We start from the raw sequence: 69,281 nt of genomic DNA, 5'->3' as shown, positions 1-69,281 counted from the left end.
AAGGGTAGTCACTGCCAACACTGACTCCTTCTCTCTGCATTTATAGCTATTTTGTTAGCATTGATATAAAATTATTTGTACAGTTCTGTGCACTGCATTTTTCACTCAGAGTGGTCATGAGTATTTCCCTGCATAATTACATGTTCTTGTCATTTTTATAGGCTGCGTAATAGTTCACCTGATTTCCCCTTATCTATGGAAAAGTTGTTTTAATTTTTTGATATTGTAACACAACATCGCAGCAAGCATCTTTTACACACAGTCTCTGATTAGCTCCTTAGGACAGAGTCACCAAGGCAAAATTACTGCCTCAAAGGGCAAGCAATGTCTAAGGTTTTGCCAGATCGCCTCCAGAGCGGTTATTCCAGAATATGCACTGGCCAGCAGAGCGTGGGAACACCTGTTTCCCTGTGCTGTTGGTCACATTCATTTCCCATTCAGGACAGATAATACTAGAAAAGTTGTGGAGAGGTTGTTGCCAATTCCTGCTCCAGGACTGCGTGGTTCAGCCAGAGATGGCAGGACCAGATTCTCCTCCAGGCTGAATGTCCCTGTGCCTCACCCTGAGTCCTTCCCCAAATGCACTGAACGTCTCTTCTCCTTTCCAGGTGCCTGTAGGTAACCACATCCCTGAGGGGGCAGGGCCTGGGCGCCAGGTCCCCACGGAACCCAAGGAACTGGAGGAGAATGAGGTTATCCCCAAGAAGAGCTCACCCTTTGATGGGGATGAAGATGTGTCCAACAAGGTGTCCATGTCCAGCACTGCCCAGGACAGCAACATCTTTGAGAGAACAGAGGTCCTGGCAGGTAAGGCTGGGAAGAGGGCTGGGGTGGGACAGTGCCTGCAGGCAGGGAAGCCTATAGCCCTGGAGGCTCTTTGGGCCCCTTCCTAGTACCCACTCAGGTTGCCCTGGGACATCGAAGGACTTCACCTCCTTTAAGGGGTGGCCCTGACTGTGTACCCTGGTGGTGGGGCCCAGGGAGGAAGAATTGCATATCAAAGGCTTCTAAAGAATAGGCATTGAGTCATTCCCTTGCCTTAAGCCCTTCTTACTTAATTTTCAAAGCACTTTCATAGCCTGGGTTTGGCATCTGGGAGTTAATCATTAAAAGTTAATTTCCCTTCAAAGTCTGGAGGCTCCTTAGAATTCAGTCGGTCTCCCTGCCCCTTGCTCTGTCATTTGGCAGCCTTGCGACTTTGACTGAAAAGCTTTTGAACTTGATGAGCCTCAGTTTCCTCATCTGCAAAATGATTAGGACGATAACATTCCTTGGATTGGTGTAATGAGTCCATGAAAAATAAAATACGAAATAACTTTGCAAACTCTTTCACTTCTAGAGTTGGTGAGAATTTTAAAAAAGTAATAATAATAATAAAATAAATTGAAAAATACTTTGAAAACTCCAACGGGCTGATCCGATTTGTTAGTGTTGTAAGCGGAGCACAAGGGGTACCTTCATGTGACAGAATAGGAAACTGAGGCCTAGAGAGGTTAAATGTTTGGCCTCACGTGAGAGCTCTTGACTGTAATGGGCTGTTGTGGGGAAAGCTTCGTCTCAGGATATTGTCAGAGGGAGCAAGGGAACTCCCTGTGGTTTTATTAGGCTGTGGCTGGGGCCCGTCTGGATGAACCGGCCGGGCGAGTGGTCACCCTGGGCCTGTGCTGGGTAACTCCTGTCTCCTGGGAACCTGCTGCCAGAATGCTTGAGGTATAGGGAAAGGGCTCTGTGCCAAACGTCAGTGTCCTACCTCCATCCAGGACAGATGAAGGATCTCTTGGATACAGGGTCTCACTCTGTCACCCTGGGTAGAGTGCAATGGCATCATTGTAGCTCACTCTAAGCTCAAACAGTCCTCCTGCCCCAGCCTTCTGAGTAGCTGGAACTACAGGCATGTGCCACCACGTGCAGCTAATTTCTCTATTTTTAGTAGAGACGGGGTCTCTTGCTCAGGCTGGTCTCCCACTCCTGAGCTCAAGCGAACCTCCCTCCCCGGCTTTACCAGCGTGAGCCACCACACCCGGCAAGGTTTTGCTTTAATCAAGTAGAGGTTCTGTCACTTTTAAAGAAAAATTTAAAAACCATCGATCTCATCCAAGCGACTGTTCCTTGTACACAGGGGGACTGAGAGCCAGGCTTTGGGTCACGTAGCAAGAGAAGAACTGAAGCCAGCTCATCTCTTTAATCTTCCATTTGAGAATTGTCCAAGTATAAGATCCTTATGTGAAAAGTTACGTTGGTTAGCCAGCTGAGGTGGTTCCTTCCATGCCAGTAACTTTTAAACAGCACCAGGAGCTTCATTAAGTGGTTGCTATTTGCCACCTGATTCCCGTGCTCCTCGCTAGGTCCCTACAGCCACCTGGAACTGAGTCGAAAGAACCTGTCTAGGAAGTGGAGGGTGGGGGAAAAAAAAAAGAACCTGCCCAGAGTCACAGCTGGGAAATGATAGACCTGACACTCGGACCTCGGGCCACAGTCAGCTTTTGAGCTTGTGTTCAACCCTGACCCTGTGGGGAGCCCCAGACCAAGGGCCTTGTGGAGGAGCTGGGGTCAGCAGAGGGAGAGGTGACAGAGATGGGAATGGGATTGACACCTGATATTCCACGTGCTTTTTCTGGCACCTCCCCGGGGCACTCTGTTTGCTCTGTTGCTGCTTTTTCATAGGCTCTTAGCCAAGGAAGAACCTTACTTGGCTCCTCTGTGCCATGCTGCCCCCATTCTGTGCATAGATTTGTGGTGTGTGCAGGGATGGGAAATTAATCTTCTTAGCCTGAGTAAGACCGAATTAGGAGACTCAATCTGCCACAGAAAGGATTCTGCGAGACATCCCTGCCCCTAACAGACAGGAATGAGTCATTCAGGCCACCTGGCCTAGTGGACAGAGCAGACGCTCACCCAAGGTTAGAAGCCCACTCTGCCTGGTGCCCACAAGCCAGGTGCTCCTCTGGGCCTGACTGTGCATGCCATTCATTGAGCACTTACTGTGGTTTAGCCCTGATTCGGGGGCACAGATATAAATAAACCCTAAAGGTTTACTGTTAATGAGTCTTGAATATGCTACGTGCCAGTCACTGTTCTAAGCACTTTAAGTATATTAATTTATTTCCTTCTTAGGACAAATGTATGAGGAAGGTACTATTACTGTCTGTGTTTCCCCGAAAATAAGACAGGGTCTTATATTTATTTTTCCTCAAGAAGACACCCTAGGGCGTATTTTCAGGGGATGTGTTGTTTTCCCCTCAACGCCTCAGCTTGCAGCACGCACAGGATGGCCGGGACCTGACAGGGGGAGCCGACCTGTTGTTGGTGGGGCTGCCCGCACCTTTCCGGTCACCTCTGGGATAGTAGCTGTCACGATGGGGCAGATGAGAAGGGCTGCTCATCTTCTTTACCGCCCCAAGATGAAATGCATGGGTTGTGCAGACCTGCTGCATGGCCACGCCCATCACTATTATTTTCGGGGTAGGGCTTATATTGTGCAAATGCTTAGAAATCCTGCCAGGGCTTATTTTATGGGTAGGTCTTATTTTCGGGGAAACATGGTATTTCCATTTTGCAATGAGAGAGATGAAGGAACTTGCCCAAAATCACACGGCCAGGAAGTGGGAGAAGTGGGCATGGAAACTAGGCCTTTGCCACTGGGTTCTACATGGGAACGTAAACTGTGATGTGTTGCTATCAATAACGTAATAGTATGGACATGAGCACGTTCTGCACATGTGTGTTTGGAATGTACGTGCCTGTCTGTAGCAGTGTGGGCCTGCATCGGTATGCTGCATGCACTTCTGTGCTAAGGACTGGAGGAGAAGCATCCAAGGGGTTCTCCACGGCCTGCCATTGTCCCTGTCCCTGGCTCAGTTGGTGCTAAGCTGTGGCTGAGGGGTGTGGGTGTCTGCCTAGTGTTTGGAAAGAGCCTAGGCTTTGGACTCAGGCAGATGCAGGTTGGAATAGTGGCCTTGCCACTCTAGCCCTATGGTCTTTAGTGACTTCTAATGCCTGGTGACCCCCTTGTCACCACTGAGGTCCTGAGGGTCAAATTAAATAAGGCGTCAACTTGCCTGGTGCAGGCAGTGGTGGTGGTGAGGATGTCTGATTGTCAGAGAACTGACTGGAGTGGGGGGACGGGGGATGTACCCCAGGGTGCCAATGAGTTCTCACCCCCTTCTCTCCTCTTCTCCCTCTCCAGCTCTGATTGTGGGCGGCGTGGTGGGCATCCTCTTCGCCATGTTCCTGATCCTGCTGCTGGTGTACCGCATGAAGAAGAAGGACGAGGGCAGCTATGACCTGGGCAAGAAACCCATCTACAAAAAAGCCCCCACTAACGAGTTCTACGCATGAAGCTTCCTCAGGGGCACTGGCTTGGACTATAGAGGGGAGGGAAGCCGGAGGATTTTGCAGGGTGGACGTTAGGGTAGGGGGAGGTCAACCTAACACCAACTTGTCAGTATCTCCAGTTCTGATTACCTTTTAAGTGTCAGAAGAGACATTATCTTCTACTGTTCTGCCTGGCTCTTCTTGATTCTTGGGGCCTCAGTTGCCCTGGTAGAAAAATGGGTTAAACTTGGCCTTTCTGAAGGCAAGCCTGGGGTTGGATCATTTCCTAAACTTCCAGCTTAGAATCTAGGTCCAGCTTCAAGCCTATACTGAATATGCCTCATCCAGAGCCCCTCTGAAGCCAGGGGGCTGGGGGATGCGTGAGTCCCAGCTGGAGGTCTGTCCCCAGCCACCTTCCTTTCTCCCCGTCACAGCCTGTCCCTCTGCCAGGAAGTGGGAGAAGGATCTAGAACCATCTGCACCTTGAGATGTGTCTGTAAACGGACACGTAGGATCACACTACGGGAGTCTCTGTGGTATACCTTGGGCCATTTCTAGGCTCTTTTAAGTGACTTTTGGAAATCGACCTTTTTTATTTGGGGCTTGGTGGGAAGAGCTGAAAGTTCATGCTGAAATGGATTTATAGAATATTTGTAAATCTATTTTTTAGGGTTTTGTTTTGTTTTATTTTTTGTCTTTTAATGGTTCATTCCTTTGTGCAGAGTGTCTCTCTGCCTGGGCAAAGCGTGGGATGCTGAGATGTTCTTCCCTCTCTTGTACATTTCCACCTCACCTGCTAAGTTTGTATTTAATGGTTTTGTTTTGTTTTTATTTGTTTCTTGGAAGTCAGAGAAGAGCCGGAGACATGATTTTTATTTTTTACTATTTATAGCTTTAGATAGGGCCACACTCCCTTCCCTCTTTCTCTCTTTCATTAAACCTCTTCCCCAGTTTTTTTTTTATACTTTACACTCCTCTGCTCATGACCTTGGCCCTTTCTGAAGCTCCTTCCTCTAAGAAGTAGCTTTTACTGAAACAGTTTTTTAGCAGATCCTAAAATATAATGAAAGGGGCATGGCGGGATATTTGTGTCTGTGTACTTGTAATATATTATTATTCTTCCTTGGTTCTAGAAAAATAGATAAATATATTTTTTTAGGAAATAGTGTGATATTTCCAGTTTGATGTTGGGTGGCTGGTCGAGCGAGTGAATTTTCATGTGGCTGGGTGGATTTTTACCTCTTTCTCTTGCCCTGTTTTCTGGTGCCTTCTCCGGATTGGGCTGGAATAGTTGAGGGTCAACAGTTCTACGCTTTCTGCTTGGGAACCAGCTGGTGTTCTTCAGTTTGCTTTCTCCAAGCCCTAGAGCTGTGCTGTGCTATCCAATACATTAACCATATGTGGCTGCTTCAATTTCAGTCAGTTAAAATCACGTGAAGTTAAAAATTCACTCCTCAGTTGCACTAACCACATTTCGAGAGCTCAGTCACCACGCATGGCTCATGGCTACTGTACGGACAGAGCAGAGAGCATTTCCAGAGGTTGGGCAGTGCTGCTCTAGAGAACTAAACCGGCTCAACATGTCACAGCCTCGACTGCTGGGATGAATCTTGTCTCCCTGAGCTGGGGGGAGCATGGGGGAGGGCTGGTGAGGCCCTGTCATCTGGGACTCACCCCCCTTCCCTGAGGGGAGAGGCCTGGTGGTGGCTTAGCCTGGGTAGGCCGTGTCCCCTCCTACTCTCACTGGCTGGGCTGAGGGAAGCCATCCTCCCTTGCTGTACCAGTGGCTGTTAACTCCCGTGGCCAACCCAACCCAGGGTCCCAGCTGGCTGGGTCCCCTCCTACCCCCAGGGCCCTTCACCTCGGGCTGTGTTGGAGTGAGCACCCCTTCTGTAGCCACCTCTCACACTGTTGTCTGTTACTGATTTTTTTTTTTTTTTTGATAAAAAGATAATAAAACCTGGTACTTTCTAGATTGCCTGCCTTTGTCATTTTGGTTTGTAACAAGTTATCCTTTCTGGGCTCTATACCCCTTGATCTCAGTGGAGCGTGAAAAATCCCCTTGACCAAATCCGCTATGGGGTGCCGGACACAGGGGCGGCGGTAGGGTACATAGATGTAAGAAGGGGCAGGAAATGGCCCGGGGAGGAGGGGGGACATCAGAAAATGCTCCCTGGTTGCTTGTGCAGCACATCGCTCCTGCCTCAGTGTTTTGTTTAGGTGACCCTATGTTTAAAAAACAAACACAAGAATCCTTGAATTAGTTGCCATCTGTAGAAATCAGGATGTTTCTCATAAAAATCCTGACTTCTTGCTTTTCTTGGGGGAGGGGGAATCAATTTGGCAACTGTCAGCCTGCGTGGCAACAAGTGGGAGTTGCTGAGAGGTACCCATCTAGATGTGGGCTCTGCCACGCCACAGTCTCCGCTTGCTTCAGTCATGTCACCTGCGTGGCCTTAGCAGGCACTGTAGTTGACAGGCTCTGAAAATGCCATTGACAGCTCTTTTTTTTTTTTTTTTTGAGACAGAGTCTCGCTTTGTTGCCCGGGCTAGAGTGAGTGCCGTGGCGTCAGCCTAGCTCACAGCAACCTCGAACTCCTGGGCTCAAACAATCCTCCTGCCTCAGCCTCCCGAGTAGCTGGGACTACAGGCATGCGCCACCATGCCTGGCTAATTTTTTCTATATATATTAGTTGGCCAATTAATTTCTTTTTATTTATAGTAGAGATGGGGTCTCGCTCTTGCTCAGGCTGGTTTCAAACTCCTGACCTCGAGCGATCCTCCCACCTTGTCCTCCCAGAGTGCTAGGACTACAGGCGTGAGCCACCGCACCCGGCCCTGCCATTGACAGCTGTTGATCCGCATAATGACCCTGTGAGTTGGGTAATATCCTTGTCACCAAGGGGCGAATTGCTCCTAGCTTGTCTGTGCAGAGATGAACCTTAATTCCAGGTCCTTGGACGTGTTCCCTTGGCACCATGTTGGCAGTGCTTTGCTGGGGTGCGGGAAGGATGCAGAGGATTTGGTAGTAGCTGTTGCAAACCCTCGCATCGTACACCATGAGCCAGGAACCCATTCTCAATGCTTTATACCCGAACCCATGTAATCATCACAACTCCACAAAGAAGGTGCTGTTAGGAACCCCATTTGACAGATTGGCAAACTATATCTAAGAGGTTCAATAATTTGCCCAAAGCTACACAGCCTACCAGTGGTGGAGGTGGGATTTGAACCCAGGCAGTCAGGCTCTGGAGTCTGCTTACAACTGCACTGCCTATCAGGGTTGTAATCCAAGCCCCTTCACTGGGGGCTACTCAGCCCACACAAACCCTCTCTGAAGCAGTGAGTCTGGTCTCAAATCCCATGTTAGCTCAAATCTCTCTTGAGATCCTGCTACGTTTTGTTTTCCTGAGTCCCCTGAGGCTTGAGTGGGTCTCTGTTCCTTGTAACTTGTGTCTCACAGAAGGCCCTCACATCTGTTAGAGCTGCACTATCCAACACCGTAGCTATTAGTCACTGTGGCTATTTAAACTGATTAAAATTTTAAAAATAAAAATTCAGTTCCTTAGTTGCACTAGCCTCATTTCAAGTGCTCAGTAGCCACAATGACTAGTGGCTGCTATATTAGATGGTACAGATATGCATTTCCATTGTTGTAGACATTTCTATAAGGGCCATGTGGTATGAGACTGAGTCAGGACCTCTGGGTTCAGATTTCAGCTTTCACCAGCTGTTACCTTGTGCTCCAGCAGCCTACAGAAAGGCAAGCCAAAGCTTGGCACACAGTAAGTGCCCGATAAATGGTATTCTAAGCATCATTCCATCTTTCTGGGTAAGGTTTAGCTCCAGTAGAGCCCTGTATTTGTTATCTATTGCTATGTGAAATTACCCCCAAACTTAGGGGTTTATAACAACAGAAATATTATCTCACATAGTTTCTGTGGGTCAGAATTCAGGAGCAGTTTAGCTGGGTGGTTCTGGCTCAGGGTCAGAACATTTTGATTGCAGACAAAATGTTGGCCAGGGCTGCGGTCTCATCTGAAAGCTCGACTGGGGCTGCTGGAGGATCCACTTCCAAGATGGCTCAATTACATTTCTGGCAATGTGATGCTGGCTGTTGACAGGAGGCCTCAGTTCCTCACCATGTGGACCCACACAGGGCTAACTATATTCGTGACACGGTGGCTGGCTTTGTGCAGAGTAAGTAATCCAAGAGAGCCAGGTGTGAACTATGATGTCTTTTATGACCTAGCCTTGGAAGTCGTCTACTGTCAGTTCCATGATACTGGCCACCTAGGTCAGCCCTATTCATTACGAGAGGAGACTACACGGGGGCAGGAACACCAGGAGGCAACACTCATTTGCAGCCCCATCACTGGTCAACCTTGGACTAGGGCTAATCTGTCTGGACAGCTAACTCCGACTGGCACGGTATTACTTCCGAGAATTGAGCAGGGGATGCAAAATGGATCTTGGACAACATTGGGCCATTTTCATTCATGAACCTGCTAATCTGAGGCAGCAGAAGCACTGACTTCTGCATGGGACAATGCATGGGGCATGGGAAGGCTGACAAACCAAGCAGATCTCCCCTGCCAATGACACGCTGTGTGGTTTCGGGGAGAAGGAAGAATTCCAAGATGGCCCCCAAGATTTCTGCCTCCTATTGTATATGACCTGTATAATTCCCTCCCCTTGAGTATTTGCAGGACCTGTAAATATAATGGGATACCATGAAGTTAATGATTAGGTTACATTAGCTAGCCAAGGTGAAGGTGCCCCTCTGTTGGCAGGCAGCCAGCTATGGCAGGTGTTTACCACTTTGCCCTCTGAAAGCATTATTGTACCACCCCTACCCTGCCTGCCTTTGTCCCTTGGGGTCTGGAAAAGAGCCAAGCCTAACTAGGAGGCCTTTTCTTAAATGAGTCTTCTCAGAGCTGGCCCTTGGGCAAAACCTTGCACGTAGATGTATTGGTTTCACTTCCCTTAAAGCCACTTTCTCTCTCCCTTGTCATCTTCACAAGTCCTTGTGCTCAGCCACCCACATCCTCTCCAGGGAGGAGGGTGTCTACAATCTTACCCATGCCGTGTGATTATAACTAGTTTCTCTTTGCACAAAACCTTACTTAACAGAAACAAGAAAGAGAAAGAAACCCCAAGGTCAGTTCTTAAACTGGGAGACGAACATGTTAATGGTGGAACCTCAGGCAGCATGAGAGCTGGTAAACTGGGAGGTTTTAGGACAGAGATTTTGGCCTTATTCTCTCTGCCTGCCCCATCCCACCCCGACTCTCTGCCCCCTGCAACACACACTCTGCTTACAACCAGCAGCGTGGTAGAATGAGGATTAACAGAACCTTAGAGCGCCAGACTTAGTGTCAGGAGTACAGGATTTGAACCAACGACAACCTTTGCCATCAACCTGCTGTGACCTTAGCCTCCACTCTCGGAGCCTCAGTTTCCCCATCTATAAAATGAGGAGAAATATGGTCTAGAGCAATGATTCTCCACCCTGGGTGCTCTCTGGAGTCACATAGGAGGGTCTCTGCAAACAACGCAGATGCCTGGGCTCCACCCTCAGAGGCTTTAATACAATTGATCTGTGGTGTGGCCCGGATGTCTAATTTTTTTTTTTTTTCTCTTCAGAGATGGGGGTGGAGGGATGGAAGTAGTGAGTGTTGGGGAGGAATGGGGAGGGGTTGGGGTGTCTCCCTTTTTTGCCCATGCTGGACTTGAACTCCTGGGCTTAAGCAATCCTCCCCTGCCTCAGCCTCCCAAGTAGCTTGCTTTATAGGTGTGCATAACTGTGACCCGAATATCTAATTTTTGATATCTCAGTAGATGATTTTAATGTGAAGAGGACTAAATATGTAAATAGGTTTTAGAGTGTTTGGAAATTCCATGGAAGTATATAGAATTGTTTGTCTAAACCTCCAAAGGATCCTGAGAGCATAAGAAAGTTAAGATTATCTTTAAGGAACCTAATAGTTTTTAAATACACATAAATAAATGAAAACTCAATGCTTGGGAGGGGAACAGTGCCACCTGCTGGTTTAACTTTGCATTAGCAATATCCAAATATCTGCCAGTGCAAAGTAATGCATTTGCTATTTATTGAAAACCAACTCAACGTGCAAAGCATGGTGATGAGCCTTCCAGGACGCACAATGATAAGAGCTCCTTTCCACATGAAACTCACAGTCTAGAGGGGACAACAGGCATGTACGTAAAGCCCTTTGATCCAAGGTGGAGACAGACAGGGTCCCAGCGAGGTTCTGCGGGAATATAAGAAGGAAGCCTAGGGCTAGAGCCGACTTTACCAGTGTGCGACCTGTGTTTAGAAGGGCCCTGTACTTGGTTCCATCATCTCCTATCGCTGTCTTGAAATTCTTAATAAATTTTGAACAAAGGGCCATGCGTTTTCATTTTGCACAGGGCTCTACAAATTCTGTAGCTGGGTCCTACTTGGGGTGGTTGAGGAAATTTTGGAGGAGATGACATCTGACCTGGCAGGGCAGTAGTGGAGGGAGAAGAGAAGAAGCAGCATGTTCTAGCATGGAAGGAAAGGTGGGGTCCCTTGGCCTTGGTGACCAGATGGTTTTGGGGAAGGAGGCAGAAGATCAGGTGCTGCCAAGGGAGGTTGGGAGAGAGGCAAGGGAGTTTGATGTCAGATGGATTCAGGCTAAAGTGTAAGGAGGACCTCCAAGGACAGGTCCAGCAAATGGAAGATGGGCCAGGGCTAAAGCTTTGGGATCACAGACTTCCAGGTGGGTGTCTTGGTGGGACCAAGGGTTATAGGATCCCCTGTGAGGGGTGAAGAAGAAGACAGAGCTCCATGGCTGGGTCTGGGCTTTGGCCTCCGGGAATCCTACCTTGGGTGGTGGAGAAAGCCCTGCAGGGCAGGGCTGGGTGGCTCTGGAGCCCCAACTCCCCATGCCAAGCTATGAACCTCCTCTTAGCCTCCTATGAATGGCTTCCTGCTTCAACCCCACTGATGCACAGTGAGCTGAATCTCTCCTGAGGCAGCCACTCATTTTGGGGACATTTCCCATTCAACTTGTTCTCTGCATTCCTCAGTGAGGAGTCACCTTCAGGGGACCACACCAGGCTTTAAATTGGCTTCTCCATTGCTTCTCGCAGTGGGTTTCAGCCTGCTGCTGGCAGGTGACGGAACTTAGTCAAGACTTTGGGGAGTCTACAGAGCAAACCATACTTCCTTCCCTCTGGGAAACGTCAGCATTTTTCTCATGGGACTTTCCATGTTCTGGGGGAGACATTTTACAGGAAACGAGCTCTTTGTCAGGAAGTCAAAGAAGGGCCCCAGGGGGTTAGAACCCGGAACCCACATGTCAGACCAGTCCTCCCATGGGGCACCACCAGAGGCTGGCACAGGTAGCTGGCATCTGTGATGTCAGTGTCGTTAGTTCTAATAGCTCAAGGCAGGATTCTGCCTGGGCTTTTTGTTTGTTTGTTTTAGTTTTGGGGGGCTTTTTTTGCTTCCTTGTAAAGCACAGACTAGGCAGAGGGTGGGTGGGCTGATAGGGATGGAGTGTCATTCTGTCCATGGGCCCCATGAGAAGCCGCCTCTTGGCTGTGCTGTTGTCCAGTCGATCCCAGGAGTTCTGCCCGGGTTGTCCTGGGAAAGTTTTGTTCTGAAGAGTTTACCTCTGGGCCTGGGATGCATCCTCGCTTGGGATGGGGAGATAGCTGGTAGGGCAACTCATCCCCAGAGCTGACAGGTGTCCCCCTGGGCAGGGACAGAAACTCAGGGATGCCACCTGCCTCTGAACCCAATCCTCCTCCAGAAAGGGTCAAAAAGGCTCTCTCTTCCATCAGATTTGTGGTCCTTTTTTCTCTGCAGGTTTCTCTCTCTGTCTCTGTCTCTGTATATGTGAGGGTGGAGGGAAGTACACGGGGGCACCTCCCTCCCTGGGGAGGTGGGTCATTCAGATCAGACTCTACCTTGGATAGGGTTGGTTTTAGCACAGCAGAGGAATCCCTGAGCCTCGGGACTACATCTTACTGGGCCTGTGGGAGAAGCAACTGGGGAACACTTAAGATGGCAAGACCTAGGCTAGGTGCAGTGGCTCACACCTATAATCCTAGCACTCTGGGAGGCTGTGGTGGGAGGAGGATTGCTTGAGCTCAGGAGTTCAAGACCAGCCTGAGCAAGAGCGAGACTCAGCCTCTACTAATAGAAAAATTAGCCAGGCATAGTGGTACATGTCTGTAGTCCCAGTTACTGGGGAGGCTGAGAGGTAGGGGGTTCACTTGAGCCTAGGAGTTCAATGGTTTGAGGTTGCAGTGACCTATGATGACACCACTGCACTCTAGCCTGGGCTACAGAGCAAGACTCTGTCTCAAAAAAAAAAAAAAAAAAATAGCAAGACCTGGCCACTGTCTAGGCACGTGCCCAGCCACCAAAGCTGTGGGCCAGAAAGCAAACACAGGCAAGGGTCTGTGCCTGGTTCCAGCCATAGGGAGTACAAGGAGGAGCAGGTCTTTGTGCTCCAGGGCCAGATCCAGCGTTCTAGGTGAGACCCGATGCTCCAGGAGAGACCTAGTATGACAGGTGGGACCTAGTGCTCCAGGTCAGATTTGGTGCTCCAGGGCATACTGGCCGTGCTCCAGGAGGCGGTGCCCCATGCCTGCATGTGTGAAACTATGTCGTCCCTGCCAGAGAGGACACAGATGTCTGGCGGGTAAATGCCTCAGGCTTGGCTCTAGGAGTGCATAAAACTGTGAGTGCATGACACACCGGGAGAGCCGGAGGGAGGCAGATGGAGGGATAGGGCACACAAACACATCTAGAGAGGAGGTTACTGGGGAGGGATTGAGACTGATTGATTTAGAGACAGTGAGAAGAGAGTAAGGCAGGGAGAGCCACAGGCACTGGACACAGAGACGGCCTCACTCAGGTTGTGTCATCCTGAGTGTCTAAGGACGAGCGAGTGACCCACGCAAGGCCCGCGAGACGGGGTTTCCATGGCGAGACGAGCCTTCTGCTGCCCTCCCGCAGCAAAGGGACAAGGAAGCAGGGCCGAAGACCTGGACAAACGGCCGCGCTAAGTCTGGATGAAGAGGTGGAAGTTGGTGCGCGTGAACTCCTGGTGGATGGTCTCCAGCAGCGCGTCGGCGTCGGCAGCGGGCTCGGGGGCGCCCGCGGGGCCCGGCCGCGCGCTGTACTCGGGCGTGTAGGTGAAGGAGAAGGCACTGGGGTAGAAGAGCCGGTCGGCGCGCACCAGGCTCACGGGCACGGTGATGGGCGTGCGCAGCCAGCGCCAGTCGCTGCCGAAGGCCGCGACGTCGGGCACCACACACACCAGGGACCGCGGGCTCCTGGGGGTGGGTGGAGCACCAGGGTTGGGGCTGCGGTGACTCTGATGCCAGGTACTCCTCCCCGCTCCCCCGGGTCCAAGGGAGGCTGTCTCCCCATCGCACACCTGTACATGGTCTCTGCCTCCACGTCGCCGAACCACACCTTGAGCCCCGCGTGGAAGTTCTCTCCGTGGAGCTCCAGCGTGGCCACGTCGCCCCCGCCGCTCAGCTGGGGGAGGGGGAGCCAGTTGGGGTGGGGGCTGGGCCCGGAACCCGCGCCCTCCCTCGCTAGCGTCCCCGCCTGCCTGCGCAGGCCGTGTCCACGCGTTCCAGCGCCCCCCGCGCCCGGTTTCACCTCTAGGGTGCTGATGAGGGGCACCGGGGTGACCGGCTCCCGCGTGCACGCCAGGCTGCTGCTGAAGGAGAACTCCACCGACTCCGTGCCGATGATGGTCCAGCAAGAGCTGTCGTTGAGCAGCGCTCGGTTCGCCTCCTTGGGGCAGGGAGAGGCCTGGGGAGACCGGAGGGCGGAGGCAGAAGCTTCCAAGGAGGCCGCCAGCGCTCCGCGTTAGGCACCACGGGGCACCCAACAGAGGTACCAGTCCCAGGCTCTGCGGCTTACCTTCCCGTGAGCTTGGACAAGACCTTAAATTCTCTCACTTAGAGTAAAATAAGCTCGTCGGACTGATTTCTTTTCTTTTATTAGAAACAGAGTCTAGCTCTGTCACCAGGGCAAGAGTGCAGTGGCGTCAGCCTAGCTCACAACAACCTCCAACTCCTGGGCTCAAGGGATCTTCCTGCCTCAGCCTCCCGAGTAGCTGGGACTACAGTTGCGCACCATCATGCCCGGCTAATTTTTTTTTTTTTTTTTTTTTTTTGAGACAGAGTCTCGCTTTGTTGCTCAGGCTAGAGTGAGTGCCGTGGCGTCAGCCTAGCTCACAGCAACCTCAAACTCCTGGGCTCGAGTGATCCTTCTGCCTCAGCCTCCCGGGTAGCTGGGACTACAGGCATGCGCCACCATGCCCGGCTAATTTTTTATATATATATCAGTTGGCCAATTAATTTCTTTCTATTTATAGTAGAGACGGGGTCTCGCTCTTGCTCAGGCTGGTTTCGAACTCCTGACCTTGAGCAATCCGCCCGCCTCGGCCTCCCAAGAGCTAGGATTACAGGCGTGAGCCACAGCGCCCGGCCCATGCCCGGCTAATTTAATTTAATTTTTTTTTTTTTTTTGTAGAGACATGGGTCTGGCTATATTTCCCAGGCTGGTCTCCAATTCCTGGCCTCAAGATATCCTACCGCCTAGACCTTACAAAGTGCTGTGATTACACACCAAGCCTAGAATTCTATTTTTTAACCTCGTGCAGTTCTATGCCTTAACATTCTACAATTTTAATATTCTTTGGGAAAGAATATTGCTCAATAATAATTGTTATTTTCTACATATTATGATTGTATCTCCTAACATTCTATGATAATATTCTTTTGGTAGTAATATTGCTTAACAGTATTTTCCACATTCTACAATATTCCATATTGTATGTCTTAACATTCTATGATTCTAATAGTCTTTACTCAATACTATTACCTATTATGACTTTTATTTACATCCTGCAATTTTATATCCCAACATTCTATGATTTTAAACTTCTTTGGGAAGAAGTATTGCTCAGTAATATTAATTATTAGTATTTTTCTGCATGCTATCATTCTGTCTATGATTTTAATATTCCATGGTGAGCAGTACTGCTCAGTAAGTAGCAACCACGATGGTGACGATGATCTCACATTCTGCGGTTCTCTGCATTCTCACTTTCTTGGATGCTTGGTTCCGGCATTCTTTGCTTCTCACCTGGAATTGCACCACCTTCTCCGTGGCAAGGCATAAGTAGGTGCCACCCTCTCCTGGAGGACCATCTGGGAACTGGAATGCACACTTGTGCAGCTGGGAGATGGGCTCATCCACGTCGAGGAGTGCACATTGTTTGGCTACCTTGCGGATGATCTGCAATGGAAGGGTGGTAAGAAGGTGCCTGGGTGACAGAGGCTGTCCTCTCAGCCAGTTCTCTGCTACCCTGATAGCCACGTGGGCACTAGGAGAGTCCCCCTGCCCCTTGACTTCTGCCCAGTCCTGCAAAGTATCCCCAGAGCGAGGATAGGTATCTTCATGCCTGGGTCCTCACTCTCCAGCTCTGCCCATGTGGGCCATACCCTCTATGTGGATCTAGGGGGACCCCTCCAGGGACGCCCTCCCTTCTCATACCATAGGAGGCAGCGTGATGCCGGTTACGGTACAGACAAGCTGCACCAGGGAGCCATAGCGCACGTAGCCCTCCCGAGGCGGGAAGTCCCCTTGGGAACGGTGCTCATCAGCTAAGGGTCAAAAAGGGAAAGAACAAGGGTTTTGAGGGGCTCAAGTTTCTGTCCCAAACCCTGCCTTCTGGCTCCACCCCACATCCCACATGGGCACCGGCAGCGGAAGCTTTGGCACCCAGGGCAGCAGCTGAAGCTGAAGTTTCTAATCTTGGCGAGGTCATTTGCCTCCATCCTCACAAACGTCTGCCCTAGGGCCAGGGGTGGGGGGCACGGGTGGGGGGCAGGCAGCTTAGCTGGTATGAGGGGAAAGGGCGTGGACAATGGAATCAGAATAGCTTGGATCCAGTGCTGACTCCCTGGGACTCTGGGCAAGTCTACTGTGTTTCTGAGCCTCAGTTTCATAGGGCAAAGCTTCCCTTCCTTGAGGAGTTGTGGTGAAGATTAAATGACCTTGTGCATGGAGTGCCCTGCCCCGGCCCGCAGATGTGATTACCCAGGTGCAGCGTGAAGGCTGCCCACTGTCTCGCGCTGGCCACAAAGGCCCCATCCTCCACAGAGAGGTAGCGTGTGGAGACCGTCTGGGAGCGCAGGCGGTTGAAGAGGGAGACCTTTGAGCCCGAGGATATGCACACTGTGGGGGGAGGTGGAGTCGGTCCCCTGGCCTGGCATGGTCCTTGGACTTGCCAGACAATTTCCAATCCTGTGTCCCCTGTGCCAGGCTGGCTAACACGCCCACCGGCCTAGCCATACTGGGTTTTCATATTTCACAGATATTTATCTAGTACCTGCTGCAGTCCTGCTTCCTTACCTTTGTCGGCTCCTTTTTGCTGCCTGGGCATCCTTCAGTTCAACAAACAGAAATTTTAAAACACTTTTATACATTAAAAATATTTTTTATTTAAAAAACAACTTTTTTTTTTTTTTTTAAAGAGACAGGGGTCTCTCTATGTTGCCCAGGCTGGCCTCAAACTCCTGGGCTTAAGCGATCCTCCTGCCTCAGCCTCCCAAGTAGCTCGGACTATAGGCATGCGCTGACATGCCTGCCAGAATTTTATCACTGTGTGCCTTCTTTGTGGCGAGCACTGTGCAGGGTGCTGGGCTCCAAAGGGTGAATTAAACTCAGATTTTCTCTGGAACAGTTCACAGTCTCGGAGGGAAGACAGGGACACAAATATAAAATTTCAGTATGAAGTGGTAAGGGCTGAGTTAAGGAGGCCTTCTTGGAGGAGGTTATATCCCAGCTGGGGAGCAGGCATGAGGCAGGAGTTACACAGGGGGTACATAAGCCAAGATTGCAGTTCTGTGTTCCTAGAGCCTGACATTGATCTTTTCCAGCCTATTGCACATGATCAGAGCCATGGTTGCATTTTCTCACTTGACTTTGGCCACTGGGGAGAAAGCACGGGGTGGGTCACCTTCCACTCTCCTCCCACAGTGCTAGGCTTACTGTAGGTGCTCAACTTACACCTAGTCCAAGTTCCTGTCCCTTGAGTAATACTTAGAATTTATTGTGCGCCAGGCTCTTTCTAAATGTTTTGCATGCATGGGCTCTTCCGAGTCTCTCAACAACCCTCTGAGGCAGATGATATTATCTCCACTTAGGAGAGCAACTTGCACCAGATCATGCAGCTAGCAAATGACGGAGCCAGGATGCAAACCCAGGCCACTGGGCTCCAGAATCTGGGCTCCTAACCATCGCACTATACCACTCACCCCTCTCTGCCCCTTTCCTAATACTGAGGCCCAGCCAGAACACTGCCTGGATCTGAGACATTCTACAACGGTCTGTAACAGACAGACAGTAAGTGTGGTGGAGGGGTAGGGGCTGGGTTCTGCAGTCACATTGACTCATGTTTTCATCCTGGCTTGGCCACTTCTGAGTTGGGCAATCTTAGGCAAGTAACCCGGAAGGTGGTAGGCCTAAATATTTCTTAAATGAATGGATGAATGTTCCAAACCTCATTTTCCTTGTGTAAGTGAGAGGAACAGTGATAGTACCTACATCACAGGGACACAAGGACAAGCATCAGATAGGACAATGCAACTTAATGCCTGCCAGGAAAGCTGCCCTATCCAACCCACTCACCTCGCAGTGATTCGGTGATGGTCGTCTGGTGTTGCCATTATTTTGTTTTGAGACAAAGTCTCACTCTGTTGCCCAAGCTAGAGTGCTGTGGCATCAGCCTAGCTCACAGCAACCTCAAACTCCTGGGCTCAAGTGATCCTCCTGCCTCAGCCTCCCGAGTAGCTGGGACTACAGGCATGTGCCTCCATGCCCGGCTAATTTTTTCTATGTATTTTTAGTTGGCCAATTAATTTCTTTCTATTTATAGTAGAGATGGGTCTCCTTCTTGCTCAGGCTGGTTTCAAACTCCTGACCTCGAGCAATCTGCCCACCTCGGCCTCCCAGAGTGCTATGATTACAGGTATAAACCACCTTGCCTGGCCTCTTGCCATTGTTAATTAGGCTTTTTCTCCCCTCCATATTCTTAGAGCCCCCAGCCCTGGGATTTGCCACTTGGCGTCCAGGACTGTGGTAATCTCACATTTTTTCTTTGATCCGCTCTGTGTGTCCCCTGCTAGGTTGCGCTTTCCACTAGAACAGACACCTGCCTTTATTTTACAGGGATCCAGCACCCAGCACAGAGCCAGGCATACGTATATACTTTTAACTGAATTTCCTCTGCCCCAGTATGGCCACTTTTAATCTGTCCCTAGTTCAGCACCTGTGGGCCATTTGTCTGCTCTGGGCCCCAACGCCCGCCCTGGAGTCTAGTGTCATCCCCTTTCCCCTTTGTTTTTGATCCTTCCCTCTTCTCATCGCCAGGCCTAAGCCGCACCCACTCACCCACACGCCTCCCCTCTCCCGGCTCAGACTGCACCTTTTTCACTCTGACCCCACCCCTATAATCCAGCGCCCCCCACCCCCACCTGTCCCAATTTAGCGGCTCTTAACTTGGTTGCCCCTCCCCACCCTGCCCTGCGCTCAGCCCCGCCCCGCTCACGGTCCGTGTTTTTCAGCGACTGCTTCTTCTGCGAGGGCTTGGAGATGACCTTGATGAGGCGGCTGTGGAAGGTGCCGAGCTCCCGGCCCCCGCTCAGCACCAGCCGCAGCACCAGCCGAAAGTGCTTCCTCTTGTCTGCGTCCGAGATGTACAGCGTCTTGGCGCAACCGAATTCCTGCGGGGCTCGCGGGGACGGGGCCGTCTCATTCCAGCCCTCCGCCGCCGGATGAACCAACCTCCCGCAGGTATCCGACGTCCGCCCCGTCGGAGGTGACAAGAAGCCCCTCGACCCAGGCTTTCGGGCCCAGCCTCAAGGCAGCACCCCGGCCTCCCAGCCTCCCTCCCCACGTCTTGGCTTCCGCAGGGAGTGAAGAAGCCCTCCTTTCCCAGGGAGCGGCAGGGAGGGGGGCAGGAATCAAACCCCTTCTCTTGCGCGCTCACCCTGGAGTCCGGCTGCTCCTCGAAATTCAGCTTCTGCGTTTCCGCGGCGCTGCCGGCCGCGCCGTCCAGTCCCATGTAACCGCAGACGGTGGGCCCGGGCTCCCCGGCCTGGGGAACTGGAAAGGGACGCGGGCTAGCCCTGGCGGGACTCGGGAAGCACTCAGGTGCCAGGCAAGCTTAGTTCTGCCCGCCAGAGGGCGCGGCGAGACTGCAACCGCGAACCGCGCCGCGCCCAGGCCCGGCTGCGTGGTCCTCCCGCCAGAGTAGACGGGCAGCCCTGGAGTCCGCCCTCACCTTGGCCCTGCACTGGCTTCACCCTCCAGCCGGGACCGGACAGGTAGACGCAGGGTGGAGGGCAGAAGAACCTGCGGAGATAAGGGAGTGTTGGATTCCTGTATCTGTCTCCACCCGGCTGGCCTGTAAGCATCGCAAGGTAGCATGAACCCAACAGAACCCTGGGCTCCGCACGCCCCCACACCCCGCAGGCCTCCCCATGGCTGTGAACCCCCTTAACACCCATTAGCCTTCTTCTTTCACACCCCTCATTCAAATCATCGACAAGCCCTGCCCTCTCCACCTTCAAAACCCAGAATCCCCTGGGTTCCTACAACCTCGGTCTTCCTCCCTCTGGCGTTACTTTTTGCCACTGAGTCACTTTCCAAATTGCCTCTGTTGCCACTGCTCCCCCCTTCAACTTGTTTCTCACACAAAGTGCTTTTTTGAAAACATGAGTCAAATCATGTTGCTCCTCTTCTTAAAGTCCTCCACTGCTTTGAAATTTAAAGTCCTCCCATGCTCCGGCCCCCCTTACCTTTCAACTATTTCCTACAACTCCTCCCTCTGTCTCTGATTCCAACCACTCGGACTAGTGTTGAACCTCAAACAGGCCTCGTTGGTACAGCCTCAAGTTCTTTGCATTTTCTGTTCCTTCTAACTGTAACATGCTTTCCCCAGATTTCCTGGTGTCTGGCTCCATGTTAGCATTCAAGTCGCAGTTCCGATGTCACCTCCTAAAAGGCCCTTACCTAAGGTAGCCCCACCTTTAGTTTCTATCACAGTGCCCTGTTCTGTTCTCCTTCTAATGCTCATTATCATCTGGAAGTTATCTTGTGTACGGGTTTATAAGGAGTTTACTGTCTGTCTCTTCCACACCAGAGTGAAAATGCCACGAGAGCAGGGGTTGTATTTGTCTCGTTCAGCTGTATGTCCAGTGCCCAGCAGAGCCACAGAGCCTGGCACATGGTAAGCACTCAGTAAGTAGTTGTTGAATGAATGAATGAATAAGTGGGCGAGTGAGTGAACGGATGAGGTCAGGAGATTCACAGGGAGGCTCTGCTATGGAGCAAAGTGGGAGCTAAGGCCCCTGGTCAGCCAAAAGCTAGGGTCTCTGCCCTGAGGCCTCCCCTGGCTCTAAAAGAGGCCACATGGGTGGAGGGTGCATAGGGCTGAAGGCTGCAGGGACTGGGAGGTCCCCTGAGACACCTACCGCTTCTCGTTTCCGTATGACTTCTGGGCCACCTTGGCGTGCAGGATCCGCACTGTCTGCTCACACCGCTGCTGCAGGCACCCGCGCACCCCTTCCCTCAGGATGGTGGCATGCTCTGGGGATGACCTGGGAGTGGGGGGAGGGCAGGGCAACCAGCCGGCACCAGGGAGAGTCAAGGGGCAAGGCGGCACAGGGCCCAAGCACTCAGGTTGAGGGAAATGAAGTGGGGGTGGGGCGGCTCTACATTCCACAGGGTCAGGGAGAGGGAGGTAAGGAGGGGGCTCGGGTGCAAGTCGTGAAGTCGTGGGCTAAATATTTGGTCGGCAAGGTGCTCAATGGGGCCTCCATGGAGCCCATCGGGACCACCCAGGTGCCACTCTGATGGTCTGGCCGGACGCCCATTGCAGCCCAGGGCCTTAGGGACACGTGGCTGTGGTACAAAGGCCCTCTCTTACGCTGGCTCTGGGATGGAGAGAGGTGGGCAGGGCCCTCGGAGTTGGCAGAGGTTAAGCTTCCCCACCCCAGGGGAAGAATGCCTGAGGGGCACAGCCTTTGCTGGTCGCGCAGCCCAGTCTGCTGGGTCGCCTCCTGCCGGCAGACGCCTGCGAACACTGAAGGGCCCCCAAACGCGTTTCCAGGACGGGGGTGGGGTGTGGGGGTCGGGGGAATCCGAGTCTTTCTGGGGCCAAAGCAGTACTCATCTCCTCCCGTGAGACGCGGCCTGTTGCGGCGTCGCTCTCCTTCCCTCGATTACAGGGAACCGAGGCCGGCCGCATTGGTCCTGCGGAGCGAGCCAGGCAGAGCCCGGCGCTTCTCGGCCGGGGTTTGAGGGGGTGAGGGCGGGGGGCCGAGGCCCAGGCAATTGCAGGGAGGTGTAAAGGAGTCTGCGATGGCAGAGACTCGGGGGACAGCAGGTTGGGGCCGGAGGAGAGCCATGGACACGGAGGCTGTCCTTCTGAGGCCTTTACCCTCCTGGCAGGACGGAGTCCGCGGCCTCTCCTCACTCCTGGAGGGGCGGCGGAGGGCGAGAGTAGGGCCGCGCCCTCGGAAGCGGGGCCAGGCAGTCGGCGGCCAGAGCCAGGGCCGCTCCGCCCCTTGGGGCTCCTCGGGGAAGTGCCTGGTAGGCTTCCTACGCGTTCCGGCTGCGGAGTGTCGCCGCCCCAGCCTCCCGCGGCAGCCCGATTCCGGCCCGCAGCTAGCGCCTGCGGCTCCTAGGTGGCCGCACGGGGGGCGCCGGGCTCGCCCCGCCCCGGCCCTCAGAGAGAGGAAGGGGGGTCGCTCCCTGCCAGTGGGAGGGGTCGCAGCCCGCACTCCCCCGCCTCACCCGCCAGCCCGGGTTAAATGCGGCCGCCGCCTCCGCGCGCTCCAGCTGCCTGGCAGTCCCCACCTAGGGCACGCTGCCCACGCCGTTACCTGGTCCAACTGCCCGGGAGGCTCCGCCCGTCGGCTCCGCTCTGCAGCCGCGCCTCTGAGCTGTCCGGCAGGCTCAGGTGAGTCAAAAAGTCCGGGGGCGCTGAGGGGTCTGCAGGGGGCAGGCGTCCAGCCAGACCAGGCGACCGTCTGCAGCAGCGACGCACCGCCTACGATGCCCCCATCTGACCTGCGGTGCCTTTCCCTGCTTCCGTCGGGTCCTTTCCAAATTGAGCTCCCACCAACAAGGCGGCCCAAATGGGGTCACCCCTGCCCTAATCTTCGTCCCTCCAGGAACCCCCAGGAATGTCCTCAAGGTGTTAATTTCTTGGCCAACTCTTGAGGAATTATTTACAGACCTCCCCTCTCGCGCCAGTCCACTCCCCCTCCCTCCCCAGGGCATCTGTGAGCCTTTCTCCCTGACTCAAGGATTAACCCCTCAGAGGAGTCCCAGGTTCTGTCCACTCTGCCAGATGTCGCTGTGTGACTCGAGACATTACGCTCTCTGGACCACGGTCCTTTCTCTATAGAACGAGGGAGTTGGAAAGGCGATGGACGTTGAGGCAGTGGCTATTTTGACTTTCTCGGATTCCTGGGGCGGAGGTGGGGAACCAGGTGAGATGTCGGCTCAGACCAAGAGCAGGATGAGCGGGACCTTAATCAAGATTTTGAGGCCCAGAGGCTTCTCACGTGGGAAAGGATGGGGAGTGGCAAAGGCCCCTTGTCACTTCACCCTCACGCTGCCCAGGGATGCTGGCCTCCGCTTCGGCCGAGCTCCAGAAGGCATCCCCCACCCTCCCACCTCCCCGGCCGCTGGCACATCTAGCTCAGTCACCCTCCCACGACGGGCCCTGCCAGAGGGATTTCTGTTCTTCTACCAGGCCTGGAAGGCGAAGGGGGAAAAGAATCCGGGACCGGAAGGAAGCCGCCTGGAGTGAGCCACAGCCACCCGACCTTGCTCAGAATAGGCCCATTCACGGAATTGGGGGGGGGGCAGGGGCGGGGCTGCGGTTGGGTTAGGGGCGGCTGGCCTTCTCTGCCAAGAAATAGCAACAGAAAGATGGCTAACACAGCTTCAGCATGGGGCCCGGGGGTGGGGTGGGGTAGGGAATGGAAGGAAAAGAAGTTTAGTGACTCCTGGGCGCCAGGGGGGAGGGTGGGCTTAGCAGCGAGAAGGGGACCCAGGAGTCCCAGGTTCTAATCCTGCTTTTGCAGCTCCGTAGGCTGCTTTCTTGGGCCTCTGTTTTCCTATCTGTACAATGGGGTCCTTCGTAATTCTCAAGGGGTGTCGCCGGGGAGGTGAGGGCTCACCTGCTGCCTGCACAGGATCCATGGCCGCTCTCCGAGGGCGCCCTCCGGGCGCGTGCAGCGACGCCGTCCCCGGAACCTGCGCACCCCAGCACCCCGACCCTTGCGCGGGATATATCCTGTCCAGGTCTTATCTCCAAGGCCCCGGGGCTCCCGGCCCCCTGTTTGCTCTAGGCCGGGGCACCTGCTGGGCAGATGTGGGCTTCCCACGGCCACCTAGCCGTCGCAGCCAGATCCGGGCAGGCGCCCTCTGGCGGCCTTTCCTGAGAGCGCGGGGAATGAAGGCTCCAAGCCGGGAATTCTTGCGCGTGGTGGGCTTGGGCCCGCTCTCTGTCCGCCCCACCCCACTCAGCCCCGCGGACGCGCACGGCCCTTCCCCGCCGCCTGCGCTTGCGCGGTGCATGTCTGTTCGTGTGTGTGGAGGGATTAGGGAAGCGGGGTCGCAACGACAGCACACAGCTCCTCCGTGCGGAGGGGAGGGGCCCTAGGTGGCAAATGACTCCTGTCTGCAGAGGTTGGCCTGGCGGGAGAAGAGGGCACCGAACATCCCCTGCTGGCCCCCAGAACCGAATAGGCGAATAGGCGCAGAATTCTTCCCTGGCGCATGACTTTGGGTACCAGCGCTTAACTTCTTTCTCGAAGCCTCGGTTTCCTTATCTGTACAATGGGGAAAGTAACAGCCTTGGTCTCAGAACTGTAGGGGGGATTAAATGCCACAATGCATGAAAAACATTTTACACTGTGCCTCATGTTTAGGAAAGGCTTTTTTTTCTGTTTAAATTTTGTATATTTTTACCTACTTTTTATTTATTTGCTCTTCTGCAGTTCTAGAAAGAATCACTCATGTTTCCCAGCGATTCCACTCTGATGAAATTTCTCTCTCTCTTTTTTTTCTCTTTTCTTTTCTTTTCTTCTTTTTCTTTTGAGCCAGTCTTGCTCTGTTGCCTGGGCTAGAGTGCAGTAGCATCATCATAGCTCACTGCAACCTCAAACTCCTGGGCTCAAGTGATCCTCCTGCCTCAGCCTCCCGAGTAGCTGGGACTACTGACCTGGGACTACTGGATCCACATGGTGGTCCATGCCCAGGTCATTTTTCTTTCTTTTTCTTCTTTTCTTGAACTACTGAGCTCAAGTGATCCTCCCATCTCTGCCTCCCAGAGTGCTAGGACTATAGGCATGAGCCACTGCGCCCAGCTGTAAATTTTAAAATTAAGAAACATTTCAAACATACACAAAAATGGATTAGCAAAATAAGCCCATGACCCTCGTCTCTCTTCAAGTGACCATCACTCAGAATAAGAGCTCTGTAAATACTATTGCTTTACGATTTTCCTCCCTCTCTCCAGGCTCTGACACTGCCTATTCTCTGTCCCCAGAGAACCATGAGGGGCCTTCTTTGCTGGCCACTGCTAGCATGGCTGCTGCTTCTTCAGCCCTGGGAAACCCAGCTCCGGGTGGCAGGTGAGCTGGGACCCAACCCCCACCAGTGGGAGGAGGGGAGCAGAAGCTGGTTCTCCATCTGCAGCCACCGGGGCCTGCTGTAGTGAGGAAAGCAAGGACCTTGGAACATACCGGGATGGGATCAAGTTCTCCACTTCACGTCTGTGGGCCTCAGTTTCTTCATCATAGTTTTGGGCTTCATGCAAAACTGCCCATTTGGTGTTTAATTTTGAAAAATTAATTGAAAACATAGAAAACCCAGGAGATTTTACATAATAATCCTTGTTTGAGACTTCTCCTGAAAAATCCAAGAATCTGCTAATGACCAGTGTGCATGTCCACATGGCAGCATTTGGTTGGAGCTGCCCACCTTAGGAGGGATACAGGCTCTTTGGGTGTCCACCAACCTAACCCACCCAGGTCACTCATTTACGTTGCCTCTACAGGCATTTGAGTTGCAATATCTCCTCCTCAGTGGATAATACCTCCTCGGAATAGGTCTCAGAGCTGTAGGCTGGAAAATTTGTGAAATCTGCCAGCTTGGGTTCTAAATAAATGCTGGATGAATGAATGCATGTAACTTGCGTTTGCTGGGTTAGTTGCGTGCTGGGTGCTATTATACTGAGATAACAGCATTTCCCCTGGGTTTTCCCCCGGGAGTCTCCTCCCAGACTTGGTGAGGCTTCGCTGACCCAGGAAAGTCCTTTCTGATCTGACCCGCAGGTCCCAGGTGCCACACTGGGCCCCTGGATTTGGTGTTCGTCATCGACAGCTCCCGCAGCGTACGCCCCTTCGAGTTCGAGACAGTGAGGCAGTTCTTGGTGGGCCTCCTCCATGGCCTGAACGTGGGGCCCAATGCCACGCGTGTCGGCGTGATCCAGTACTCGAGTCAAGTGCAAAGCGTCTTCCCGCTGGGCGCCTTTTCGCGCCCCGAGGACATGGAGCGCGCCATTCGCGCCCTGGTGCCGCTGGCTCAGGGCACCATGACCGGGCTGGCAATCCAGTACGCCATGAACGTGGCCTTCAGCGTGGCCGAGGGCGCGCGCCCGCCAGAGGAGCGCGTGCCTCGCGTCGCCGTCATCGTGACAGACGGGCGGCCCCAGGACCGCGTGGCCGAGGTGGCGGCGCAGGCCCGCGCCCGCGGCATTGAAATTTACGCGGTGGGGGTGCAGCGCGCAGACGTGGGCTCCCTGCGCGCCATGGCGTCGCACCCGCTGGACGAGCACGTCTTCCTCGTAGAGTCCTTCGACCTTATCCAGGAGTTTGGCCTGCAGTTCCAGGGCCGGCTGTGCGGTGAGTCCGGGGAGTGCTGAGTGCGGCTGGAATTCTCAGTCCAGCTGCTGGGGGGCCTGCTCCCATCACAGGACATCCCATTCTATCGGGGTGGCCCGCGCATTCCGGTAGAGTCGAGTTGCTCAGGCCAACCGCGGGCTGTGTCAGATTTCATCTCTGGCCACTTTTGCTTGGGACTCTGTTCACGAGGAGCAACGTTTAACTTACCCTGCCCACCAGGATGAGCGTTTGTGGTTTACCGCAGGTGTAATGCCAAATCCAACACCAAACCCCCGGACGCAAAGAAGCACCGCCCCTCAAAGCAGAGAGCAATCTCCCGCTCCAGAGAGTCCTGCCCCGCTGCTCACGTGGGCATGGCTCCTCCCTCTCTCATTGTAGCTCCTCCCACAAGTGCCGGAGATCTGTTCTAGTCTCCTCTTTTTTTTTTTTTTTTTTTTTTGAGACAGAGTCTCACTTTGTTGCCCAGGCTAGAGTGAGTGCCATGGCGTCAGCCTAGCTCACAGCAACCTCAAACTCCTGGGCTCAAGCGATCCTCCTGCCTCAGCCTCCCGAGTAGCTGGGACTACAGGCATGCGCCACCATGCCTGCTAATTTTTTCTATATATGTATTAGTTGGCCAATTAATTTTTTTCTATTTATAGTAGAGATGGGGTCTCGCTCTTGCTCAGGCTGGTTTCGAACTCCTGACCTCAAGCAATCCGCCTGCCTGGGCCTCCCAGAGTGCTAGGATTACAGGCGTGAGCCACCGTGCCCGGCCTAGTCTTCTCTTGAGCTATTCTGCCTACCTTGATTTAGCACCTCTCCACCTCCCTGCCCGACCTCTACCCCTGTACAGTCCTGTCCTGCTGACACGCTAGTCCGGGTGCCCCTCTTCTGAGCCCAGTCACAGGGCTGCTCAAGCCCTATTGGTTCCCTAAGCCTCCCACCTGGTCCTGTCTCAAATGCATCACATCCCTCCTGAGGCCATACTTGAGGGTGGTGCCTGCCTCTGACCGCCAGATTTCTCTTGTTGGACGCTTCTGCCTGTCTGTCCCCTGCTGATTCTAGTCCTGTGTGTCCTCAGGGAAGGACCTGTGTGCTGAGGGGGAACATGGCTGCCAGCACCAATGTGTCAATGCCCCAGGCACGTTCCACTGCGCCTGCGACCCTGGCTACAAGCTAGCACCAGATAACAAGAGCTGTTTGGGTGAGAGTTACTCCTGCCCTGCCATCTCACTGCTCCTGAACCTTCTGTGGCTCCCCATTGCCCCAGCATCAGACTAACAAGTCTGGAAGAGCCTTCGGCAGTAAAAGCCCACTTCCTTCACTTTACAGGCCCAACCAAAAGAGATATTGCTAGGGGTCACACAGCCCTTGGTGGGACCCCGCAGTTAAGTTTGCTTGTTTCTACCTCCTTTTCTGCCCATTTTCAGGCCAGTCTCGTGCTTGGCTCTAATCCACCTCCTAAACTTGTTTCTGTCTTCTCACAGCCACATCCTTACAGTTTTTCTTCTTAGACACTGTTGGGGGGGGGGGTCTTCAGTTAGGTGGGTCTCCCCCCACATGCCGCCCATTCCTGCCTCTGCACCTCAGCTCTGTGTGCGCTGCCCACCTGGGCTCACCTGCCTCACCCCTCAGCCTCCACAAGTATTTCAAAACGTGGTTCTTCATTTTTGTCTTCTGAAGAGCAATGCCATGCAATACCTTGCTTCCATGATACAAATGGGTTTTTCTTTTTGGTGTGTATGTGTGTCTACTCTGTGCTCATAACTGCAGCCACCATTTATTGGGTGCTGAGTTAGTATCAGACGTTGTGCTGGCTGCATTTCATACAGTACCTCTCAGCCTCACTGCAAGCTAGAAAAAGAGATCATGTGATCCCAGTCCAGATGTCAGCTGGGTCTTCTTTCCAGAAACTTCAAAAGGTTGGCTTGAACCTCGATTTGATGACCATCAGCATTCAAATGCCTCTCCAAGTTCTCTGGGAATTCCCAAGGGCTTACATTCGGATGATCACCTCTTGCCGTGAGCTTCTGCTGCATTCGTTTGATTTTATGGATCTTCTCTCAATTTCTCACCCCAACACATTGCCATTCTTGCTCCATGCATGCAAATCAGCTTCTTCTTTGGTTTATACACTTGTGCACACAGGAGTCTGTGTGTATGTTAGTGTGCATGTTTGTTTTACTAAAGATAGGAGTGGACAGAGGTGTGAGTTAAATCTATGTAAAGCCAAGCACACACACACACACACACACACATACATACAAAAGAAAAACCCATCATTTGTAATTGAATATTAGACATCCTCATTCCTAGAAGCCCTCAGTCAGCCCACTACAGGGGTTTTTTCACCAGCAGCCTCAACCCACAGAGTTACTCATCTTCACTCTGTCTCCCCTGTTCTCTTTTTTCCTCTCTCCATCCCCATCTCTTTTCCAGGAAAACCCAAATTCTCACCTTTTTTTAGACAGGGCAATTCTCCTCTCTGCAGCCCCTATCACCCAGCTCAGCTCTAGGCCACCTTTGCACATCCAAGCCATCAAGAGGCTCAACAGGGCGATAGGTCCCCATCCTCCTCAGAATGAAGTTGTAAATAACAATTGCTCCCATTGTATTCCCATTTTGCAGATGGGGACATGGAAGCCCACATAGCTAGAGTGGCTGAGCCTGGTCCCTCCCTGTGAGTCAGGGAGCATCTGGAGGACAGGGAACAGCAGATTCTCGTTCTCATGCTTGGCTCAGTCATGGGCCCACTGTCTCTAGGTTGTTTCTAGGGTTTGGGTGGGAGGATCACCTGGCTCCAGTGGAAGGAGGCTTATATTTATGGAAATTACAGATGCCTGGGTACCACTCCAGACTGATTAAGTCAAGATTGTTGGAGTTGGGGCCTAGGCACAGGTATTTTAAAAAAATTTTCTCAGGTGGTTGTGCTGCCTGGGCTCAGAGGAGCAGCCCTGGACACAGGCTGGCATCATGTCTTTCCCAGATATTGACCTGTGTGCTGAAAAGACCCATGGATGTGAGCACCACTGTGTCAGTTCCCCGGGCTCCTATTTCTGTCGCTGCCAAGCTGGCTTTGTACTCCAGCAGGACAAGAGGAGCTGCAGGGGTGAGTGCCCCACCCACCCACCAGCACCCATGACTGAGGCCTCTGATGGCTCTAATCAGAGGTGTGACATCTTCTGTTTCTTCCTTCCCACCAGCCATTGACCACTGCAGCTTCGGGAACCATAGCTGTCAGCACGAATGTGTCAGCACCCTCGCTGGGCCACGGTGCCACTGCAGAGAAGGCCACGACTTGCTGCCTGATGGAAGGAGCTGTCGGGGTGAGGAGGGGTCTCCTACATTTGTGGGGAGCCACAGCAGACCTTAGCTTGGTGGGGTCCGCTCTGACTCATCCTGATCCGTCTGTCCTTTAAGTCCGGGACCTTTGCAATGGCGTGGACCATGGCTGCGAGTTCCAGTGTGTCAGCGAGGGCCTCTCCTACCGCTGCCTGTGCCCTGCGGGGAGGCAGCTTCAGGCAGACGGCAAGAGCTGCAACCGTGAGTGAAGGGTGGGAGGGTGTTCTGTCGGCTGCTGCCTCACTGCCCACATTCTGAATGTCCTTGACTTTGCCCTTGCTGGGCCCAAGGCTGTGGCGTGAATGTGTGTGTGCGGAGCGGTGGTGTTGGACAGTGCGCCCTGCCCAGCCTCCATCTCTTTCCCCTCAATCCTCTACCCTGCTGCCAGCGTTAATTTAAAAAATGCACATTTGGTGATCACATTCCTGCTTTGCTCAGAAGCCCTCTGTGGTTCACCAATGCCTGCAGAATAAAGATCGAATGCCTTACCCCTGAGGTTTTTAAATAGTGGGCACAATCACATTAGTGGATAATGAAATCACATTAGTGGGTTACAACCAGCAGTTAAGAAAAATAAAGAATGGAAGACAAAATAGAGTTGACTGCATATAGAAAGAATATTATTTTGGGGCCGGGTGCAGTGGCTCATGCCTATAATCCTATCAGTCTGGGATGTTGAGGCGGGAGGATTGCTTGAGCTCAGGAGTTTGAGACCAGCCGGAGCAAGAGGGAGCTTCTGTCTCTACTAAAAATAGAAAAGTTAGCTTGTAGTCCCAGCTACTTGGGAGGCTGAGGCAGGAGGATCGCTTGAGCCCAGGAGTTTGGGGTTGCGGTGAGCTACAATGACACCACTGCACTTTACCTGGGGTGACAGAGTGAGACTTTGTCTCAAAAAATATATATTATTTTTGAAACTTGTTTAGTTATATGTGAGCGTATGAAATATGTCATGATGTATTATTATTATTTTTACAGTGGGTTGTGGTCAAAATTTTGAAACCACTGCCTTAGCTCACGACAACCTGGCTTCAGCCCACTCCACCAGGCTGTCTGCTGCCCCACTTGAGTCATACTGGCCTGCCCCTTGCTGAGTGTGTCGAGAGCTTCCCAGCCCCCATACCTCTGCACGTGCTGCTTTCTACTTTCCAGACTTGTCCCTCCCTGTCTTGGCAAGCTCCTACTCATCCTTCAGGATTGTCTTAGTACATTCGGGGTGCTATAACTAAGTACCGTAGACTGAGTAGCTTAAACAGTACTTATTTTCCACAGTTCTGGAGGCTGGGGAGTCCAAGACCAAGGTGCCAGCTAATGCAGTGTCTGGTGAGGGCCTGCTTTCTGGTTCATAGATGGCAGTCTTCTCGCCATATCCTCACATGGTGGAGAGAGGAAGCAAGCTCTCTTTGAAATCTTAGGATGGCACTAATTCCATTCATAAGGGCTCTAGCCCCATGACCTCATCTAATTCTAATTACCTCCTAAAGAGCCCACTTCCTAAGACCATCACTTTCGGGGTTAGGGTTTCAACAAATGAATTTTGGGAGACACAATGATTCAGTCCACAACAAAGATCAAATCAATTGCCATCACTTCTATGCAGCCTTCCTTACCAATTCCAGGAAGAAGAAATTATCCCCGTCTTGGGCTCCTTGATGCCCCTCTGTTTAACACTTCCCTTGACTGCAGCACACGGCATGTTTGACTTGCTCGGCTCTATCCTGATTTCCTCATGGATCAGGATTATGTTTTATGTATTGCTGAACCCCCTTCAGGGCCTAGCAAATTCCTTGGCTTAGAGTAGGGTAGGCAACATTATAGAGTGATTAGGAACATGAGTTTTGGGGTCAGACAGACCTGGCTTTGAGTCCTGGCTCAGTTACTTCTAGCTGTGAAATCTGGGGCAATCACTTTGTCTTTCAGAACCTCAGATTATAGAAAATAGGACTAATACTGAAGGTCATTGGGAGAATTGAGACTATATATAGGTCTGAGACCTGCAGTCTGGAGCAGGCCTTGGGCCTTTCCACCCTTCCCTATTCCGCAAAAAAAAAAAAAAAAAAAAAAAAAAAAAAAAAAAAAAGGAAAGAAAAAAAGAATATATATAAAGAACCTAGGTCAGTGCCTGGCACATGGTAAGCTATCAGTTAATAATGTTTTTGCTATTATTATTATTGATACTGGTACAGGGCTTGGAATTGTGCCTGATACATAGTAGATGATCAATAAATGGCAGTTATGTTTGTTGTTATTATCATTTTTAAAAGGTGCTTTTAGTAGAGTGCCTGCTAATTGTGCCAAGTGCTCAATAAATTTTATCAAGGGCTATAATGAGAATGATGATGATGGTGGTGGTGATAATTATGTAGCATACTGCCCGGGACAGCAAGGACTCAGCAAATGTTATCTGTTATATAATAAATGTTTGCAAATGACTGACTAGATGGATAGACACTGCTGCCAGTCAAGGTTCTGGCCCCTCCATCCAAGCTCTTCTCTTGAGCAGGATGCCGAGAAGGCCACGTGGACCTAGTTCTGCTCGTGGATGGCTCCAAGAGCGTGCGCCCGCAGAACTTTGAGCTGGTGAAGCGCTTCGTGAACCAGATCGTAGACTTCCTGGATGTGTCCCCTGATGGCACTCGCGTGGGGCTGGTGCAGTTCTCAAGCCGCGTGCGCACCGAGTTCCCGCTGGGCCGCTACGGCACCGCCGCCGAGGTGAAGCAGGCGGTCCTGGCGGTGGAGTACATGGAGCGCGGTACCATGACCGGGCTGGCGCTGCGGCACATGGTGGAGCACAGCTTCTCCGAGGCGCAGGGCGCACGGCCTCGCGCCCTCAACGTGCCTCGCGTTGGCCTGGTCTTCACCGACGGCCGCTCCCAAGACGACATCTCGGTGTGGGCAGCGCGCGCCAAGGAGGAAGGTGGGCTGGGCACTGGGCACATTGGGCTGGGGTTGGGTCGGACCCCGGGAGGCAGCTTTCACGAGGGCTGGGGCGCCCTCTGAGTCTCGCGGCTATGCAGGCATCGTCATGTACGCCGTGGGCGTGGGCAAGGCCGTGGAGGAGGAGCTGCGTGAGATCGCCTCGGAGCCAGCCGAGCTGCACGTGTCCTACTCCCCGGACTTCAGCACCATGACGCACCTGCTGGAGAACCTCAGAGGCAGCATCTGCCCAGGCAAGCACATCTCTCTGGGGCTCCTGGGCTTCTCTCTCTGCCCACCCTGCGATATCTCCTCTTTGTATTCACTCCCCAGCCCCTCCATGCAGTTACAGCCAGAAGACGGGCTCACTAGACAGAGTCTGGTTGTGCAAAGTGTGGCCTGCTGGACCAAGGGCATGGTGGCCCCCTGGTAGCTTGTTAGAACTGAAGCATTTCTGGTGCTCTCCAGACCAAATGAATCCGAATTTGCACTTTAATAAGACCCTCAGGTGATCCGTAAACATTAAAGTCTAAGAAGCACTAGACTTGGCTACCTGTCCCCTAAATTAGTGGGTATTCAGAATAATTTTGGGAAACTTTTTCAAAGGCACACCAAACTTAGCATTTCTTTTTTTTTTTTTTTTTTTTTTGAGACAGAGTCTCGCTTTGTTGTCCAGGCTAGAGTGAGTGCCGTGGCGTCAGCCTAGCTCACAGCAACCTCAAACTCCTGGGCTCCAGTGATCCTTCTGCCTCAGCCTCCCGGGTAGCTGGGACTACAGGCATGCGCCACCATGCCCGGCTAATTTTTTGTATATATATCAGTTGGCCAATTAATTTCTTTCTATTTATAGTAGAGACGGGGTCTCGCTCTTGCTCAGGCTGGTTTTTTTGAACTCCTGACCTTGAGCAATCCGCCCGCCTCGGCCTCCCAAGAGCTAGGATTACAGGCGTGAGCCACAGCGCCCGGCCAAAAAATTGCTCCTCAAACTTAGCATTTCTAAGTGGAGTCACAGCGTATATCCCTTGAACTTGCTGGAATCGGACTTTATGGACCTGGCAAAGTGGCAGGACTGAGTGTGTTTAGGTACACAAAGACGTGTATTTTGGGGGTGCAACAGCTCATAAATGCAACGCATCCACTTCATCTGGTGTTCAGAGGAGGAAAAGGGTATTGACTCTGCCAGTGGAGAAGAAGGGGCTGTTGAGCTTGTGCACTGTGCCTTATAGGTGACGGAGGAAATGTCTCCAGGGTAATTTTTTACCGGAGTCTTTACACTATAACTCAGGCTAAAGATGTGACTGTTCCTTCAGCTCATCAGGCTCCACCTTCGGAGACAGGTGCAGTAGGGCTGGCAGGGCCTGGGGAATGTGTGTGTGCACATGTGTACACGTATGCCCAGATACACATACATCCCCTCCCACCCCAAACTAATTCTAATAGTTAGCTAGGGTATTGTAGAGGTACTCAATTAACTTCTCTTTCAGGGCCCTTTCTGTCCCGACTCTTAACGTCCCCTGCAGTGTGGCTTTGGACAAGTCACTTAACTCCCACCCCTTAACTTTCCTCTTCTGTAACAGGGGAGGGTGCTGGCTGCCAAGGCTGCCTGCTGCTCTAGAATTCTAAGAGAGTCTGGGCTCTGTGGTCAGGGCTCTTCACCAGCTGTCTGTATGACCCTGGGCAGGCCCTCCCCCTCTCTGGCCCTTGTTTCTCTATCTGTGAAGTTAGGGGTCTTTGCAGGACTGTTGTCATTACTATCAATAATAGTACAAGATACAGAAGTTTGTTAAAGGCACATACAAGACTAAGAGATAACTTTTAAATCATTACAGCAACTTTGCCAAAAGCTAAGTGCCAGGCATTGTGCTTACTATTTCACTACCTGTAATCTTAACAGTAGCACACATTTACAGAATTCTAGTGAACCTAAGATACTATCCATTTTAAAATTGAGCATTATTTTATGTGCTGCTAAGAAAAAAGCAGGTGCCAAATTTAATTATAAGGCTCCCCCCACTGCCAACCCGAGACGTTGAAATGTGTGGGACAATAGACTTGGATCAGTCATTTTTTTTTTTTTTTTTGAGACAGAGTCTCACTCCATTGCCTGGGCTAGAGTGCTGTGGCATCAGCCTAGCTCACAGCAACCTCAAACTCCTGGGCTCAAACAATCCTTCTGCCTCAGCCCCCCGAGTAACTGAGAGTACAGGCATGTGCCACCATGCCTGGCTAATTTTTTCTATATATTTTTAGTTGTCCAGCTAATTTCTTTCTATTTTTAGTAGAGACGGGGTCTTGCTCTTGCTCAGGCTGATCTCGAACTCCTAATCTCAAGCAATCCTCCCACCTCAGCCTCCCAGAGTGCTAGGATTACAGGTGTGAGCCACTATGCCGGCCACCTGGAAGGTTTTCTAAAACACAAATTGCTGGGCTCCAACTTCAGATTTTCTGATTCAGTAGGTCTGGCGGGAGGTCGGATAATCTGAATTTCTGATAAATTCCTAGGTGATACTGATGCAGCTAGTCCAAGGACCACACTCGAGAATCGCTGGTATAGTTGAAATACACTATATTTACTTGTGGCAGGTGATGTTCTAGATTTGTGTTTTTCGATAAGGTAGCCAGTAGCTGCTATATGTGCCTATTTCATTAAAATTAATTAAAATCAGTAATCCTAGCTCTCTGGGAGGCCGAGGCGGGAGGATTGCTCAAGGTCAGGAGTTTGAAACCAGCCTGAACAAGAGCGAGACCCCGTCTCTACTATACATAGAAAGAAATTAATTGGCCAACTAATATATATAGAAAAAATTAGCCAGGCATGGTGGCGCGTGCCTGTAGTCCCAGCTACTCGGGAGGCTGAGGCAGTAGGATCGCTTGAGCCCAGGAGTTTGAAGTTCCTGTGAGCTAGGCTGCCGCCATGGCACTCACTCTAGCCTGGGCAACAAAGTGAGACTCTGTCTCAAAAAAAAAAAAAAATTAATTAAAATCAAATAAATTTGAGGTCTTCAGCTGCACCAGCCACATTTCAAGTGTTAAATAGCTACATGCAGCTTGTGGTTCCTACATTGAACGAGGCAGATGTAGAACGCTCCCATCGTTGCATAAAGTTGCATATGGAGAGTGCTATGCTGGACTATTGCTACTTAAAGTGTGGTCCATGGACCAGCAGCGTCAGCAGCACTTAGGAGCTTATTAGAAATGTAGGTTCTCAGCTCCGTCTCTATTCTGAATCAATCTGCAGTTCAACAAGCTCTCCTGATGATTCCAGTAGGCACTGAGTTTTCAAAAACATTCTTGTAAGTTGTTCACGTAAACACACACACGCACACACATACACACACACAGATCAACGAATCCTCGAAAGCACTAATGGGTAAGTTCTCTTATATGTGCATTTTGTAAAGAGGACACCGAGGCTTAGAAAGGGTGAGTTTCCCAGTATTTCACAGCCTCTTGGCGGGGACTCAGCCCAGGTCTGTCTGAATCCAAAGCCCATATACTCAACCATAGGCCGGGTGTAGGTGAATCTGAGGGCCGGAGCCAGGGCCAGCTGGGCCTCCTGCAGTTTCTCTTTGGCTGACCTGTGTCGTGGGGCTTGCAGAGGAGGGCATCAGCGCGGGGACAGAGCTCCGGAGCCCGTGCGAATGCGAGAGCCTCGTGGAGTTCCAGGGCCGCACGCTGGGGGCGCTGGAGAGCCTGACGCAGAACCATATCCTTTGGGGCTTGGCGCGCGGGCTGGAGGGCGAGGGAAGGGGCCCGGGAGAACCCCAAGGGCTTCCTTAACGGTTCACTGGCCCAGCTGACGGCGCGCCTGGAGGATCTGGAGAACCAGCTGGCCACCCAGCAGTGAGGGCCCCCGACGACCCAGACCCGGGCTGGGGCTCGGCCCCACGGACTGTGCCCCCCGCGAGCCGTCGGGGCGCCGGGGTCTCCGGGCTCGGGCCGTCGGGGTGGGGGCGCTGGCGGGCTCCCGGCGCTGCGCTCGAGCTGGCCTCGCCCGGACCACAAGCCGGACTGCGCTGGGCACTGGGGGGGGCGGGGCGGGGGGCGCGTGCTGCACTCGCGTGCCCTCGCCGCGTGCTGCGCTCAGCTCTTTGTTGCATTTCTTTTTTGTTTTCTTTTTCTTAAAAAAAAAAAAAAAAGAAATGTGATTTCCACGGGGTCGGTCTGTGGGGTCTTCCTGCGCCGCCAGAGGGGGGAGGCCAGACGGTACGCGCGCTCCAGCGGCGCCCGGCGGAGAAAGGCGCATTGTGCTGGAGTCGGGCTGCGGGGCAGGAGACCCGGCTGCTTCCCCCTCCTTGTTTATTCAGCCAGGAACAGATGGCTCCTTATGCAGGCTGGGGAAGGGAGGGGGCTCAACGGGAACCTTTGGGGTCTGAGCAAGTCAGTGCCCACCCCACCCCACCCCCGCCATTCCCCTACGGATTGAACACTCTCGGATCATGCCTGCCTCATGGTGCCTCCAAACCCGGCTCAGAAGCTGCTGGGCGGAGGGGTGTTGGTGAGAAAGTGAGAGGCGGTAATTGAACCTCTAAAACGCTGGGATTGGAGTGGATAGATGAGTTTCTTCCGGATTTTATCACCTGCCTGCACTGGGTAGTAAGAGAAGGTGCAAGGACCCCTGGCTGCCCAAACTGTGGCCCTCCTGCCACCCTACCGCCTTCCCCCAACACCTCTATCCGGAAAGAACACAGACCAGTACAGTTTCCCAGGTGCGTGCAAGAAACTGCCAAGTTTACAGTGCTTCCAGCCCTAGGGTGATTCGGGGCAAATTACTCTGGGTTTGTTTCCTCATCTGTAAAGTGGAGGTTGAAATTGTCACCCACAAGAGGCCAGAATTGAGTACATTCTTCTAAAGCATCTGACACTGTGCCTGGTACATATTAGACCCTCAATTAACGGTGGCTATTAACTATTCTTATAGTAATAGCTAATATGTTTACTCCTGGCATTATTCTAAGTGATTTGCAGGTATTTTCATTTTATCCTCACAACCTTGTGAAATGAGAATTATTGCTTTTATCCCCATTGTACAGATAAGGAAACTAAGGCATAGAGAGGTTAAGTTCCTCCAAGTCACGTAACTAGTAAGAAGCTGAACCAGGTTGCCACAAATAGAGTAGCTAACGACACAAATTTATTATCTTACAGTTCTTAGGTTGGCAGGGCTGTATTCCTTCTGGAGGCTTTTTTTTTTTTTTTTTTTTGAGACAGAGTCTCGCTTTGTTGCCCAGGCTAGAGTGAGTGCCGTGGCGTCAGCCTAGCTCACAGCAACCTCAAACTCCTGGGCTCGAGTGATCCTTCTGCCTCAGCCTCCCGGGTAGCTGGGACTACAGGCATGCGCCACCATGCCCGGCTAATTTTTTATATATATATCAGTTGGCCAATTAATTTCTTTCTATTTATAGTAGAGACGGGGTCTTACTCTTGCTCAGGCTGGTTTCGAACTCCTGACGTTGAGCAATCCGCCCGCCTCGGCCTCCCAAGAGCTAGGATTACAGGCGTGAGCCACAGCGCCCGGCCTTTTTTTTTTTTTTTTAAGACAGAGTCTCACTCTGTTGCCTGGGCTAGAGTGCCATAGCGTCAGCCTAGCTCACAGCAGCCTCAAACTCCTGGGCTCAAGCGATCCTACTGCCTCAGGCTCCCGAGTAGCTGGGACTACAGGCATGCGCCACCATGCCCAGCTAATTTTTTATATATATATTAGTTGTCCAATTAATTTCTTTCTATTTATAGTAGAGACGGGGTCTCGCTCTTGCTCAGGCTGGTCTTGAACTCCTGACCTCGAGCAATCCGCCCACCTCGGCCTCCCAGAGTGCTAGGATTACAGGCGTGAGCTACTGCGCCTGGCCCCCTTCTGGAGGCTTTTGTTTCTTTGCCTTTTCCAGCTTCCAGAGGCTACTGGAATTCCTTGGGACATGGCCCTGCATCTTGTCAACTTCAGATTCCATCATCACATCTCTTTCTCTGACTCTGACCCTCCTGTCTCTGTTTTATAAGGACCATTGTGATTATATTGGGATGACCCTGATAATCAAGGATAATATCTCCATCTCAAGCTATTTGCCTTTTTTTTGAGACAGGGTCTCTTCCTCTGTCACCCAGGCTAGAATACAGTGGCATGATCATAGCTCACTGTAGCCTCAAACTCCTGGGCTGAAGGGATCTTTCCTGCCTCAGAATCCCAAGTAGCTGTGACTACAGGCACATGCTACCATGCCCAGCTAATTTTTAAAATTTTTGGTAGAGATGGGGCTCTTGCTATGTTATCTAGGCTGGTCTCAAACTTCTGGCTTAGAGGGATCCTTCCACCCGGACCTTCCAGAGTGCCTACAGGCATGAGCCACCACACATGGCCTTAAGTTCTTTATCTTAATCACATCTGCAAAGTCCCTTTTGTCATGTAAGGTAAAATATTCACAGGTTCCAGAGGTTAGAATGTGGATGTCTTTGAGGGGGGTCATCCTGCCTGCCACACAGGGCTGGAAGCAAGGTTGACTGATGTCAGAGCAGGTGCGTGGCACCTTGCTAGGCTTGGTCAAGAGGGAGAAATTTGGGACCAAGAAAAGCCCTTGAGGTGACGGCTGGAGGGAATGAGGGTCGCTTGACTATAACTGTAGCAGAAAGAGGCAACTTCAAATGACAGATAGGGAGGGAGAAATACTGGGGCAGGTGATCTTTGAGCCAAGCCTTAGCTCAAATTTCTGCAGGTGACCGTGGGGGACTTTACAGGTAAATGAGTGTGTGGTCGGGAGTGACTGAGTATGGGGGGATGGGAGAGATCATCTTACCCAGACATGAGAATCAGACAAGCTAACGTGTTATGGACAGCACCTGGCATGTGACCTCACCTTGCCCAACTCTTCATTTTGTGGTTGGGGAAACTGAGGCCTAGAGGACAGATTTGCCTGCCCAAGATCACACAGTGAGAAAACAGCAGCTGGACCAGGAAGAATCCCGGAGACAGTAAAACAGGAACAGGGTGCTCAACTGCTAGGGGACACAGAGGACAAAGGCCAGGCTCCTTCTTTCCCTCCTCCCTGGTGGCTGTCAGGGCTGCCCTCTCTCCGGTTTCTGTTCTCACCTGCTCTTCCCTCCTGCAATCTCCCTGGTGGCCACAGGATGGCGCTTGGAGCTCTGATTTAGAGCTGGGTTTTGTGCCCTTGCAGGCACTTGGCATCTGCCCCTGGGACTGATGAGGCTGTCCTTTTCCCTACCACCCCTCCCTCTACTGTGACAGTCCCCGCCTGCCAGTGGAGAAGCTGCTTCTGTTCCTAGGCATTGGCCACACACTCCTGGATGTGAAGACCAGCCCTGCTTGCCAGGTGTGAGTTGGTGTTGCCGGGTACTGGTTCCCTTCTCACCTCCTGGTTCCCCTCTCTCATGCCCCTTTCCTCTTACCCCTTTCATCCTGTTGGCTAGAGCAGAATTCCTGATCACTAAACATGCCCCACATAAGGGTAGCCAGCCCTTGCTTCTTTGTTTACACCCCTCTCTTACTTCAAAAGATAGGCGAAGACTTACAAAGGATTTGTCACTTAAATAAAACAAAATGCATTAACCCAAGAGCAGAGAACCTAAGTGACAGTGTGAGGGGAGAGTAGCATTGCCAAGAAAGCTTACATCAAGAAGGCACAGAGCCTGGGCCGGAGTCTCCAGGTGTCCAGGAAAGCAGGACTTGAGGTGGCTTTCAGAGCCTGAGACCTGGCACAGAGCACTTCCACACTGGGGGAGTCTTGAGCCCAGGTCCCCAGGAGGGAACTCAGTGCCCTTAGTCCTCTTGGTTTCCTGGAGATTTTGAATAATTTAAAAGGGACAATATCATATCTCCCCCAGTGGGTGGCAGAGATGTCACTTACGAAGCTGTTTCTTATACTCAGTAACAGGCACTAGACGTGGCCTTGGGTGGGAAAGCAAAGGTCTGGAAGGGCCTGCAACCTCAGCCCAGTGCAGACACCCTTTCCCATTTCGCCTCTGTCTGGGTTCTTTGGCTCTCTGTTCTTCCGTGATTCTTGGCCTTCCTATGCTTCTATTCCAGCTCACAGCTCTCCCTGTTTCCCTGGTTGGTTCAACTGCTGTCTCCAAGGGTTGTCTGCTCTTCTTTCTGTCTCTTTGGACCCAGGAACGTGAGAAAAGAAGCTATCAAATACACAACAAAAAACACCTACTGTGTGTTGGGGACTGCCATGTCCCGCCCCTGTGCTGTCTTGTTGAAACCCCTCAACCCACAGAAGGGAAAACCAAGGTTGAAAGAGGCCAGTTGCCCCAGGCCCAGAGCTTCCAAGTTAGGATTTGAACCCAGATGTCCTTGATCCCAGAGTAGGTGCATTTCACACTTCTACCCTTCAGTGATCAGGGACAAGTTTGGACTTTTTCTAAGAAACTTTTCCTGGGAAATTTAAGGGGCAGACAAGAGCACAGCCCAGGATATGGCACAAACAAGGGCCAGAGGCGGAGGCCTGGCTCTACCATTCATCAGCAGTGTGGTCTCCACGTTGTGCTTTTGCCTTTTTGTCCCTCCTTGTAGAATCTGAATGACGACATTAACCTCACAGGTTAGGCCAAAAGATCAAAGCCACTGATGACTGTGAACCTGAGCAGTGGGTGACCAGGAAGGGCCGCCTTCTTTTCAGGCCACTATTTGCCCTTCTTCCCACCCTCCCATCTGATCTGAAGTAGGAGACCCTGCCTGGGGGCTGCAGGTCCCCAGCCCCAGTGAGGAAGTTGGGCCACATCACACACAATGGAAAGCAAGTTGCTATTAAGCACACAGAGGAGGCATGAGCAGCTCAGCCTTGTGCAGCCCAGGAAGGCTTCCTGGAGGAGATGGCAAGTGAGATGCACCAGGGGGAGGGACAGACATTCCCCAGGAGATCTAGGAGGAGAGGACTCTTGGGCAGAGGGCTCAAGTGGCATTTCAAGGGTACGAGAGGAAGGCGAGGCTGGGGAAGAAGGCTGGACTCATTCCCCAAGGTGTATCATGCTGCGTCCCATGACTTGTGGGTTAGTGGTTCTCAGACTTCATGGACTTGTGAATCACCCGGCGAGTTTGTTAAAAATGTAGCATCTGGGAGTGGGGCCCAGGAATCTTTGTTTCCACCAGCTCCTGGGTGACACTGTGCAGGTGATCAGAGGGAGAAAGGAGACACAGGGCTACAGGGGATGGGAGAGAGTGCAGGGCAAGGGCTCAGACAGCGTCCTGCCCCCCCCCCCAAATATATTGTTATTCTCAATTTATGGACAAAGAAACTCAGTCCCAGAAAGTCAATTGCTCAGTTTGCTCAACAAGTAAGCAGTGGAGCAGCGACTGAAATCTAGGCCAGAGCCTGGTTCTTTTATTTTTGAGACAGAGTCTCGCTTTGTTGCCCAGGCTAGAGTGAGTGCCATGGCGTCAGCCTAGCTCACAGCAACCTCCAACTCCTGGGCTCAAGCAATCCTCCTGCCTCAGCCTCCCGAGTAGCTGGGACTACAGGCATGCGCCACCATGCCCGGCTAATTTTTTCTACATATATTAGTTGGCCAATTAATTTCTTTGTATTTATAGTAGAGACGGGGTCTCGCTTTTGCTCAGGCTGGTTTCGATCTCCTGACCTTGAGCAATCCTCCTGCCTTGGCCTCCCAGAGTGCTAGGATTACAGGCGTGAGCCACTGCGCCCAGCCCAGAGCCTGGTTCTTCACTCTAACTTGGAAGAATTTCTGTGATGTTGGAAGTGTCCTACATCCGAGCTGTCCAATACGGTGCCAATATGTGGCTACTGAGAATTTGCAATGTGGCTAAAGTGACTGAGGAACTGAATTTTAATTTTTTTAAAAATTAATTAACTAATTAATAAAATTTAAATAGCCACATATGGTTTGCAGTTACTGCGTTGTTCAGCACAGGTGCAGACGGTACCTGGAGAGGGAGAGGTGACTATTTATTTATTTATTTAATTTTTTGAGACAGAGTCTCACTCTGTTGCCTGGGTTAGAGTGCCATGGCGTCAGCCTAGCTCACAGCAACCTCAAACTCCTGAGCTCAAACGATCCTCCTGCCTCAGCCTCCCGAGTAGCTGGGACTACAGGCATGCGCCACCATGCCCGGCTAATTTTTTTTTTTTTTTTTGAGACAGAGTCTCACTTTGTTGCCCAGGCTAGAGTGAGTGCCGTGGCGTCAGCCTAGCTCACAGCAACCTCAAACTCCTGGGCTTGAGTGATCCTTCTGCCTCAGCCTCCCGAGTAGCTGGGACTACAGGCATGCGCCACCATGCCCAGCTAATTTTTTTTTATATATATATCAGTTGGCCAATTAATTTCTTTCTATTTATAGTAGAGACGGGGTCTCGCTCTTGCTCAGGCTGGTTTTGAACTCCTGACGTTGAGCAATCCGCCCGCCTCGGCCTCCCAAGAGCTAGGATTACAGGCGTGAGCCACCGCGCCCGGCCCGGCTAATTTTTTCTATGTATATTTTTAGTTGTCCAGCTGATTTCTTTCTATTTTTAGTAGAGACGGGGTCTTGCTCTTGCTCAGGCTGGTCTCGAACTCCTGAGCTCAAACGGTCCTCCCGCCTCGGCTTCCCAGAGTGCTAGGCTTATAGGCGTGAGCCACTCTGGCCGGCTGGGGTGACTACTTTAAATGGGGTGATCAAGGGAGGCTTCCTGAGTGGTGATATTTGAACTGAGGTCCAAATGCGGAGAAGGAACTGTTGTCCAGTGTTCCAGGGGCAAAGGTGCAAATGCGGGGCCTTGGGGGTAAACAACCTCGTGTGCTAGGGTGGAAGGAGGCCGGTGTGTCTGGAATTCATTGATGGTGGAGGGGGGCGGGGGCAGGTAACTGGTGCCTGGTGGGCTGATGCGTCCATCACTGGCCGTGGAGCCTGAGCAGTACACTGGGTATGGCCGCCCCTCCCTCCCCTTCTCTCTCAGGGCTGTGGCGAGGATTGGATGAGACAAGGGGGGGATGTGCAAATGCTTCCTAAACTGTAAGATGCTGCCCACTACAGAAGGGCAGGGCCGTGGTTCTGAGTGTGGTCCAGGACCAGCAGCAGCGACCTCACCTGGGACCATGCTAGAAATGCGCATTCTTGGGCCCCACCCTGGACCCTGGGGACAGGGCCCAGCAACCTGTGTCTCCACAAACCCACTGGGTGGTTGTGACACACACGGAAGTTTAAGAACCACTATCAGGAATGGTGGCAGTCACCTCCTCTTCCTCACTCTCATTGTCAGCACTCCCGCCCCCCGCCCCTGCAACAAATTGTCCCCCAACCTCCAACTCAAGACAGATTCCTTGATGGTTCACTGTGCTCTCTAGCCCTCCTCCCCCTCAGGTGGGATTAATTTCGAACTCCATATACACAGATTTTTAAAAATCTAGTGGCCCGGCACGGTGGCTTGCGCCTGTAATCCTAGCACTCTGGGAGGCCAAGGTGGGCGGATAGTTCAAGGTCAGGAGTTCAGAACCAGCCTGAGCAAGAGCGAGACCCCATCTCTACTAAAAATAGAAAGAAATTAATTGGTGAACTAATATATATAGAAAAAATTAGCTGGGCATAGTGGCGCATGCCTGTAGTCCCAGCTACTCGGGAGGCTGAGGCAGGAGGATTGCTTGAGCCCAGGAGTTTGAGGTTGCTGTGAGCTAGGCTGATGCCACGGCACTCTAGCCCAGGCAACAGAGTGAGACTCTGTCTCAAAAAAATAAAAAAAATAAGAAAAGTAAAAAAAATATATAAAAAATTCTAGTAAATAAAACCCTTTGTATTAATTTTTTTTTTTATTATACAGGCCACTCGGGCTCATTGTTAAAATAAAACAAATAGCACAGAAGGTATCAAATAAAAAAAATCCCCTTCCGCCCCTTAATCCCATTCCCTAGAAATAACCACAGAACAATGTTTTTTTGTGTGATTCCTTCCAGACGTTTCCTGTGTGTATGGAGGCAGCTAGTGCAGTGCTCTGAAGCCAGTATGCTTGGTTTTGAATCCCAGGTTTGCTTCATATTTGTCGAATAAGTTGGACAAGTTGCCTCCATTTCATCATCCAGAAAATGAGGTTAATAATAGCACCAATCTCATAGAATTGTTGTGAGGATTAAATAAATTACTTAGAATAAAGCAATTAGTGTCTGGCACATTGGAAGCACTATGTGAATATTAGCAATTTCAGTATGTATTTTTACAATTGTCTTTTTTTTTTATACATTACCTGCAACTTGCTTTTTTTACTTACTGCTATCTCTGCATCATATTTTCCTATGGCTGGATGTGTCAATTGACAGGTAGAGGCTGTTTCTTGTTTTATATCTACCCTGTATGTGACCATCCTTCCTTTTTTTTGAGACAGAGTCTTGCTCTGTCACCCAGGCTAGAGTGCTGTGGCATCAGCCTAGGATGATGGCTCCTGGGCTCAAACTCCTGGGCTCAAGTGTTCCCCTTGCCTCAGCCTCCCAAGGAACTATAGGTGCGCCACCACACCAGGCTAATTTTTTCTATTTTTAGCAGAGATGGGATCTTGCTCTTGCTCAGGCTGGTTTCAAACTCCTGACTTCAAGCCATCCTCCTGCCTCGGCCTCCTAGAGTGCTAGGATTACAGGCGTGAGCCACCGCGCCCAGCCATGACCATCCTTCCTAATGGGGAATTCTTCATGGGTCTTTTTGGGAGGCTATGGGAGCCAGGTACTCCTTTTTTGACTCCTTGGATGCTAGAATGTGAGCATGACAGTGCAGCTGTTGGGAAGGCAGATGTGGGAGTCAGCCTGCCTATTCAAACCCAGCAGTGCCACTAGCTGTGTGATCTTAGGCAAGTTTCTTAACTTCTCTGTGCCTTGGTCAAAAGGGATCCAGTTTTCTCATCTGTAAAATGGGGATAATAACATTCCCTGTGGGAATATGAATCTTGGGGGAATAAGCCAAAGGTACAGGAAGAGTTGGGATGTCCTGTATGTTGGTGATGATGTTGCGAGTGCACTGGTGGCATCCTAACCAGATGTTTCTTGCTGATGACCTTGGCTGACTTTTTTTTGTGTCTGATCATTATTTCTATGAACTACCTGATATCCTTGCAAAGCTTCCAAGCTGCATAATTTCAAAAGGCATGGCAAGAGGAGGGTACTTACATGGAACACAGTGTGAATGGTGCTTTCTAGAGCTGTGAAACGGTTTCTTGGATATCAACCAGGCTTGATGTGTCTGTTGCTTGCATCCAAGAACTCTAACCACACCCTGCTTCATTCTTTTAAGGGCTGCATAGTATTCTACTCTAAGTTGGCACCACATTTCATGTCATCATCCCTTAGTGATGAGTATCTGGGTAACTCACAGCTACTGTACTACACAGGCGAATATGATGACATGCTGCTCCGAGCCTCCTGCCTGGCCCTTGGGACCCTTTCCTCTGACTCCCCCCCCTGCACACAGGTACACAGCTGGGTGGGAGGTGGCCTCAGTCCACAGTGTCATACAGTGCCAGGTGTGAACTTCTGCCTGCTTGAGCAAGGCATGACTGGCCAGAGATTTCAGAGTAACAGAGAGCTCAGAGGGCCAGGGTGGAAGTCGTGGGTGACTGGGGGGGGGGGGATGGGCAGGGGCAGCCAGCCTGGTTCCCTTATGCTCAGTCCCCTCCCTGAAAGCCAGGCCTGTCCTTGCAGTGCTGGGATGTTACTTCAGAGAGGAGGCAACGTCTGCACAACCTCCGATACCTTCAGGGACCGACTAGCTGTCCCCTCCCAGGGGTACTGGCACTGGAAGGAGGAAAGGAAGGGTTGAGCCAAAGGGGGTCCTGTTCAAGGTGGGATTCCAGGCAGCCAAGGCCACACGTGTGTACTGAGCACTTCTTGTGTCCCAGGGACTGTGTGGGCTCTTCATCCTACACGATGCCAGGTAATTCTCATGACAACACTGTGAGGTTAGTGTCATCACTTTCATTCTACAGATAAGGCAACTGAGGTCAGAGAGGGAAGAGATGGGACCCAAACCACTCAGGAGTCATCTTGATGTCCGAGGCCCTTCCCACTTGGTCAGGGTGGTCAGTCATGGGGAGACCATGTAGAGTGAAAGTGGGGGCTCTCCCTTGATTCTTTGCCAGCTGCCAAAGGCTGAGGGTCATGGAGGAAAGGAGGAGTGGCGGGGGGCGGGGGTGGCGCTGGTGTGAGTGCTGGGCCACCTTCCACTCTCCACCCAGCTGCGTTCTGGAAGGGCAGGAGGAGACACGGCCTGGCGGACAGCTGGTGTGGGGACTGAGGAACAACAGCGATGATGATGGTGATGATGATACCAACAATCACAGTGACTAATGTTTCAGGTAATTCATGAAGCGATATCCCATTCATTGTTCTTAATTCCACAGAGCCACACAGCCACGCCGGAGGAAGACAAAGCAATGCAGTTACTCCCATTTTGCAGAAGGGAAGGCTCAAGGGCTGAAGAGGGAGAGTAACTTGCTCAGGTTTGCATGTTAAGTCACTCACAGTGCTGGGCAGGACCTGGGATCCTGCCGGCTCACGTGGGCCACAGCTACTTGGGAGGCTGAGGCAGAAGGATCACTCAAGCCCAGGAGTTCAAGGCTGCACTGAACTATGACCATGCGACTGCACTCCAGCCTGGGTGACAAAGCGAGATGATGTCTCAGAACAAAACAAAACAAAACACTATGCATGGACCAAGAAGGGTGGGGACAGAGAAGGGAAACAAAAACTTTCTATTCTAGGTAAGTCTGCAAACTAAATTAATAAAAAATATATACATAATAGCATATATGCATAAGCATACCTTATGCAACAACATATGCATAAAAACAATGTTAGAAAAGTGAGCTGTTTTAGGCAGTTGACAAAACCAAGGGAGAATCTTTTCTTAAGCTAGAGCTAATTTTGGCTAATTTAATACAAGCCACAAAGCCCAAGTTTTAGAAAATCAAGATACCTTCTGACTTGTTTTTCTGTTGCCCTAAAGTCTGTTCCCAAAACACTATTCAGTCATCACCACACTGATTCTAGTCCTCTGTTTGGTAGATTTCTTTTTATTTTCTAAAAATCCAAACAGATGTGCATTTTTATGGGGGTGGGTAGTAATGGTGAGAAGGTGCATAGAGAGTTTTTAATATAACTTTATTTATTTATTTATTTTTGAGACAGAGTCTCACTCTGTTGCCTGGGCTAGAGTGCCATGGCGTCAGCCTAGCTCACAGCAACCTCAGTCTCCTGGGCTCAAGTGATCCTCCTGCCTCAGCCTCCCAAGTAGCTGGGACCACAGGCATGCACCACCATGCCTGGCTAATTTTTTCTGTATATTTTTAGTTGTCCAATTAATTTCTTTCTATTGTTAGTAGAGACAGGGTCTTGCTCTTTCTCAGGCCGGTTTCGAACTGCTGACCTTGAGCGATCTGCCTGCCTTGGCCACCCAGAGTGCTAGGATTACAGGTGTGAGCCACCACGCAAGGCCTATAACTTTATTTTTAAGAAGGAAGGTGTTCTGTTCCCTTCCCTAATCTCTCTTGATGTGCAAATGATCGGTTGTGGTAAAACCTATTTTAATTCCAATATGTCCCTTGAGGCAGGTTCCATAGGCAGGTCCTTTTCTGTTTAGCAACATTAAACAAACTAGCCAGTTGGCACAATATGCACAGAGAGAAATGTCTCATGTTTTGTAATCATTTCATGTTATTTTTGTTGCAACTTGTAAAATTTATGTTTCTGAGAAATGTACACTGGTCTTGGTATAACTTGCACAATTGTTATACTCTTAATTTATTTTTATTTTTAAACCAATACTGAGAAAAGTAGTTTTATTGTTAGTGTTAGGAGGTTCCAGGCTTTTTTTTTTTTTTTTTTTTTTTTTTTTTTTTAAGAAGTCTGATTAATATCATAAGTTCCAGGCTTATAAAAGGCATCTTGATTAAAGACCTCTTGAAACAACAACCGACAAACTTAAAAATAAGGAGATGGGTTCACTCCAGAGAGAATGCAAATGACAGCCTCATTGCAAACATCATTTTGAAATGAGAATTTTAAGACCCTTAGTGGCTAAAAGGAATAGCATCCATGAAAAAGAGAAGAGGTTCCATAAACATCCATCCATGTTTTTTAACATCCATAAAAGAGGTTATAAAATAAAACCAGGCAGATATGAATCAAGAACAGATGGGTATGGAAAAAATAAGAGGTTATAAATATATCCAACTGGAACCCAATCCCTCATCTAGAATGAGGGAAAAGAAAATTATAGGGGACATTTAAAGAAGTAACAGGGGACAATTTTCTAGATTTGAAGAAAGATGGGAGTGATCAGATCACAAGCATACATCATGTGTGGAGAAGAGTGAATAAATTAACACCTATACAACAAGAAACTTGGCTTTGGTTACAAGTCCGTGGCATTGATTGGAAGCAAGCAGACCTGAAGCCGAGTCAAGGTGTGGGTGACATTGCCAGGGAAAGTCTAGCATTGGCCCACAGAGTGGCTGCTTATTCCTGAAGGCAGTCCTCAGGCTCTACTGCACCAGGAGGAAGTGGTGGGGCAGGGGCATAGTGACAGGGATGACCCATGGCTTTGCCCTCCCCTATTGCAATGAAGGCCTGGAAGTACCAGTATGTGATGCTCAAACCCCTAAACAACTGTGAGAAGAAAGGCCAGTGCTAAGGGCATATATGGAAAAGCTTGTACTTCTTCCACTGTGAAAGATCCAGGAAAGGCTGACCTCACATAACCCCCTTCTTATGGCCACAACCTCTGGTGCCCTGGGCCATGGGTAAGACGTCGCTTGCCTGTTTATTCCTTTGGGGGATATCTGACTAGCATTTCTAACTTCAACACTTTCTTCCACCACCTCAGCAGTTTCGCCCAAGGAGCTATAGTCCAAAATCCAAAATTTAGATTCAATCTTATCTGCTGCTTTGACATCTGATAAAATTAGGGGGCACCTGGAATATTCTAACCTTGAGTTTCCTTCCCCATTCTACTCTTACAAATAAAGTGCCCTAGCAAAGCAACCTCCTTATCAAGGGAACACAGTTCCTGCTTATTCCTGAATGTGTGTGGGGGGGTTCAGTTCCCTTCCAGCCTGCAGAATTAGTCAATCATATCCCCCGGTGGAAAGCAGAGCACACCCTACACTCACAATACTGTAAGTCTTGCCTCCTGCAGCCCCTGGTTTTTCACTCTGTTCCCAGGTGCGAGCCCTGCTTGGCCCTGTGTGGCATGCAGTATCCTCCTCTCCAAGGCTGGGATGTTTGTCTCATCCGTCCAGCGTTGGGTGGCATGTGTTTGGCTGTGCTCATAACCCTAGGTCAGAAACGCCTTCTTCACCAATGGGGTGAAGAGGGAGCAATTAAAACAGGAGCCTGCAAGATCGCCCCAAGAATTCCTTTTACCCCAGTCCCCTCTGATCAGAGTCCTGAGAGTGAAGGCTGCTTGGGGGTGGGGAGCAGGAGGCCACATCTGTAAAGAGTCTTGGGTTTAAACGTCATTGCTGCCATCCTTGACCTCAGGCAAGCCCCTGCATCTCTCTTATCCTCCACATGGGTTAAGGATCAGCTGCAAAATCAGGAACTCCTCTAGCTAGTTTAAGCAGAAAGTGATTTATTATCAGGATGATGTTTCCTGTAAAACCACTAGAAGGGCTGAAGGAGGAGGCTGTACACTGGGTATTGGGGAAACTTCCTTCCGCTGAGTCACATTGCCTTGGCCCCAGTTCAGGAAGATGCCTGCTGGAGACCCATTCTGCCCCTGCCACGGTCTGCACCAGCAAGATCCATGTCCTGCACTCTGCTTCCCTCCTAACTAGTCTTGGTTTTAAATCTGACCCCATCACAAATCATTTCTTGGGCAGGGAGGTTTCGGATGCTTTTGCCACCGTTGTATTTCTCTGGCTTCTACTCCAGGTTCAGACATTTGCCGTGATTGCCCCCGGATCCTAGCTATGCCCATCCCTGCATTCTCTGGCCTTCTTTACTGCTGATTTCTTCTCCGAGGACGGCCACATTTCTCCATCTCTCCAGAACTGCTGAGAAGAATCCAACCTGGATGAATGGCCAAGTTCAAACCAAAGGAAGCTTAAAAGGGAAGGAGTTGAACACCCAGCCTCCCTCTCAAAGTGCACGGCTGCCCCTAGACCAACAGGGATGACTGGACTCTGACCCTCCTGTGTTTTCATTCTTTTCTCAGCCCATCTGCACAAGTGTTTGGGTTCTTTCTCTCTCTCTTTTTTAAACATCTGCTACTACTACCCTTACTGCACGTTAGCCAGTCTCTTGGAGCTTCTGGTCTTAAGGTCCTTCACTTCAGGAAAACTATGGAGGACTGGAGATGAATAGACAGCCACTGACGGCCTCTTCCTAGGTTCATGCACCAAGTCATTCATTTATTCCATGGCTCATCCATTCACTAAATTGATTTTCTGTGTCAGGCTAAGCACTGGGATACAGCAAAGAGCCACATAGACACAGTTCTTAAACTCATAGAATTTACTACTTACATTTATGGAGACCCACTGTTTACTAGTGCCAATAAAGAACAAAACTGATACAAGTTTTCCCCCTCAAGGAGGAGATCACGTCTAGAGTGGAGACATACAAATCCACAGGCAAAGAGGGAGATAAAGTGAGGCAGAGAGGAGGGGCCTCTAACACAAAAAGGGAGTCAGAGACCCCCTACTCTCTCCTCCCCCGATACCAGTGGACGGCAAAGCAGATGGTATTTGTGAGTACAAGCGAGGGAATCAACCAGACAGAGACATGAGCTTCAGGGACAGGAGTCATTTATTGTTTGGGGACTTTTCCATAAAAGCCATTCTCACTGGAGTTAAGTGATATCTCATTGTGGTTTGGATTTGCATTTCCTTGATGATTAGAGATGTTGAGCATTTTTTCATATGTTTTTCGGCCATGAGTCTGTCTTCTGAAAAATTTCTGTTCATGTCCTTTGCCCACTTTTTAATGGGTTTGTTTGATTTTCTTCTTGTTGATTTTCCTGAGTTCTCTATATATTCTAGTTATCAGCCCTTTATGGGATGTATAGCATGTGAATATTTTCTCCCATTCTGTAGGTTATCTGTTTGCTCTCATGATAGCTCTCTTGGCTGTGCAGAAGCTTTTTAATTTGATCAGGTTTATTTAGTTTTGTTGTTGCTGTGATTGCCTTTGGGGTCTTCTTCATTAATTCTTTCCCTAGGCCAATGTCTATAAGAGCTTTTCCAACATTTTCTTCGAGAATTCTTATAGTTTCATGCCTTAGGGTTAAGTCTGTTATACATGGTGAGTTGATTTTGGTGAGAGGTGAGAGGTGCAGGTCCTGTTTCAGTCTCCTGCATGTGGCCATCCACAGAGCTGCTTTCATCCAGATTCTAGAGCTGAGGATGAATGTGGTGCCAGGGGAGACATTTTGTTGTCTTTCTTTGGGAGGGAGGTTGAGTGCATGTTATGTAGGTGTTGGTGGTTTGGAAAGTATTTGAATGAAAATTTATAGTTTTATAGATTTCAGTAACCAAAAAGGGCTAGACTATAGAGGACACTGCTGTTTTTAGGACTGAGCATCCATTTTGCCCTTTTTCTGGTAGCTATATCCTAATTTACCCCTAATTTAGCTATACCCCTAAATTACCCACTCCCTTTCCTACTCTGGAAAACTGCATTGCATTTGGTGGTTTCACACAGTGATGAGTGCTATGGCTTTGGCTTAAACTAATTGGCATGTCCCATTTCCCTGACCCCAGTCATTGGTTTGAAGATTTAATTCTAGTCAATTTTAATCAGTTGTCTTACTCAGAAGTACTTATTGGACTTGAATTTGAGAAGATGGTAGAAGATGCTATAGCCTTATTACAAACACCTGGAGAGAGCCTAAGATTGAAGCCAACATGAAGGGAAGTGGAGTAGAGAGAATCTTCTGGGAGCTGTAATTTGAGCCCTTGATTAAATTGCACGTGAAAATAACACATATTGGTTTAGTTAGCACTCTCAGTTCTTGCATATTTCAGGCTGTTTTTTGTTTTTCCCCCCACAAGATCATCTGGGCAGTGCTTCTATCAGAAGCTCCAACCCTGGGCCTGGGAATGAAGTCCTCTTGGAGGGACTAGAATGAAGCAGCAGAGAGCTGACTTCTGAAGACTTGGGTTTGCACCTCACTGTGCCACGGACTTGCTGTGTTAGCCTGGGCAAGTGGGCTTACTTCTCTGAGGTTCCATTTCCTTCTCCTTAAAATGGGATGTCAAAGTGCTTGGTCCACTGTGAGGCTCTGGGTGCATGCACAGTGTCTATTTCTAGGATTATTCTTCAGAAAGGTTGGCTCTTTAAGGTCAAATCTCAGCTAGAATCCCAGGCTTGGGGCCTGGAAGGATCAGAATCTGTTCCAATGCTCTAATCTTAAAAATGGCCCAGAGAAATGATAAGTTCTACATCAAATGGTGGAGAGCTGGGATTCCAGCTCGGTAACCCGAGTCCAGTATCATCAGCATGTCGTCTCTCTAGCTGACCACGGGGCCTTGGAGGCCAGAAGTGATACTGTCAGGTGTGAGACCTCCATTATCTTTCAGGCACCCTGCTCTGCTTGGGTCACAGAGATTCCCTCATAGTGATGCTCTCATGTTGACCCCTGGCTTGGACACAGAACTCTCCAGTGGTGGTGATGACCAAGGCGTTGTATGCCATGGCCACGCCAGATCCTGCCACCTCCTGTCATGCTGCAAGGGGAGTTTCTCTGAGACTCATTTTCTCATTTGTGAAATGAGATGGCATTAGTATCTACCAAGCCCTACCAAGTTTTGTGTGAGGGCTAAGTGTTATACAACATGCAAAGCACTTAATACTGTGACTGGCTCAGTAAGTGCTTTCCCAATAAATATTAACGACGGTGATTATAATAATTGTCTAAAGTAACACAGCTCTTAAATGGTGAAGCCAGGCCATATCGAACCCAGGGCTGGCTGGTTTCAGAGTCTGTCATGTTTGCAGGATCCAGGCAAAAGGAGGTGGATTCTAGTGATTTGGGGAAATATTTTCCCAGGCTGATTCTAGTTCTGTTCTATAGTTTAATAATAATAATTCAGTTTTTCTTTTCCTTGTTTTCTTCCATACGTAGTCATGTTGGCAGTTTCTTACTGTCCAAGACTTATTTTTCCTTTTGTTTTACCAGATTGCTACAGTTTTGCTTTTCTTTCTTTTCTTTTCGAGATAGGATCTCACTCTGTTGCCTGGGCTAGAGGGCAAGTGGTGTCATCATAGCTCACAGCAACCTCAAATTCCTGGGCTCAAGTGATTCTCCTTCCTCAGCCTCCCAAGTAGCTAGGACTATAGGCATAGGCCACCGCCCCCAGCTAATTTAAAATGAAATTTTTAAAATAAAAATTTTTCAAGAGACAGGGTCTTGCTATGTTGCCCTGGCTGGTCTCAAACTCGTGGCCTCAAGTGATCTCCTTTAAAGTATTTCCTAATGATATACCACAGCCTCTATTTCATCAACCTTAGGCTACATGGATGCCTTGCCCAAGGGAGACAGAAACGCAGCCTTTGAAGGAATAAATTGCAGAACCCTGATCTGCACACCAACCATCTCTTTAGACGGGATTTCATAGGCAGACACCTGAGATCTACCACTGTCGGTTATTTCCTCCTGCTGCTGCTTTGATGGGTAGGATAGTTTTCACCCTTGCCCAGAGTCTGCTTGACCACCCCAACCCATGTGAATGTGAGCCTAAAAGGACAGTTCACCTTTCTAGGTTTTTTTTTTTTGGTTTTTGAGACAGAGTCTCACTTTTGTTGCCTTGGCTAGAGTGCCATGGCATCAGCTTAGCTCACAGCAACCTCAAACTCCTGGGCTCAAGCGATCCTTCTGTCTCAGCCTCCCAAGTAGCTGGGACTACAGGCATGGGCCACCATGCCTGGCTAATTTTTTGTATATATGTATTTTAGTTGGTAAATTAATTTCTTTCTGTTTTTGGTAGAGATAGGGTCTCGCTCAGGCTGGTTTCAAACTCCTGACCTCGAGCGATCCGCCTGCCTTGGCCTCCCAGAGTGCTAGGATTACAGGCGTGAGCCACCACGCCCGGCCACCTTTCTAGGTTTTATTAGGACGAGGATGATTGGCTGGGGAGGAAATGCAAAGCTTGTAAAATTCAAACTTGCTTGGGTGGAGAAATGCTAAGAAGGGGTGGTCAGGCCATCTGCTTGCCTCTAACGTGAGATCTGGCTGCCACTTCTGTCACCCATGGCCCTCCAGAGGTGTGGGAATGACCCCACTGTCCCCTGTTCTCATCTCTTTCTCAGTCTCAGCGCAGTGGTGTTCTTGGCACACTCTCTCCACCACGCCGGGCTGCTTCCCCAGGACTCCTGGCTTCTGTGTCCCCATTCCCCTTTGGTCATTATGGGATATTTTGTGTGTTTCATTCGAGGGCACATTTTAGGTTAAGTTATAAAGGCAAGCGCAAAGGTGAGAAAATTGGCCGAGGCTCCTGGGGTGAGTTTCTGGCCTGGGAGGAAGGAAGGCGAAATGGTGTCTCAGAGCCACAGTTTCCATCTTGGGACAGGTGGAGGAATTGAGGCCCAGAGAAAGGCAGGGGCTGCCTCACTCACGCAGCATGAGCCATGAGAACCTGGTCTCCTGCCAGAGGCTGAAAGAGAGTTCAGTGTTCTTTTCTTTTCTTTTGAGACTGTGAAACATACTGCATTTTAGCTAAAATCAGTGAATTTTAGCTGAGGGTAAAGATGGTATCTGCTGCCAGAACAGAGAGACCTGGCACACACCTCGCTCAGACCCGAGCGATGGGACACCTGCTCTGGACCTCACACTTCAGGGGCCTGTGTGCTTTGGAGCACTTTCCTCAACATTGGCCCTGCTCCCCTCCGGTGCTGAGGCCAGCCAGGACCGACAGCGCCATGGGGGCAGATAATGCAGGGCACTAAATATCTGCTGGTCAAGGGACACATCATCTGTACCTTTGAGAAGGAAATTGCATGGAGCGATCGGCAGAGTTTCGCAATGCCTGAGAGACTTAGGAGCGTGAGAACTTGGGAGGTATCGTACAAAGTCTCAGCTGGGCGTCTACAAGTCTGGTTTCAGGTCCGAGTCAGGTAGCATCTTTGCAACTGACCTCTTCTTCCCTTCTCCACCTACAAGGCTAATAGGCCTGGACCCCATGATGTTCAGGGCTCAGATGGACGCCTGAGATGGCCTCCTGATCAGCCTGTTAACACCCTTCTAGGCCAGTCCCTTCCCTTTCTTCTCGGGTATTCTGTGGGCCTCACAGTCTTGCCTGGAACAAGAAAGAGCCACAGTCTCCTTGGCATCTGGATTTCTGGTCTCTGGCTGAGCTTCCTGCCTACGCAGTAACAACTGGGTGGGGCCAAGAAAGTTCTGGTGGGGCCACGCCCACCTGTGAAAGTATAAATAACAAGCTTTGGCATTGGCCATCAGAGCCACTTGCCTTCAACATGAAGTCTAGTGGCCTCTTTCCCCTTGTGGTGCTTCTTGCGCTGGGAACCCTGGCATGTTGGGCTGTGGAAGGTTTCCAAGTCAAGAGTTGGAGTCTCCTGAGCTGCAGGGTCAGAGATGGGGTCTCTTGGTGGTGTGGGTATGTCCCCTTCTCTAGCTCTGATCTCTCAGCTTATGTCAGGAGACCTCCCAGAAGGTGGAGTACATGTCCATGGTCTCCCTGAAGGCTTCCGAGCATCTGGAAGTGCTTCCTTTAGGCTCCTCCCTCCTCCCCTCCCTTCTCCAACCTTGTCCGTGACTCTCCAGTCACCAGTCTCTCCCTGGTTCTCCTCTGTCTCTGCTTCTGCTCTTCAGTGGCCTCAGTCCTCAACATCTCTCAGGCTGGCTCTATCTTTATTTCTCTTGCTCTCCTCTCTGCCTTTGTGTATCTTTGTTTTGCCCTCGGGCAGGAGACCTTGCCTGGAAGCCCTCTGCTATTTTCCCAGGTCTGAGACTTCTCCTGTCCAAGTGTCTAGTTTAATCAAGCCTGTCAGTCTTCCCTGATACTAGATGGGCATGTCCCTTTGGACTTAGTGGACAGCCACTGAGGTGAGGGTCTCTCCTCCTGGAAAGTGGTGCTTTGTCCAGGAGTCAGGACGGCTACTCAGGCCCCAGCCCCCTCCTGACCTCTGGACCTTGTCTTTAAAAGGTGTGAAAGCTGGAGTGTGCCCTTTTAAAATCCCTGTCCCGTGCTTTAAAAAAGAGGAACCCGAGTGCTCTAGTGACTGGACTTGTCCCGGGCCAAAGAAATGCTGTTCTCATTATTGTGGCATCAGATGTCTGGATCCTCATAAGATCTCAAACTCATGTGAGCAGGTGGGGGAGCTGGACAGAGAGGAGTGACCCAAGGACACAGCATCCAGGGAGATGGGACTGGACGATGGGTCCTGCCAGGCCTCCTCCTTTCTAAGACTTGTTGAGCCCAGTTTATCAGTGGGTCAAGGAGTCACACTGCACCAGGCAGGAAGTTAGCCACTTGGCTGGGGTGTCCCAGGTAATCATCAGGGCATTCAGGTAGCCGGGCGGTAGGAAGCGTCCCACCCTGCCAGCACCAGACAGCTGGGCACCTGCATTGACTGGGGGGCTGATGTTGGAGGGGAGCCGGATGCCACCTTCAGGGGGTGCCTTAGGGAGGAGGTGGCAGGGATGGGGACGGGGAGGAGATGATGCCCCCACTCAGGCTGGAGCAAGGGGCTCAGCCCAAGAAGCAGGGGCCGGTGTCTAAAGTACAAGGCCTCTGACCTGAGGGCATGCTCTCATCAGTGAAGGAGAAGCCTGGGGAGTGTCCGTGGGTCTATGGCCATTGTCTGCTGGTTAACCCCTACGATTTCTGTGAGAGTGATGGCCAGCGCCAGGATAAATTCAAGTGCTGCAAGCGTATGTGTGGGAAGAGCTGCAGTTTCCCCGTGAAAGGTAAGCCGGTGGCTGGGACAGATCAAGCTTCCTTCCTCCAGCCCTTCTCAGCCTCACCCCACTGGAGGTCCAGCTGTGTGGCAGAGGGACTCCTGATCCTTACCCCGAGCAGAGCCTCTGTCTGGCTCCCCTGTCCTCCCAGAGCACTGTTCCCTAAGCCTTAGGGCAAGGATTTCCAGTGTCACCTGTGGCTTTGATTCTATTCCAGCTTTTCCAGGTGAGAGCCCTGGGCAAGGGATTTTCTGAGTCTCAGTTTCCTTATCTGTAAAATGGACATAACGAAATTGAAAGTGCTTTGTGAAGCACTATGTGCACTAAGTATTTATTATTCAGGTTATTTCCATCACACTGTTTAGGGTTAAAGCCCAAAGGATCAATGGAGTTTGAGGATAATCTAGTTCAGTGCTCTGAGTTTAGAGCTTTACAGTGAAAATGAGACTTGAACTCAGTCTCTTGACACCAAGACTCTTTCAACTAGACCACCACCTTGCTATTCGCTCCATCTTGGGGGGGTCTTTGGAAGGGAAGAATGGGGAGATGGTTTGACTGGTTCCTATACTGAAGCTCTTCTCTGAATTTCTCTCACAGTCTGATTCCTGCCACTGGAGGAGGCACTGGAGATCTACTCTGTTTGGCCTGGGAGCTCCCTTTCTGCTCCGGACTCGGATGGATGGGCACTCTGTGCTGAGGGTTTGGTTCCACCAAACCCACCTTGGGGAAAGGCTCGGCACACAGTAGGCTTTCAGGAAATGCCAGTTGAGCAGTGAATGAATAAATGAGGCTATTTATCTCTGTGCATCCTGCTTCTGTAATTCACTGGGAGTATGAGTAGGGTGGGTGGCAGCGAGGGAAGGTCTGGATATGAGTCTTCCCTCCTACAGACAGGAGGGGACGGAAGAGCCTTAGGGGGCTGGGCAGACTTGAGCTTGCATCATGAATCTGAAGGTACTGGCTCTGTGACTTTGGACAAGTGACTTTATCTCCTAAGTCTCAATTCCTTTATCTGGGAGGTGGCAATACAAATCAGTTTCTCGCAGTGTTTGGAGCACTGGGGAATGCATCGTAACAAATAGCAATGTTACTGGGCCGTGGCAGGTTCTCCGAAAATGTTGGCCGCTTGCTGCCTTCTGGGGTGATTTTGAGTCTCTTTCATTTCTTCTCTCTCTTAAGACACTATTTGTTCCATTTGCAGGTAAGAATATTGCCATAATGGATCACGTGTATGAGGTGCTGTTGGCCAGGACGGGCAAGGGTGGTGGAGTTCTTGACCTACGGAGCACTAGTAACAGTATCGATTGCTGGGGTGCAGGAGCAGCCAGAGAGTTCTGCCCCACATTGCTCTGTGCTCCTGGACTCTAGCAGAGACCACTTGATTAGATAATGATCAAAAAGATAAAATACTGTAATTCCATCCTTTCTTGGAGAAGGTCATTGAACTAAGAAAATATTCCTTACTACTTTCAACCAGTGCTCCAAGAGCAGTAACTGGATGTATTAAGTTAACCAACCGTTCAGTGAACAGGGAAAACGGGAAGGGCCATGTTATTTATTTTATGAGTGTGGTAGACACCCTCCAAGTTGGGCCCCGATGATCCTCGCTCCTTGGTACTCACAACCTGCAGAGGCCCCTGCCATGTTTCTCCAAGGTTGGGCTGTGTGACCCATAAAATACTGCAGAAGTGAGAGATGGTTACACCCTTACGAGATTAGGTGATATTAATACAAAGCCTCCAGCTTCCACTGTGGAAGCGTGCTCTCTCATTTCAATCCCTTACTCTGGGGGAATTCAGTGGCCACGTCATGAGGACACTCGGGCCATTTGTGGAGTGGCCCACAGGGTGAGGAACTAACATTCCTGGTGAGCGAGCTTGGAAGTGGATTTTTCAGTCCCTCTCTGCCTTGAAATGACTGCAGTCTCAGCAGACAGCTAGACTGTCGCCTCATGAGAGACCCTGAGCCACCCAGTTCAGCTACTCCTGGATTCCTGACCCTCAAACTGTGAGATAATGTTCGTGGTTTTAAGGTGCTGCATTTTGGGGCAACTCGTTATGCAGCAATTAATAACTAATACAGTGAATTTGGCATACATTTGGTACTACAACTAAATATGGACAGTAGGAGAAAAGATAATTATGAGCCAATGTCTCCTTCTAAACATAGGTGTGAAGATCCTAAATAAAATGTTATAAGCTAAAATTCATCAGAGTTTCAAAAGCTTTCCTGAGATTCAATGTGAATGTGAATTCTTTGTTAAAATTAAGAATAGAAGCGAAAGAATAGAAATTAATCCAAATAAAAGGAAACCCACCTGAAACTCTGTGGCAAAACCTACATTCAATTTCAGAGGAATTATCACCCAAATCAGAAAGAGAATAAGGGTCACCGCTATTTTTCAACAATGTATGAGATATATAAAACTATGTAAAGAAATGAGATAAAGGAATAAGATGTATAAGATTGGGAAAATAGTCATTATTTGCAGACAGTTTTATTTCCTACCTAACAATTTAAAACATGCAAATAATATTGATAAAATAAGATTTATCCAAGTTGCTGGGTATAAGGCCTATATAAAATTTTATAGAATTTCTACACCATTATCCATAACCAATCAGAAATAATAGAAGTAGAAATAAACAATCAAAAAAATAAACTCTACAAAATAACCTAGAAATAAACCCCAAATTTGTGCCAGACTTTCATGGATTAAAATATTTTTTTTTAGTGGAGGTCTAAAATACAAACTCAGTAGATGAAGAAATAATATTTGTATCTGAGAAGACTTAATAAGGTAAAGATGGAAATTTCTTTAAAATCATTTCTAAATCCAATGTAATTGCAATAAAAACCCAATATGATCTTTGAAATGAACTTTAAAAAGTTATCTTACAGTTAATATATTAATATAAAAGTTGCAGAAGAGCCAATAAAAATTTTTAAAAGTACAAGAATGGAAGCTGGCCAGACCAAGTATCAAAACATGGCAATGGTATAATAGTTAATGTAGTATTATTTTGGTACTCAAATAAGCAAATAGTCTAATGGAACAGAATATAATGTCTAAAAGGAAACCTGAGGATTTGTAGAAATTTGTTATATGAAAAGGAGGAATTTTTACAACTGAGTAGGACAAGCTCAAACTAGTAATAAAAGCATTTGGCTTTTTTTCTTTTTACAGTTCGAACTGCCACACTTTTATTGTGTTTACCAGTAAACCTTAACATAGTTATTTGATTTCCATTTATTATTTTCAGCCACTAATTTTTTAAATTTATTTATAATTTTTAATTGACAAATTATAATTGTATGTACTTATGGGGTACAAAGAGATGTTTTAAAATATGTATACAATGTGGAATTATTAAATCAAGCTAACATATTCATTACCTCACATACTTACCATTTTTTTGTGGTGAGAACTTTTGAAATTTACTCTCTTAACAATTTTGAAATATACAATACATTATTACAACATATAGTCATCATGCTGTGCAATAAATCTCAAAGTTTATTCTTTCTGTCTAACTGAAACTTTGTATCCTTTGACCAACATCTCTTCCTCCTAACCCCCAGCCTCTGATAACTACTATTTTACTCTACTTCTATGAGTTTGGCCATTTTAGAATCCACATATAAGTGAGATCATGTGGTGCTTGTCTTTCTGTGCCTGATTTATTTCATTTAGCATAATGTCCTCCAGGTTCATTCATGTTGTCACAAATGACAGGATTTCCTTCTTTTTCAAGGCTGAATACTATTCAATTGTGCATATCTACCACCTTTTCTTTGTTTGTTCATCCTTTGATGTGCACTTAGGTTGATTCCATTTCTCGGCAATTGTAAATGCTGCTGCAATGAACACAGGAGTGCAGATGTACCTCTGACATACTGACTTCATTGCCTTTGGATGTATACCCAGGAGTGGAATTGCTGAATCATAAGATAGTTCTAGTTTTAGTTTTTTGAGGAATCTTCATTCAGTTCTCCATAATGGCTATAGTAATTTACATTAACACCAACAGTGTACAAGAGTTCTCTTTCTTCCACATTCTCACCAACACCTGTTTCTTTTGTCTCACGCATTCTCTCTCTCACATTCTTCTATTTCTTTTTAATATATTTTTTTCTTTTTTTGAGACAAGAGTCTCACTCTGTTGCCCCAGCTAGAGTGCCGTGGCGTCAGCCTCGCTCACAGCAACCTCAAACTCCTGGGCTCAAGCGATCCTCCTGCCTCAGCCTCCCGAGTAGCTGGGACTACAGGCACTGCACCCGGCTAATTTTTCTAGTTTTAGTAGAGACGAGGTCTCAGTCTTGCTCAGGCTGGTCTCAAACTTCTTCTTCTTTTTTTTTTTGAGACAGAGTCTCACTTTGTCACTCAGGCTAGAGTGAGTGCCGTGGCGTCAGCCTAGCTCACAGCAACCTCAAACTCCTGGGTTCAAGCAATCCTCCTGCCTCAGCCTCCCGAGTAGCTGGGACTACAGGCATGCGCCACCATGCCCGGCTAATTTTTTCTATAGATATTAGTTGGCCAATTAATTTCTTTCTATTTATAGTAGAGACGGAGTCTCGCTCTTGCTCTGGCTGGTTTCAAACTCCTGACCTTGAGCAATCCGCCCGCCTCGGCCTCCCAGAGTGCTAGGATTACAGGCATGAACCACTGAACCCGGCCTGAAAAAAATATGTATTTATTCTTATTTACACTTGTTTTTACATGGAGGATAGCTTACTATATACATTGTTTTCACTTAATATTACTGACAAATCACTCCATCTCAGTGCATTCAGATCTTCCTCATTCTATTTTTTTAATTATGTAATAATATTCTATAGTGTGAACATATAAAGTTTATTCATCTCATCAGCTAGTCCTGCTTAGATGGACAATCTTTTGCTATTACAAATGAGGTCACAAATTCTGTTAACATAGTTGTTGACATATATCGTCATGGTAGATTTCTAAAAGTGAGATTTATGAAAGGACAAATGCATATGCAAATTTATTAAACATTGCTAAATTCTCATTCCTGGGTATTGCACCATTCTGTATTCCTACCAGCTATGTATGAGAAAGACTATTTTTTTCATAGCCTTGCCAATCGATTTTGCTGTCAGGCTTTTAGATTTTTGCCAAAAACCATCTAAGATATAATCAATACTTATTTATATCATACATATAGATAGAAAATGATCTCATAGGTGGATAGGAAATGGTATCTTAATATAGTCTTAATGTGCATTTCTCTTACCATGAAAGGTTGATTTTTTTTTTTAATTTTAAGGGCAATTTAAGGGTTCTTTTTCCCTATGAATCTTCTGTTCCTGTATTTACTTACATTCCTCCTGAGTTTTTGGTACTTTTCTTCTTCCTTTTATTTATTTATTTATTTATTTTTTTGAGACAGAGTCTCACTTTGTTGCCCAAGCTAGAGTGAGTGCCGTGGTGTCAGCCTAGCTCACAGCAACCTCAAACTCCTGGGCTCAAGCGATCCTCCTGCCTCAGCCTCCCAAGTAGCTGGGACTACAGGCACGCGCCACCATGCCCGGCTAATTTTTTCTATATATATTAGTTAGCCAATTAATTTCTTTCTATTTATAGTAGAGACGGGGGTCTCGCTCTTGCTCAGGCTGGTTTCGAACTCCTGACCTCGAGCAATCCGCCCGCCTCGGCCTCCCAGAGTGCTAGGATTATAGGCGTGAGCCACTCTTATTCCTTTTAAAGAGCTCTTTGTATATCAGTGACATTAGATCTTTTTCTGATTTTAGCTGTGAATATTTTCCCTAGTTTTTCTTATTGTTTGACTTATAGTTTCTTTTTCGGGGGCATGCGTTAAAATTTTTATGGTTTTCCTAATATCATTTATCACAAAGTACATGTTTTCTTAGTGACTTGAGATGCTGCATTATCACACATTGTATTTCCATTTGTAGTTGAGTCTATTTTTAGACATCTTGTTCCTTTGATTTACCTGTCTATTCATATACCCATACAGTGCTGCTGTACTCCTGGAGGCATCACTATGCCTTTTAACATATGGTAAGGCCGGTCCTCCTTGATGCTCTTCTTTTTCAGGGATTTCCTGGCTGTTTTTGCTTGCTTACTTTTCATATGAAGCTTAGAATCAATTTCTCTAAGTCCTGGAAAAAATGTGCTAGTGTTTTTTATTGAGATCATATTAAATTAACTTGAAGAAATTTGACTTTTTTTTTTTTTTTACATGGTGGGATCATTTCATTCAAAGACAGGGGATGTGTTCTCATTTAGGCATCCTTTTGAATCTTTCAGAAGTGTTTTAAAATTTTGACAACTTCTTATGGTGTTTAAATTTTGTTTTTGCTATTGTAAATGGAATTTTCTCTTACATTAAATCTTCTAACTATTCCTGCTTATATGTAAAAGCATCAAAGCTTTTTGTATGCTAATATGTAATTCTCTATTATTGAATGGTTTTATTTATATAAATTTTAGCATGGGATTATTTGGCTTTTATAGATACACTATCACATTATATGTAAAAATAATTTTTTAAAATTTATTTCTAAGTTTTTATGTGTCTAAAAAATCCTATCTGATTATATTGCCTAATTCTTCCAACACAACATGAAATAGTAGTGAAATTTGGAACATTCCATTTGTTGTTAATCTTGGTAGAAAAGCCTTCTTCTCCATCAAGAAGGTATTCACCAGTTTTTCAGTTTATCAAATGTATACAGAGACTCTCCTGCAGCGTGAATACCTGTACCCATGGGCATGGGGTTTTTTCCAGGCTATATACCTAGAATCCAAATTACTTCTAGGTTTTTCCTTCTAGGCAAGGCTAGGTTGTTCTTCTAGGAAACTAGAAACTGAGTAACTCTGCCAAGTGGATGGACCTGTTTTCCCTCCTGCCAGCAGTATATGAGTCTGTTTCTCCCTACTTCGTCAACAGTATATTGTCAGACTTTTAAATTCCTGTCAATCTGGTATATGAAAACTGATGTCTTGTTTCAATTTGTAGACCAAGATTGTTTATTTATTTATTTTTGAGACAGAGTCTCACTCTGTTTCCAGAGTGCCATGGCATCAGCCTAGCTCACAGCAACCTCAAACTCCTGGGCTCAAGTGATCCTTCTGCCTCAGCCTCCCGAGTAGCTGGGACTATAGGCATGCACCACCATGCCTGGCTAAATTTTTTCTATAAATTTTTAGTTGGACAATTAATTTCTTTCTATTTTTAGTAGAGATGGAGTCTCACTCTTGCTCAGGCTGGTCTCCAACTCCTGTCCTTGAATGATTTGCCCACTTTGGCCTCCCAGAGTGCTAGGTTTATAGGTGTGAGCCACTGTGCCAGGCCTAGACCAAGATTATTATTGTTATTTATGAGGCCACATATGTAATCACACACACAAATAATAATTATATGATTGATATTCATGTATTTAGTTCTGTATTAACAAAAAATTGCCAAGCCTCAATGGCCTACCACTACACAGACCCAGCAGAATTGTGGGAATGTTTCAGGAGGCATTCCAACTTTTTTTTTCTTTTCTTTTTTTTGAGACAGAGTCTCACTTTGTTGCCCAGGCTAGAGTGAGTGCCATGGCATCAGCCTAGCTCATAGCAACCTCAAACTCCTGGGCTCAAGCAATCCTCCTGCCTCAGCCTCCCGAGTAGCTGGGACTACAGGCATGCACCACCATGCCTGGCTAATTTTTTCTCTATATATTAGTTGGCCAATTAATTTCTTTCTATTTATAGTAGAGACAACTCTCTGACCTCAAGCAATCCGCCCGCCTTGGCCTCCCAGAGTGCTAGGATTATAGGCTTGAGCCACCACGCCCAGCCGGCATTCCAACCTCATATAAACTTCAAAAGATCCATCTAGGAAAAGCTGGAGAGGGGAAATCCCTAGCAGGAAGGAATTTGAGGGTGAATCTCATTTCTGATGGGAGGAGTTCTGACAGCCGGAGTTGTCATCCATTAAATTGTTGGCAGAGGGACAGAGGTGTGGTTAATGTGACTCTCCCTTGTTTTCAACCCATTTCCCAATCTCTATATTTTAGTCCAGCTCAACAAGTTTCTGCCCTGACACCCACCACCAACGTGTTGGCACCAGGCCACTATCTCAAGTATCCCAGCCTCATGGTGAAGGAATCCTTTTCCACTCCTCTTAGAGAATATTGGCATCTTTCAGAGCACCTTTTCCAATTATGTGAAAGGAACACTATAACTATACAAACCAGGACATGGATGAGTGTCCCCAAGGACTACTAATGTAGGGATGAGACAGGAAAGGAAGGTGGAGAGAGCCCGAGTGCAGCCATTTTGACTGATACCAGACCCTCACCACTCTGACAAAGAAGTATGACTGACACCAGACCCTAACCATCCTGAACAAGGAAGTCACCAGCAAGTCGCTGGCCTTGGACATCCCAAAGATGGATGAATTACTATACCAGATGCCATACAAACTGTTTGCACTTGCCTTTCTGTGACAGCAGTTTATGATTAACCTTTATGGCCTGACCACAAGATGATGCTGGTCATGCATGGCTGTTTCTCAACAGGGTTTCTGAACACATAAATACATTACTGTTGCCCCATGAGGGGTTCCCCCCATGCTCAGGAAAGGACCCCTACTGTGTCTGTGGAGTAGGATCTATTGTCTGTCTCTGTCTCAATAAACTTTCTGTCACTAGTTGGCTCACACTTGAATTCCTTCCTGTGTGAAGCCAAGAACCCACTTGTTGAGTTCAGGGGGCATTCCTCCCTTCACTGGGGTACCCCCTGCATCACTATCATGAATTGGGAGGGTGGGCGGGCGTGTACCTGATGGTTCTTTTGGCCTCATTGATTGGTTCATTCAATGAATCACTCATTATTTCATTCATTCAACAGATACTATGTGTCAGGCTCCATATGACTCACTGGACATTCTCTGTTGTGATGACAGTTGCAGTCTATACTTGCAACTATGGTACTTTTAGAAGAAAACATAAGGAAATGATCTCTGTACTAGGATATGTATTTAAAAAAATACAGATGGCAAAAGTACATGATAATATGCTCTTCATCATTAGTATTTAGGGAAATACAAAGGAAAACCTCAGTGAAATACAACTATATATCTATTAGATGCCAAAAATCAAAACTACAAACAAACCCCGATCAATATAAAGTGCTGTCAATGACATATAGAGAACTCTCATGCATTGCTAGTGAGAATGTGCAATGATACAGCCACTGTGGAAATAATTTGGCAGTTTCTCATAAAGTTGTAAACTTACCCTACTACCTAGCAATTCCACTCCTAGGTATTTACCCAAGAGAAATGTAAATCATGTCCGCACAGAAACCTCTATATGAACACTTATTGCAGTTTTATTCACAATAGCCCCAAACTGGGAGTACCTCAAATATTTTTCAACTGGGGGATGGATAAACAAACTGTGGCATCTCCATACAATGGAGTACTAATTAGCACTGAAAAGGAATAAACTACTGACAAGGTATGGTTCTTAAATACATTATGCTAAGTGAAAGAAGACAGACTCAGAAGTCTACATGCTGTTTGATTCCATTTATAGGATGCCATGCCCCCCGCCCCCCCCCGGGGCAAAACTATAGGGACAGAAAACACATCAGCTGTTGCCAAGGGCTGGAGGTGGAGGAAAGGCTTGACTACAAAGGATGCAAGAGAATTTTGGAGGGGATGGAACTATCTTGATTGTGTGGTGGTTACATGTGTGTGTTTGTCAAAATTCAGAGAAGTGTATATCAAATTGGGTGAATTTTACAACGATGACCAAGATAGATATAGTCCCTTCCCTTTAGGACCTTACATTCTCACTAAGAAGCATCCCATACATTTGCATGGTTTACTCCAAAAAAAAAAAAAAAAAAAAAAAAAAGAAGCATCCCAGTAAACTGGCATCGGCAATCCCCAGGAAGCATCATTAACAAAGCAAATGCAGGAGGAGATAAGGGCAGATGAGTGGCTCCAAAGGCAGAGACAGAGAGAGGCAGAGCAGATGTTTTTTTGGTGCTTACACTAATCAGGGGCACAGCTCAGAATGTCAGAACCTCACAGCCACATGGCAGCCTTACTTCAAAGGAGCCGCACCCTGCCTAGCCTTAAGAGCTTATCCTGAGGCCGGGCACAGTGGCTCATGCCTGTAATACCTAGCACTCTGGGAGGCCAAGGAGGGCGGATCGCTCAAGGTCAGGAGTTCAAAACCAGCCTGAGCAAGAGTGAGACACTACCCCCAGCTACTCGGGAGGCTGAGGCAGGAGGATCGCTTGAGCCCAGGAGTTTGAGGTTGCTGTGAGCTAGGCTGACGCCACGGCACTCTAGCCCGAGCAACACAGTGAGCCTCTGTCTAAAAAAAAAAAAAGAGCTTATCCTGAGAGCTTGAGAAGCAGGACCGGTGGGACCAGGCGTGCCCAGCTGTCCTGAGGGGTGAGGGGACGGGGTAGTGAGAATGTATCTGTGGCCTGCAAGGCCGACTGCATAGTGATGACTACAGGGTCAGGGTCCAGAACTATCAGCCCTCTTAGCAGGTTCACTGTCATCTTTGTACACGAGTAAACTGGTGCCCAGAGAGGGACAGTAGCTTGTCCAAAGACAAATACAAATCGAAGTCTTTTGAGTGATTCATGGCTACAAAGGGGGCCTGCTGAGGTTGGAGACTCCAGGGAATGCCTGCCAGAGGCAAAAGGCACCCATAGAAGATTGACAAGGAACTGTAGGCTCAGTTCACTACTGAACCAGGAGGGTCAGGACCTTGCTGAGATTGTGGTTAGAGTGTGACACCTCCTTGTGAGTCTTACGTACATGGGAACCCTACTGTAAGAAGACTAATGCTATTAACACATCTTGCTTAGGGCTTTGCCTGGATAACTGCACATCTTCATGGAGAGCTACATGAGATTATAGAATTTCCTTTTTTCCTTTTGAGAAAGAGTCTTACTCTGTCACCGTGGGTAGAGTGCAATGGGGTCATTGTAACCTCAAATTCCTTGGCTCAAAGGATCCTCCTGCCTCAGCCTCTCGAGTAGCTGGGACTACAGGCATGCACCACCATGCCTGGCTAATTTTTCTATTTTTAGTAGACACAGGGTCTCACTCTTACTCAGGCTGGTCTCGAATTTCTGACTCAAGTGATCCTCCCACCCGGGCCTCCCAGAGTGCTCGGAGGGGTATAGTATTCTTGACTAGCAATTTTTTTTAATTTCAGCACTTTTGATAGCTCATCCCATTTTCTCCTGGCCTGTAAGGTTTCTTCTGAGAAACATGCTGTTAATCTCTTGAGGATTCCCTTATATGTGACTTTATGCTTTTCTCTTGCTGTTTTTAGGATTCTCTCTTTGTCTTTGACCTTTGACAGGTTGACTAGAATGTGACTTGGAGAAGACCTTTTGGGATTGAATGTATTTGGATATTTTTGAGCTTCCTGTATCTGGATGTCTGTATTTCTCAGAACACTTGGAAATTTTTTCAGCTATTATTTCATTAAATAGATTTTCAATGCCTTTAACTGTCTCTTCACCTTCTATTAATAGAACTCCCCAAATTAGAATATTTGTTCACTCTATGGTGTCCCATATATCACATAGGCTTTCTTCATTCTTTTTTCTTTTTCTTTTTTTGTCTGACTTAGTTATTTGAAAAGACCTGTTTTCAAATTGAGAAATTCTTTCTTCTGCTTGATCTAATCTATTGTTAAGCCCTTGATTATATTTATTTCATTGCTTGAGTTTTTCAGTTCCAGGATTTGTGTTTGGTTCTGTTATATTATTTTTTTTTAATGATATCTATCTATTTGTTGTTCATCAGGGCCAATATCCCTGATGAACCTAGACATGAAAATTTTCAAGAAAATAGTAGCAAAG

At 49.2% G+C, this 69,281-nt stretch overlaps 4 protein-coding genes across 5 annotated transcripts in view; 3 read left to right on the top strand and 1 right to left on the bottom strand.

Annotated features, from left to right (window-relative positions):
* The window catches only part of SDC4 (syndecan 4), a 20,942-nt gene extending 14,655 nt beyond the window's left edge, over window positions 1-6,287 (top strand). The window contains exons 4-5 of the mRNA XM_012780337.2: window positions 609-807; window positions 4,187-6,287. Coding sequence (XP_012635791.1) covers window positions 609-807; window positions 4,187-4,338 — 351 coding nt within the window. The 3' untranslated portion in view covers window positions 4,339-6,287. The remainder of the gene's footprint in view (window positions 1-608; window positions 808-4,186) is intronic.
* A 7,092-nt stretch (window positions 6,288-13,379) lies between these two features.
* RBPJL (recombination signal binding protein for immunoglobulin kappa J region like) lies at window positions 13,380-23,815 on the bottom strand. Of its 2 annotated transcripts, none has more exons than XM_012780419.2 (12): window positions 23,602-23,815; window positions 22,294-22,402; window positions 20,881-21,006; window positions 19,689-19,759; window positions 19,395-19,510; window positions 18,954-19,128; window positions 16,442-16,579; window positions 15,896-16,005; window positions 15,485-15,637; window positions 13,988-14,143; window positions 13,758-13,861; window positions 13,380-13,653 (listed from the first exon to the last, which is right to left on the bottom strand). In XM_012780419.2, exons 1-12 carry the CDS (start codon window positions 23,621-23,623, stop codon window positions 13,380-13,382), a joined length of 1,554 nt encoding a protein of 517 aa, XP_012635873.1. In that variant the 5' UTR covers window positions 23,624-23,815. The 2 variants fall into 2 exon arrangements, with proteins under 2 accessions (XP_012635873.1, XP_075867267.1); XM_076011152.1 differs by having other exon boundaries at window positions 13,380-13,650.
* A 1,165-nt stretch (window positions 23,816-24,980) lies between these two features.
* On the top strand, window positions 24,981-36,602 carry MATN4 (matrilin 4). Its single transcript, XM_076011151.1, has 9 exons — window positions 24,981-25,059; window positions 25,762-26,331; window positions 29,300-29,422; window positions 29,517-29,639; window positions 29,734-29,856; window positions 32,156-32,569; window positions 32,670-32,822; window positions 36,167-36,274; window positions 36,357-36,602. The coding sequence occupies exons 1-9, from the start codon at window positions 24,981-24,983 to the stop codon at window positions 36,413-36,415; spliced, it is 1,752 nt and encodes a 583-aa protein (XP_075867266.1). The 3' UTR covers window positions 36,416-36,602.
* A 19,357-nt stretch (window positions 36,603-55,959) lies between these two features.
* Window positions 55,960-58,005, top strand: SLPI (secretory leukocyte peptidase inhibitor). Its single transcript, XM_075993416.1, has 4 exons — window positions 55,960-56,033; window positions 56,638-56,807; window positions 57,263-57,412; window positions 58,001-58,005. Exons 1-4 carry the CDS (start codon window positions 55,960-55,962, stop codon window positions 58,003-58,005), a joined length of 399 nt encoding a protein of 132 aa, XP_075849531.1.
* The last annotated feature ends 11,276 nt before the right edge of the window (window positions 58,006-69,281 follow it).

This window comes from Microcebus murinus, chromosome 16, assembly GCF_040939455.1.
Source record: "Microcebus murinus isolate Inina chromosome 16, M.murinus_Inina_mat1.0, whole genome shotgun sequence".
NCBI lineage: Eukaryota > Metazoa > Chordata > Mammalia > Primates > Cheirogaleidae > Microcebus > Microcebus murinus.
This window is presented reverse-complemented; position numbering and strand designations above follow the sequence as displayed.

Excerpts from the sequence above, each read along its gene's own strand:
- RBPJL (XM_012780419.2), bottom strand. The coding sequence starts at position 23,623 with ATGGATCCTGTGCAGGCAGCAG. Across the intron at positions 22,403-23,601 it reads GGATCCTGTGCAGGCAGCAG|ACCCCTCAGCGCCCCCGGAC; the intron begins GTGAGCCCTCAC and ends TGCCCCCTGCAG. Across the intron at positions 19,511-19,688 it reads GAAGCCAGTGCAGGGCCAAG|TTCCCCAGGCCGGGGAGCCC; the intron begins GTGAGGGCGGAC and ends GTCCCTTTCCAG.
- SLPI (XM_075993416.1), top strand. The coding sequence starts at position 55,960 with ATGAAGTCTAGTGGCCTCTTTCCCCTTGTGGTGCTTCTTGCGCTGGGA. Across the intron at positions 56,034-56,637 it reads GCATGTTGGGCTGTGGAAGG|GTCTTTAAAAGGTGTGAAAG; the intron begins TTTCCAAGTCAA and ends CCTCTGGACCTT. Across the intron at positions 56,808-57,262 it reads TCATAAGATCTCAAACTCAT|TGAAGGAGAAGCCTGGGGAG; the intron begins GTGAGCAGGTGG and ends TGCTCTCATCAG.
- MATN4 (XM_076011151.1), top strand. The coding sequence starts at position 24,981 with ATGAGGGGCCTTCTTTGCTGGCCACTGCTAGCATGGCTGCTGCTTCTT. Across the intron at positions 25,060-25,761 it reads AACCCAGCTCCGGGTGGCAG|GTCCCAGGTGCCACACTGGG; the intron begins GTGAGCTGGGAC and ends TCTGACCCGCAG. Across the intron at positions 29,423-29,516 it reads GGACAAGAGGAGCTGCAGGG|CCATTGACCACTGCAGCTTC; the intron begins GTGAGTGCCCCA and ends CCTTCCCACCAG.